The 72089-nt window shown below is 35.4% G+C and overlaps 1 protein-coding gene and 1 pseudogene across 4 annotated transcripts; one reads left to right on the plus strand and one right to left on the minus strand.

Annotated features, from left to right (window-relative positions):
* Window positions 1–11057: 11057 nt before the first annotated feature.
* LOC107845784 lies at window positions 11058–15589 on the minus strand. Of its 4 annotated transcripts, XR_007045630.1 has the most exons (3): window positions 14711–15079; window positions 12115–12528; window positions 11058–11755 (listed from the first exon to the last, which is right to left on the minus strand). XR_007045630.1 is itself a non-coding variant. In XM_047397887.1 (2 exons), the coding sequence occupies exons 1-2, from the start codon at window positions 14736–14738 to the stop codon at window positions 12253–12255; spliced, it is 378 nt and encodes a 125-aa protein (XP_047253843.1). In that variant the 5' UTR covers window positions 14739–15442; the 3' UTR covers window positions 11919–12252. The 4 variants fall into 4 exon arrangements, 1 of the variants encoding a protein (XP_047253843.1); XR_007045629.1 differs by lacking the exon at window positions 11058–11755 and having other exon boundaries at window positions 11919–12528; window positions 14711–15589; XR_007045631.1 differs by lacking the exon at window positions 11058–11755 and having other exon boundaries at window positions 11919–12528; window positions 14457–15589.
* LOC107845016 lies at window positions 15312–51095 on the plus strand (annotated as a pseudogene).
* The last annotated feature ends 20994 nt before the right edge of the window (window positions 51096–72089 follow it).

The following is a 72089-nucleotide window of genomic DNA, read 5'->3' on the forward strand; positions in this document are numbered from 1 at the left end:
GGGGACTCACCTACTAGTTTAGGGTGTGATTCTTAGCAGTCATCCTTGTGTTCTAGAACTACGCAGCCAGCATAGGTTGAGACATCTTAGCCTGTCAGATAAGGGTTGATGAGGTGGCTTAACCTGTTAGTTTAGGGTTCTCACCATTCTCCTTTTGAATACTTGCCAGCTAAGGGTCACCCACAACTGTCCTTACCAGTGGTACGGTATTGACACCCCTCCAATCGGGGCAGAGATTGGACCCTAACTTAGCTATTTGCATTATTGGGGCATGTCGGTTAAATAAATACCTCCCACAGTTTCAGAATCAGTCCCATTAAAAGAACTCAAACAGGTCTTCAGAATTTAGTATATCAGGACTGTCAGATACAGTCAGACTCAATTACAGTACGAAACTCAAATAGTTTCATTAGATTTAGGATTGTCAGATACAGTCGCCCATGTTATTAGAATTTTAGTATCAATCATGTTAGCCATCAGTAAACCAAGTATTAGCATATAGAACTAGCTATCATGCACCCACAATTTCAGTTACTATGTATGCATGTTTGTACTCTTACATTCATGTCAGTCAGACAGTTAGCATTGTTCATGCATGCAAACCCTATTTATATTTAGCCTACCTCACTCGTATACTCAGTACATTCCTTCATACTGACGTATTTGTGCTATAGTGCTTTCTTTTTATGTTACACTATAGGTCAGAGACACGAGCTCCAGATCAGCAGTAGCAGTAACATTTCTAGTCGCAGAGATTCAGTGAGTCCTCTTCATTCGAGGACAATATGATTTGATTTATTCATTATTATTTTAGCCAGTTATCAGTTTACGGAGTTAGTTGGAGACATGTTCCTTCAACTCCTTATTCAGACATCACTTAGAGGCTTTCAGATTCAGTATTCAGACTTATGTTCAGATTTGATTAAGTTTTCAGCTATTTTGGGTATCTTTCACCCATATGGATATTATCTTTTGATAGATTCTTTATTCAGTTGAACCTTATGGCCTACGTGTTTATGTTTTCTGCATTATTACGTTATATATGTAGTGTACAGATATAGATATCAGTCATGAGTTAGCTTGTGGTCTCTCGAGGTCATGAGCACCGTGTAGCATTCTGATTCACAAAAATCATGGTGTTACATTTCCCGTCACACATTTGGTATCAAATGAGTTGAAAAGGAGGGTGTTTAGTGGTATAAAGACAATAAAATGAATCACTACCAACCAATAGAGGTCATTAACAAGGAGATTTTGGCATAATATTATCCTTGTATTTTTGCCAGTATCACTCAGCTGAAGCTTGAATTTATCTTTATGGACTTGGGAAAATGAAACCTAAACTAAGTGAGAGAGTTTTATGCAAACTATATCCCCAACACTCAAGGGAATAAGGTGAAGATACAAGGACAGATCCTAAAGCTGACAGTTGAGGTATTGAGCTCTACTCTTGGTACCCCGGAAGGGGACCACTCCAGACAAAAGAAACTTTTCAGTAGACCTCCTTAGAGAGATATTAGGCACACATTGTGTGGGTCATGTTCCATGGCTCAGTGGGAGCATCACAAAGAGAGAGACTACCATAACACCTTTCCTTATGCTTTCTTGAACAAGGAAGCACATATTTGGCTAAGGATAGTCGGTGTATGTCTGATTCTGGGGTCACACTTCACAAAAATATCTCGTGATTAGGTATGTTTGGTTTTTTCTCTTATGACCGATACCCCTATCAATGTTGGTGCAGTGATCACACTTATATGCAAAAATCCAGGCTACAAAAAAAGGCAAGATTCAATTTTGAAGGCTTTTTGACTAAACACTTGAGAGCTAATGGGATCAAAACGCAAAATCTGAAGAGAGTTGATGGCACAAAAGTTAAGGAATCAAACTGGAGACAAGGACCAGCTCTCACTACCACTGAAAGAAATGCACACGATGACAGTTTTTTCCACCATATCTATGGCATGATAAAGAGTTACGCCGGTTAAATTATGACTACCTAATGAATGAGAACGCGAGAGCCATGTGTAGGGTAGGGCCTACTTTTCAAGAGCTCGTGGATGATAATGTATCGACTGATGAGGAATGGAGGCTAGTGGATTCTGATATAGAGGCTGATTCTAGTGAGGATGATTCTGATGCAGGTGGTATGACCCCTGATGTTAAAGAGGAGTACTATTAGGCCCAGGTTCTTTATTCTTCTGTTTGCACTGAGGATAGTGCTATGCTTAAGTGTGGGGTAGTTGGGTAAAAAGTGCTTCTTGGATATTTTCATTCTACTGCATTTGATAAACTTGCTTACCACCTTGGTTTGTAATAATTAGTACTTTCATTTTAGTAAACTTCTTTAATTTTGTAGGAGTAGCCATTTTGTTCTTTTTATTTGATCCTTGTTTAAGTTTATGTTTGTTTTTATGTTTTATTTTCTTTTATTTTTAGTTAGAAGTTGTGAAATAAAGTCATAGTTAGGTGTTTTTCTCGATGATGGATGGATGACGACCGTCTTAAGAGAAAATTAGTCAAGTGTATAAATTAACAAGTGGAACCCCTCTTTCATGAAATTAAATTTAAGTGCTCTTGTGGGTCACATGACAATATAACACAAGCATAATATATGTTTTGAAAAAGCATGTGCCATACGTAGATGAATGATTACTTTTGAAATCTCTACGCTCAATTATATGACTCGTGGGTAATTCAAGCTTGTAAGTAAATTCATGTCATAGTTTGAGTAAGAAATCAACATAGGTCCATCTTAATTTAAACATGTGCCATGTGCGAGTAAGTATTTGCTTATTCCATGTTTCATTGTGGTATCTAGAACTTTCCCAGTGCATATACAAAGCAAAATGAAGTATGTAAGGGTTAGGAAATGGTGTAGGCTTTCTTTGGTTAGCCTTGTTGAATAGTTTTTCATCTACCCATTGTTAATGACCTTAGCAAGCCCCATTAAGCCTTTAGCCTATTATTTGGCAGCTTCACTTTAGCCTATTTTCCTTTTGTTCGTTGACCATATTTTGATCCCCAAAATTCCCTAGCACTTTAGTTGAAAAATTTAATAGATGGGAGTTGGGAGTACAAATAAAAATTGGTAATAAAACCAACATATTAGTGTTTGGCTTAGAAAATAGAATATGCATTGTGGATAGTGGGAGTGTACAGTAAAAAACAAAAATAAAATGAAAAAAATAAAAATATATATATATAAGTAGTTCTCGTTAAAATGAAATAAGTTTCCTACATCCACTTTGTAGTCTAATTCAAGGATTAGAGGCTGAAATAAAAGAAATGTAAGTTGCAAAGGGGTAATAACTAATGTTGTTGAATTTAGCTTCATGGTAAGGTAATGAATTACAGTTCTTAGCGAAGTTAGTCACTATCTCTATCAAAAAATAGTACCTACCCGTCTCTCAGCCTATATTACAACCCAATAAAGTCCTGCTTAATCTTATTCCTTAACATCTTTTTATTAGTAGAGTACTACACTAAGGACAAGCTTATAGGTCACCTAATGTGCATGTGAATTATTTGAGAGAGTGAGCATAAATTTTCATCCATACCCCTAAAAGAAAAATTTTATTGCTATGATGTTTTTCATTTGGTAAGGAATATGGGGTACTCTCTTGTGGTAAGGGGCACATGTTTAATGATAGATTGAAACTTTTTGTGATTTCTTAATTGAAAAATGTGCATGAGTTGCTAGTTATTGAGGAGTATATTCTTGATGGTAGGAAGTTTCTAGTAGTTATTCATGAATCTATAGAGCATTTTCAAAAGTAAGACTTTCTATTCATATGTGTTGTGTGAGCCTAATTTGAGCATCTTATTCTTAATTAGTGGGATTGGAGACTCGTGTAGTATGCATAAATAGATAATTTGTTCGAGGACAAATGATGTGTGAGCAGATGCTAACACATTTGAGGCTTTTAACTAAGAATAATTGCAAATTCTTCAGCAAATTTTGTCGTTTTTGATTGTTTTCTGTTTGATATTGCAGTAAAAGTCAAGATGCAAGAAAACCGGCAATAATGAAATTAAAAGAGTTGATTTCTGAGCAAGTAGAGAGGAAAGTATAGCTGCCGACTTGTCTGATAAGTCGTCAGCCTTGTGATAAGCTATCAGAGTTGCCGTCAGCCTTAATCAGAGTTGTCGTCAGCCTTAGACAGAGAATGAGCTTTAGCTGGAATTCATGACGACATTGTGATAGGTCATCAGAAGTGTGATAAGCCATCAGTCTCATCGTTAGGCTCAGACAGAGAATGAGCTTTAGCTTGAATTCATGACAACATCTGTGATAGGCCGTTAGAAGTATGATAAGTCGTCAGGCTCGTCGTGAGGCTTAGGCAGGGAATGGGATTTAAAGTGAAGAAGCGACGACAATTCTGACAAGTCTTCACATATCTGATAAGCTATCACGTCTCATTTTCAATCTAAAGCAGAGATTGTCAAAAGTGAAGAGGAGCTGACGACATTCCTGATAAGTCGTCAGACTCCTGATAAGCCGTCACACACGTCGTCACCTATCTGAGAAAATACTGTGATCTATGATTTTGTTGTCATAATTAGGCTAAAGTATTTAAAGCATATGTTAGGGTTTTTTAATAAAAAATAAAGAAGGGGGAACTGACATTTGGAGAATATCTTCTCTCTAGTTTTCTGACTTGAACTTTACAATTATTTATGGAGAGATTATTACAATTGTTTTGGGATATACTTGTTGCTATTTATCTTGCTGTAAGTTCATATATCAAACTATGAATTCAACTTGTTGGCTTGATTATTGTAGTATGAGTAGCTAAATTTCCTTAACTCGAGTTGTGGGATCTATGGGTTTGGGTTCGTAACGTAACTAAGTGTTCAAGATTCTAACGGTGGTAGAAAATTCTTGTTAATTCCATTATTTTATACTCAGACTATTGGTTGCAAACAACAGGTCTTTCTTACTGGTGATTTGCTTGAGATAAGAAATCAACCTTAGTAAGAAGTGAATTGTCAAAAGGGACTTGGAAGCATCAAACTTCCATTTAATAATTAATGTTGTAACAAGATTAATTAACTTGAGATAACATCCTGTTATGAAATATAAATTCCCTAAGTTCGAGAGAATTAGGTGTTTAAATGTCTAAATAGGTTGAGAAACATTTAGACATAACTTCGACAAGGATAGTCTGTTGTTCCTACCTACCACAAGAATCTTGAACCAGTACTAGCGTCTGTCAAATCCCAACACCCATAGTGAACATAACTCTGATTTTCCTTATCATATTGATTTCAAACACTGAATTGAGAAGTAATTATTTGTTACCTATCCAAAAAAAACCCCACTCATAGGAAACTAATAACTATCAATTGATTAACCCGCAGATAACTCAAATTTACACCATATTTCCTATAGGATTCGACTCCAACCTAGTTGGGTTATATATTGACAACGATCGCTTATATTCTCGTAAAAGAGGTGTAGTTTGAGCATTATAAAAAATAGCATCATTCCTGGGGAATATGGTTGTAAATTGAAGTTCTGTACGCAAATTGACTGTTAGTCAAGTTTTCTAGTTTTACGTTTATTTGTTGTTTTTGTTTGCTACTGGAATTTTGTGGTGTATGCCAAGAATCAGAAGTTTCGAAGAACTATTATTACCATTTAATCTGGAACCGCAATTAATTTGTAGAATGGCAAACCAACAGGAGGCTGACTGGGTAGTAGCCTTAGCTAGAGCTCAGGTGAATATGCAAAATAATGGTAAAAAAATACAACATCCAAATCCTGAGGATGATGACTTGGGAGACGAGGAGTTGCTAAATCCTGGTAACCCAAGGCGTGCAGAGTAAATAGCTGCACCAGTACAGTGTAATGCTAACAGAAACCATCCGTTCCGAGGAAGGCAAGATCACCAGCCGGTCCAGTATGACCTCAATGATGATGATGATAGAATGGATGGAGAAATTGCAACAGGTGCAATTATTCCTCTACCGTTAGCACCTAGGGTAAAATTCAATATTACGAGTACTATGATTCAACTCCTTAATCTGAAGGGGTTGTTTGGTGGCTTTCCTAGTGATGATCCGAAATTGCATCTGGTGAACTTTGTCACCATTTGTAAATCTTTTGATAACCCAGGAGTGGGTCAGAATGCTATCCGTTTGAGATTATTTCCATTGTCTCTGTCTGGGAGGCAACATTGTGGCTTAATGAGCTGACACCCAATTCTATAACCATCTGGACGCAGTTGAAAGGAGATTTTCTAAAAAAGTTCTTTCCACCTTCTAGGAAGATACAGTTGAGGGATGAGATCAGCAACTTTAGTCAGCTCCCAACTGAGGCCTTGCATGAAACCTGGGAAAGATTCAAAAAGAAGTTGACGCAGTATCCGAACCACAACATGACCGACATATACTTGATGGAGACTTTGTACAGGACTCTTAACTCTGTAACAAAACCAATTGTAGATTATACTGGTGGTGGTTCATTTTTTGATCTTACATTCTTAGAGGCTTCAGAAATACTTGAAAGAATGACCAAACAGAGTCGGGCATGGCATAGCAGGGACTCTGTGGTAGCAAGCCCCATATTTTATATTGGTATGACTGTGGAACAACACAGAAGAGACGAGGAGCGTGATCAAGACATGGCTCACCTAAAAATGCAGATGGACTTGCTAACCAAATATTTACTATTAGGTAAAACAGAGAATGTGAAGGTTGTGGGATCACAGAGCAAAGTGGAGTTTGACTCAGAAGAAGAGGCGAACTATGTAAATAATCAGGGGGGTTTCTGAGGCAATTACAAAGGAAATAAAGGTCGTAATTATTATGACAAGGCTGGATATAAAAAACAAGAGCAAGGTAATTGGAGGAGCAATAATGATAGGAGCGGGTTATGTGTCCCTCCTGGAAATCGTGAGGCTGCTACAAGAAGTTCTGAAAAGATGTCCCTGGAGGACATGATGGCTAAATTGTTAAAAGGAGTGGAGGCTACCAACTCAGGGGTGACTACCATGAAGACCGATCTTTCCTCTATGAATCAGTTGGTAAAATCACACTCCACTTTGATGAAACAGCTGGAACAACAAATGAGCCAACTCTCCACAACACTAAAATAGAGGAAGAGTAGAACGTTACCTAGTGATATAGTTCAGAATTCATGGAATGATGGCTCATGTATGGCGATTACCACTAGGAGTGGTAAAATATTACCTTGCCCTTTTGTGGGCAAAAGTTTGATTGAAGATGTGATTGAAGCAGAAGATGAACCCAAAAAGAAATGTCCAGTGGAGTCTAGGAAGCTGGATGGTTCTGATGATGCTCTAGAACAAGGAAAGGAGAAGGAAAAGAAATTAGTGGTGAAAACTCTCCTAAGACCACCACCTCCCTTTCCTCAAAGATTGAAGAAGAAGGTTGAAGACATGAAATTTAGGAAATTCATCGCAATGTTAAAGCAGGTAACGATAAATGTGCCTTCGGTGGAGGACTTAGTGCACCCAAATAGGTGTCGCGAGTGCAGTTATTGTAGAAGTATTAAGGTTAAGGAGATCAAAGGCACTATTCGTAGGATGGTAAGAATATGACGATCGAGATAGATGAGATTTTGGCGGATTCTTTAAAGAGAACTGGCGGGACAGGTATGGAGTGGCTAACAAGGTTGTTTAACATTATTTTTAGGACTATGAAGATGTCCAAAGCTTGAAGATGGAGTATAGTGATTCCTTTATATAAGAACAAGGGGTACATTAAGAGATGCAACAACTATAGGGGTATCAAGTTATTAAGTCATACTATGAAGATTTGGGAAAGGATAGTTGAGTTGAGTTGAGAAAGATTATGACTATTTTTGAGAATCAGTTTAGTTTCATGCAGGTCACTCGACTATTGAGACCATTCACTTTATGAGGAGGTTAGTGGAGAAGTATAGGGAGAGAAAGAAGGACTTTTAGATGGTGTTCATCAATCTTGAGAAGGCATACGACAAAGTCCCCAGGAGGTTCTGTGAAGGTGCTTATAGGCTAAAGGTGTCGTGGCATATACTAGGCTGGTTTAGGAAATGCACGATGGAGTGAAGACTCATGTGAGGACGATAGAAGGAGATTCAGAGAAATTTCCTATTTGACAGGATTGGATCAGGGATAGACTCTTAATCTGCTTTTATTCACCTTGGAGATGGACGTATTAACGCGGCATATTCAAGGGGAGGTGCCTTGGTGTGTGTTATTTATTGATGATGTAGTGCTAATTGAATAGATCAGAGATAAGTTAATGATAAATTGGAGGTTTGGAGATACACCCCAGAGCGTAAAGAACTTAGGTTGGGCAGGACCAAAAAGAAGTACTTGAAATATGAGTTTAGTGATTTGACATATGAGGCTGACGTGGTTGTGAAGCTGGATTCTCAGGCCACTAAGAAAAGAGATAGTTTCAAATATTTGTGGGTTTATGGTTCTAGAGAATGGAGAGATTGATGAGGATGTCATAAACCGTATTGGTGCGGGGTAGTTGAAATGGAGGCTCGCTTCATAAATCTTGTGCGATAAGAAGGTGCCTCCTAAGTTTAAAGATAAGTGGCAGTCCGACTGACTATGTTATATGGAGCAAAGTGTTGGCTAGTAAAAACTCCCACATCCAAAAGTTGAAAATGGTAAAGATGAGGACGTTGACATGAATGTGTGAACTTACTGGGAGAGATAGGGTTAGAAATAAAATTATTTGATAGAAAGTGGGAGTGACTATGATGGAAGACAAGATGCAGGAAGTCAGATTGAAATGGTTTGGACATGTGATGGGGAGGTGTACAAATGCCTAGTACGGAGGTGTGAGAGGTTGACTATGGATGGTTTCAGGCGGGGTATAGATAGACTGAAGAAATATTGGAAGAAGGTGATTATTCATGACATGAAACAAGTACAGCTTATGGAGCACATTACCCTTGGTAGGAAGGTGTGAAGGATGCAAATTAGGGTAGAGAGTTAGTGGGTAGAGTGAGTCCTTACTAGTAGCAAGGAGTGCTTTGTATGTGTGTTGTAGTTTCTTGTTTGTATTGTCTTGGTGATGCTTATGATTTTAGATAGTTTATAATATTACTCGATGGTTGTTGTTTCTTTTATTATCTAGTGGTGTGTTGTCCCATTTATTATTTATTTTTATATTTTTTGTTTGTTTTACTATTATTTGTCCTGAGTCGGGGGTCTATAGGAAATAGCTCTCTACCTCATCGGAGGTAGTGGTATGAACTGCGTACACTTTACCCTCTCCAAGTACCACTTTGTGAAAATATACTAGGTACGTTATTAATGTTGTTTTGTTTGTTTCTCTCTATATATATCCATTAAAAATCTTGTCTTTATTCTTCTTTTCGAAGAAATATTTTTCACCCACTTTATTAAAAGGAATCAACATAAGCTAAATATGATAAACAAATCACAAGTAAACAAAATATTACTTTCTAATAGGGAATCGACATTTTATCAGAAAAATATCAATTTTTCGGCAAACTTTTATCAAGAATTTTATTTGGCAAACCCAATGAAGTCTTCATTTTCAGTCCTTTTCTTCTTTCTTTTTATGTCAAAATCACATAATTTAGCACCAAATTAGAGATAGCAATTATATCAATAATAAATTTACAAGTTTTACCAATTTGATAACCGATCTATTAATCTAATTTCTCTCACTCTAAACTCTAATATGAAAAAATTCACAAATAAATCTACAAGAAAAGGGAATGAGGTTTTAAGGAAAGTAACTGTTAAGATATTTATGATAAGTTTGTTAGTGGTGGGTGGCAAAGAAGAAATTGGTGGCGGTAAAGAAGAAAAAATCAATAATGATAATGATAGTGGGTTGCGAAGAAGAAGGAATTGAAGTGGTATGATTGTGGAATTGTTATTAGTGGTGAGGAGAAAAGAACATGAGACGATAGTGGTAGCAAACTGGCAGCTTGGTGTTTCCTGTGAGATGAAAGATGAAGTTGGCGAAGAAAATATAATTATTGAAGAATTTTAATGGTTAGTTATACCAATAAAAGAAAAGGAAAAAAACATAAGAAAAGAAAATTCATAAGATTTCTGACATAGCGTTGACGTGACTAGCGAGTGTAAAAGACCTTTCACTATATGACTGATTGTATGTGCATTATGGTGGAAATAAATTCGTTTTTAATTAGTATAGGTGTGAAATTGGTCATCATGATAATTTAAGTGTATCTTTGACTCTTCATATATAGCTTAAAGTGATTTGAATGTCTTTTCCCTTCTTCAATTCAAATTCTAAATAGCATATCAAATCTTTTTCTTTTTTCTTTTTGGTTTTTCATCACAATTCTGATATCCACATTAGAGCACGACTAATTCTAATTCGCACCAGATAGGAACCATTCGGAAGAAGCGCTCCCTACCAAAGATTTTTCCATATCCAAAATTCAAATTCAAAATCTCTAGTTAAGGGAGGAACAGCTTCATCCCCGACACCACATCCTTTGGTGGTCTAACAAGTCCTTTTCTATTGAAGGTCTTGATAAGTTAATATAAGCTAATTAAATAACTTTTCGACAAAGTTATCCTTCTATGGCAATTGTTTTCTTTTGTAATGGTTAATTTCAACCTTTGAACAATCAATTCTTCATTTTATTCTTTTCCATTTAAATAGCAGACCTAGTTTATTGCAAAATTAAAACCCATGATGTGAATGTGTTGCACATTTTAAATTGAACAACAGTTGCTACGAGAAGAAAAGGGGAAAACTTGATGAAATTGTTAAGTCAATAGTGAGGGATCATTGTGATAATGGCGATTGACGATGATGATGATTAAAAATGACTAATAATAATGATAGTTAATTGTGGTGATTGATGACAAAAGCAGTTGTGGTTAGTGGGGTGGAGTTGAAAATGACGAGCGATGTCGCAGTCCTGGTGATTAGCGGTGAAAGTGGATGTAGTAGTGAAATATATCTTTACAAAATCCCTGAATGAATAGCATCAAAATGATATTAAAATGATATTAGATTTTTGTTTAACATCTTAATCATTTAGATTTATTCAAACTAATTAGGTCATTATAAAATAAAAATAAAAATAGATTTGAATGCTTAAAATTTTTATCTAAAAACCAAACATGCTTAATAATTGAAATCCAAATAAATAAGATCAAGACCTCCATAAGGGGTATAAAATGAGTTCATAGCGGCCTCCCGTTGACCCGACCATGAGAGAATAGAAAGGAGGACATCGAGAATTGTTCACCTTATTGTGCCGGAGACTTTCCACCCACGCTAGATGGTAAGCCATGACAACTTTACAGCAATTTCTAGGAAAGACAGAGTAGATGCCAAGAATAAACACCAAGTAATTCACTTCCCATCGTCTCATTCTAAAGTGGAGAGACCCTTAACCATCGTCACCTGAGTCATGCCACCAGTATTCCAGCACTCAAGTGCGCAAACCTATCTCATTTAAAGCAACTTGTTCACCATCCACATCCAACAAAACCAAATCAGCATATCACAGACGTGCACCTGTTAAATTGAAATCTTGTCCAACAAAATCATTGCGACTTTCTCATGTTTATTGATAACACGAACAAGAATCATAACCATGAATTACTTGGACATCAGGCATTGGAATACATCTGGTTATTCTTGATCTTGAACGGAACTAGTATTCAACTCCTTTTGAGTAAAGTGACACATAATGATGGACAACTGTAGCAGAGTTAGTTTTTGGCATCCAATCAAGTACAACTTCATGATTTGATTTCAAGTAGAGCTGAAAAGGAAAATGATTTAAGAGTGTAAAACCATACTTATTTTCAACATTTAGTCATGGAAGACACAGATTAGGATCTTCTTCATCTGAGACAAACTCTACCCGGCAACAAATCAAAAGGTGCAATCAGAATTAGTTTTATATGAACCACATCATACCATCGTTCAATTTAAAAAATTGCTTTAATAGAGAATTGATTAAACACCAATTGAAGTGATAAATCTCTAGTCATAGTCAAGTAATACAAGAAAAATGTTGCTTAAGAAGCACCAAGAGAAAAGTTCCATCACTGGTTCCATGCATCAAATTAAAAACTCACACTTTCTATCACTGGTTCATGCATCAAATTAAAAACTCACACTTTCATCCTTAAACCACCTCCCATGGCCATCACGCTTCCAGCCAGCAGATGTGAACTTAAGCTCCTTCACGAGTCATTCCTGGTTTTATGCCAGAGGCATGATAGTTGGATTTGTTGAGACTCCTATCTGAACACATTAACTATTTCCTCCATCAGCTACACTACTCTCATCCACTTGAGAAGCAGTACTTTGTGCCAAATTTTGAAGAAGTATGTCAGACGCATCTTTCCTTGTGCGTTCAATCAATGGTTTGCTTGCTGATCTACATAACTGGATGGATGTCAAGGTTCTCGAGGTGGCAGTATCACATCCTGACAAGGCTATTCTCTTGTTTATCTCAGTTTGCCTCCTTAATTCTCTTTCTCTAAGCCTTGACTCTGCTGCTCGATGGCTTGAACCTTTCACATGTACCTACAGATGTTTTCTGATAATCAGGGAATTGTCACAGAAGAGAAGAACTAGCACCTCGAAGTTGAGTATCATAACATGAGAATTTTTTTTTTTAATGAAGTTATTAAATGAGAAATGACTTAATACATAATTCAATGCAAACATAACTATATATTGATCCACATGTTGAAAAATAGTAAACATGGATGGATGCAGTGTGTCTGTAGAGTTTGTCTATCAATTAAACCCAGAACTTCAGGTCTAGGAAGTAGATGTCCTTCATCAACTGCGAAGTCAAAAATCTGAACAGAACCTAGTCACTTCGCAAGAAGGAAGCACCTCAGAAGTGTGTGTGGCATGATCAAGATAATCAAGCTCTATCTTCCGTGGCTCACTTGGACTATTAAAAGTAGTTTGTCTAAAGAAGTAAAGCTCCTTGTGATAATTAGGGAATTATAAAGGAAGAAGATGGTAGGAGAACAAGCATCGGCGAAAGTGAAGTACTATAACATGAGAATTATCCTAATACATCTATCACTGAATACACAGACATGTTGCATTTCATGCATAGAAAAATTGTACTATGCATGTGCATCACGTTTATAGTTTGTATGCGCAATTAATCATTAAATTTCACCATTTAAAAGTCAATGGTCCAAAGATGTAGAGGTCCTTCACTATTATCCAATCAAACATGTTCTTCTGCCATTGACAATAGAAAGAAAAGGATTTTTGCAATACTAGAGTCAAGTGCTTTCAGATGAATGAATCAATCAACTACATCTTATTTTATTTTCTGTGTACGACTTACACCTCTGTTATGCCTTACGAAAAACTTACACCCTCTATCATGAATGACCATTTTTAATTTGTCCGAACTGGAATGATAGACATCCATTTTAACATCTGCATGTTTAAGGTTTTCACCTATATGTTCGGTCATACAAGCAAACATTCACTCTCATACAACAATGTTGGTCTCACAGCGATTTTGTAAGATTTCTATTGACAATCCTCACCAGCCATTTCAATCTTTTAATGAGCCTAGATCATGTTGAAAGCCTCCAATCATTCGTCCTATAGAGAATGCTATTCAGGAAGAGTCAACCCCTAAAATTTTAAAGCGAACTTCGCTATTCCATCAATAATAGACTTTAAAACTTGTCTTACTCTTGTGGTCAGCCCCTTCCCCGGATTCTGCACATAGCTGTAGCTTTAGTGCACCGGGCTGCCCTTTTTTATAAAACTTGTCTTACTCTTTAGGGGCTTACTTTTGCACTTAAAATTCGTACAAAAGCTAAATGACTTCTTAAGATTATGTTGTTCATTGGGAACTGAAGATGGGAGAACATACATTGAACAATACCATTTATGCCAAAGGTACAAAGTTAGAATAACCTGGTACACAGGTGATTACTTTCTTACTATTTCATCTCATATTTGATTTCTAAAATATTTCAAAGTTTGAATATCATGATCAGGAATTTATAATTTTAAAAAGATCATCTGAAGTAGTAAAGTTGGTCCTTCAAATTTCAAAGCACGGGAGGTTAGCTTCCGAATTGTTTTAAAAGTTACTAAATAAACCTAATTCATTCTAATTTCATCTAAGAAGTTATCATTGTAATTGCTGAATATGTACAAACCAGTATTGTACTCATAGAGATCTTCTTAGTTCAATTGGTTGGCTACCTGAACTTTCACCCATCCTACCTTATAATTTATTCCCCAACTTCCCGTTCTCCTCCCCCAATTTTTTTCTAAACAAGTATCGTACTCAGCGTGACAAGTGCATGGATGCACAGATAAATCACCTTAGTGGTCACTGAAATGGGTTGAGAAACATGAAGGTCTCAAGTTCAAATTCAAACAGAAATTTAAGAAAAAAAAAAAATACTAGCTGATTTCTTCCCGTCTTTCCCAGCTTTGTAGGACATAGTTACCTGTACCTATTGCTAGTGGGAGCTGCCATGTATCTCGTAGAACTAGTCGAGGTGCACAAAAGTTAACTCCAACACCAGGGTCAACAAAAAAAGAAATTAGATCCAAGATCAATCTTTTATATTATTTTCAGAAGATATGATAATCAATATAACCAAAATCAGGGTTATGTTAAGATATGTACGTACGGGGGGGGGGGGGTCGAGGACAGGACGGTGAGGGCAAACGAAACAGGCTAATTTGCCGCTGTAGAGTTTCTTACAAGTAGAAGAGTGGATGCTGTCAACCATCAATTCATCGATTCTTCTCTTCCTATATTGAGCTTCCCTCGCCCAGCTATCTCCTCAAAATACACTCATACTTTCTTTATCCTCCGGAATCTGCTAATACACCTCTTTTAAATAGAAAAAGTGAATGATACCGGAACCGAATCCAATTTAAACTGAAATGTGCGACCCAAAACATACCGCATGATAAAACCTTGCGCTTACCCCGGAGAAAAATCAGTGGTAGAAAATTAGGCAAAATGATCTATGGAACTTGTTAATGTGGACAACTCTATTAAGCACTTTGTCAATTAAACCCAAGTTTATGTGGTAACTTAATGATTGAATTGAAATAAACGCGTGATATGACGCATATCATAAGTTTTTTGATTAAAAATAACTAAATTAAATAAAAGAACAATTTTTATTTTTATTTTAAAAAAAGGTTTGATAACTTCCTTCGTCCACCCACCCTCTTTTCTTTATCCCACTTTTCTACCGCTTCAAGCTCCTCAACAAAATTTAGGGTTTTATTGTAGCTGTTGCGGCGTCTTTCTCTTCCATAAGATCTCAAGGTTTTTCAACAGCTAGTCAAAAATGACCAAGCGAATCAAGAAGGCTAGAATTATCAAAAGTATAATACACGTTATGGTGCCAGATTGAGGAAGCGGATCAAGAAGATGTAAGTCAGTCGGCACAACAAGTACTTCTATGAGTCCTGCGAGAAGTATGTCGTTAAGAGAAAAATTGTTGGTATTTGAGGTTGCAAGGACTGTGTGTCACGACCCAATTTCACAGGTCATGATGACGCCTATCATAACCCAGCAATAAGCAAGTCAATCCCTGTAGTCCGGAACGACTAGTGACGGACTACCCAAAATATATACAGAAGAGAATGTAAAATAGATGAAATAAAAGAATCAAATATATAATAAAGTCTCAAAATATTGTGGCATAAGTAGCTTCTAATAATATAATAAGAATATAAAAGTGGAATAGATGAAATAAATTACACTGATACAACTTATTTCCGAATAAAACATAAAGACAAATCTAGTACATAAGAAGGAGGTAAGTAATGCTCTATACATCAGGAGCTCACTCTAAGTCTACGAACCATGGATGCTTTGCACGACGCACACATCAACAATGAAAACTCATATTATGATCTGCAGGTTGCAAAAGTGTAGTATGAGTACTAAACAAATGGTACTTAGTAGACAACTGCCAACTGAGCTCCAAAGATAAAAAAAGATATACATAACATACAAATAGAATAGAAACTACGCCCAATGTTCAACAACCACGTAAATAGCCAATGAGATAATAAGGATAACCTATCCTATTTATGTCTAAGAGACTAACATAATAAGACTACGAAAGTATCAAGGATGAACTATCATATTCCGACCATACTCAGAAATCTCAAAATTATACCGTATATTCCTGGCCAATATATGAATAAAGGACGAACGAAGATTATATAGCAATATATAAGGCCAAGGAATGAATATACAATATGAACAAAAGAAGGAAGGGATATACAATAATATCATAGCTACATATAGAAAGATGTACATATATACACACACGTATATATATACATATATATATATAGAGAGAGAGATAGATAGATAGAGAGAGATATATAATGCCATATTGAGGCACAACCTAGATCATCATATCTTTATTTTAAGACCCCACTATAATCCTATCTAGATTTTGAACTAACATGCTCAAGGTTCTAATCTATATGTCTTATCATGAATTAATCATACATAATAATAAAATCATAAGATATAAGTGGCCAGAATCATACCTCAAATCTCGTTACCGAATCAATGACCAATCTGTCATAAGCTAAATATAATAATGATCATAACAATGATAATAACAATATCAATAACATCGCGAGTAATCGACTATTTCAAAAAACCAAATACCTAGCTGAGCCTACGCATACCCCCACCGCCTCAAGCCCGGAAGCTTCAATCAACATATAACAACACAAGGCATAGTCATCACCTATATTTATGCAGCCCTCCCATACAAGCTGATAGAGATAGGTGCATACTAGTGAAAGGCGATGTGCATGCAAGTATAAATGCAACATAATCCACAATATCACAATACCATCATCATCATAATCAACCTCTGGGCTAGCTGGACTCGAATCGATAAATGTATACATAGGCACATAATCATCCTCCGGCCTTGACATGTATCAATATCATCATCTCAACATCCTCTGGCCTTGTCGTATTGATGAGTGGTGATTTTATCACTTATTTGCACTCAATATTTATGCACATTACCTTATTTTGAATGAATAAATGAGATACAATTATGATTAAATGCACTAATATCCACTCCTTGCAAGCATAGAGTTGAGGGGATAAAAAAATATGGATTAGAGCTTAAAATAATTAAAAAGGGAGCAAGACACTGCAGCTGAATACCTGGAGCAGAAGGGCCTCAATTACCGCAATCGCGATCTGCTGACCATGATTGAGGTAATCAAGAAAGGTCAAGCAACAATGGTCGGATAAGTATATCGCGGTCGCAGAAGCCATGGTAGCAACCAAGCTGGCGCGATCGCGGCTTAGCAGAAGAGTTCAGCCCAAGAAAAAATCTGAAAATACACGTGGCTGATCCTAATTTTGACAAAAAGACTCAAATCATAGAATTATGGATGATATTCCATCTTCCCCAATTTTTTAGGTTTTAGCTCTTGAATTCATAGCCTTCATACTTGGAGAAGAAAATATTGTATAAATTTTGGGTGAAGAATACATTGGAGACCTTCTTAGTGGAAGAATAACTCACTTCCATAATTGATTTGTAGGAGTGCAAAGTTTGAAGTAACACTCACTTAATCTTCAAAAAGTTATTTCAATGGAGATTATGGGTATATTTATGTTTATTTATCTTATGTGTATCTAAATCTTCCTCTTGGGGTTATGTATGAATAGGGTTCTAAGTGTGTGTGCCTTGTTATTGTTAGCTTCTATTTGGTAGTTTATGTTGATGGTTTTTATCATTGCTATGCTAACTTGGTTGGGATTTGTGGGTGAAAGCCTTAAATACCCACATAGGTTTGATAAGTAAAATCTCCAAGCTCCAAAAAACTCAAGGTCATCTTCGAAAGAAGGGTTTTGGGTGAGCTTTAGGAATCCATATCATCCTTGAAAGAGGGATGTGAAGACTAAGGAAATAGTAGACAATTATGTGTGTAGTTTGCTAATCTATCACTATCTTAGAAATAATGGTGGTTGTGAAGTTGACTATACCATGGGCATTATTCTAGAAATAGGGATGCCTACATTGAGGTTGTGGTTTTCAATTGTTGAACACACCCATTAGGTATTCGAAAGAATCAATGGGTGAAAGTTTGGTATTTTGTTGAAAGACTAGCATCAAAACCTATAACCAAACCTATCCACACTTGACCTACTAATACCAAAGTTAACTATCAACACCCACATGTCACTCTCTTAGTAACACATAATCCCAAGATCAGTGCATAATTGTTACAACTTTAATTATTCATAGCCCCGAATTTATACTTGAAAAACTCAAAAAGAAACATTTGTGTAGACACTTGCCTCCCTCATTTTTATATTTTTGTATCATTGGTTTGAATTTAACTTGTATTTATTATTTTAAATTAACTTGATTTCCACTCACATTGTTCCTTGTGGATTTGACCCATACTCCAATATTGGATACATATATTAACAATGACCGCCTTACACTTAAATTGACGTGTAAGTTGAGCGTTATAAAAAATGGCATCGTTGTCGGGGAATAATTTGGCGTATTAAGTTAGTTTGGAATTTTAACTTACTTGCTTGAATTCAATCTTGTATATATTTGTTTGTGACTTTTCTTTTGTAGGTAGATTTTATTGTATTTTACTTTTCTCTATAGAATCTTCTAACAAATATGATGTTGGTAGTTGGGAATCCTATCGTGATGACCCATGTCAAATCTATGATGGACCACACTTTAGAAGATATTGTACCTATGCTCCTGGGAGAGAGATGGACCCATTATCTCAATCGTATAGGGAGTATAAGTGTTCTTTATATAGTGGTCAAGGAGGGCATTAGGATTATTTTCCAAATGTCCCCTCTCCCTATTATGCTAACTGAGTTGCTAGTTCTTCTTATGATCTTGATAGGTCTTATGATGAAAAGAAGAAAGAACAACATACCGAGTCCAATATCTTTAACCCAAGGCTACTAGCTATTTTGGATTGGTTGGATGTAACGGGGTAGAATGTAGAATGCATGCATCAAAAGGCATTCGAATGAACAAGTGTTAAGAAGGAGGAAAAGGGTAAAGAAGAAAAGCTTAAAACTACCACTACCTTTCCCATTTCCCAAGAAGAAGTTTATCAATAAGAGAAACCAAGCTATGATGATGAACTTGGTAGTGAAGAATCCTCGGTGACTTCCCAATCAATCGACTTAGATGAGGAGAAACCAAGCTATGATGATGAACTTGGTAGTGAAGAACTAACACAAAACTCTTATGATAACTCTAGTTCATTTCGGGGTGAAGATGCTTTGGAGGAGGCAATTCCATAACTAGGGGTTGGACCTCGTTCAAACCACTTTGCAACATTATGCCTAGAGGATGTGATGAGAATCCATCCACCTAGACAAATGATGGGGAGAAGGAGTATGAATCCTATATTTTGGACTTTGACATTCCAAAGGAGCATATAGAACCCGTCCATAAAAGGTCGAGAGACTCAACTTCCAATGTGCAACAAATGACCTATTGATATCCTCACCTTTTCCCAAGAAGCCACTCTAAAAATTTGATGTGTAGTTGGCTAAAAGGTTCAAGTCTTCAAAATGGCAAGATTGAAGATTACTTGCCGTTTCCTCGCCTCTTCCAAGTTTCATCTTGGGAGATCTGAATCTTTTGTCCTCCTTTCACTTATTATATATTTAACAAAAGCTAGGATGGAGATTCAAATCTTCTAAGTGGAAACATAAACAAAAGAATGAATGCATCATTCCATGACGTTAAACTAAGCACTCGATGGGAGGCAACCCATCAAGCCACAAAAAATGGTCGATATTCTTTTGATTTATGCACGTAGAGTAGATTTCATTTTTGTTGTTATGCATGCATAATCCATGAAATATTGGTGTTAAGAGGAATTTTTATTGAATTTAAAAAAGGAACATATAAAATTGGCAATTTGGACCGAACAAGAAGTGCATAAAACCCAATTGTTTGGTGACAATTATCGCAACTGCGATCCATGCCACCGTGATTGCAGAGGCCACATGACCGCGATCCCATAACTAGGACCACAATCACGGTTAAATCAATTTAAATGACCATACGAATGCCAGTTCTTCCTACGCCTTCTCTTAATTTTTCTCTAAATTTTCTCCAATTTTTGGCAATGCATTGTGTATTCAAGTATTAATTCATCCCTTGCATCATCGAATTTGGTAAGTTGTCTCAACTCCCTTGATTTGGATACAATTACATGCTTAAAACTTGAAGTTTAGGAAAGGCCTGAAGTAATGTTCTCATGGAAAAATGCATGTTTGTTGATGATTGTTTTATGGTTAGCTGTTGTAGTTGGTGTACCACCAATGGGGAAGTCTTGAGTATCTAGAATTAGGCCTTAATGGTTGAGATAAACGTGTACACCATGTGTTCGATTCAAAGCCCCTGCAAATTTCATGTTAAATTTTTTAAGTTTAGGGCTGTGATCACACTCTAGGCTTAAATTCTTTGCTTATAATGTTGATATGCCTAGTCAAAACAAAGAGTCAAGGTTAAAATTGTATTTCAAACACTATACATAAACTGTCAAATCTGGTCTCAAGTACCACTATCACGGTCCCAATGACCGCGATCTCCATACCTAAGAGCAGTTTTTGGATGAAATCAAAATTTCTACACACCCTATATAGCCCCCAAAACCTTCCATAACAATACCACATGAGCTTATTTGTTTGATCTAACATATTTTTGGTATGACAATACTAATGTTGGTCTGAGTTGCATTGCTTATAGGTTCTAAGCGTCAAAGATAGGAGATTTCGACGACACCAGATTCATGGTCACACAATGCCAGAACCTCTACTATGCAGATGAGCCAAGGACAAAGCTACTCCCTGAGAGGGGTATTTGTTTAGATAAAGTAGAGGAGAAGCTCCTAAGTTTTCATGCCAGACTCATTCAGACCGGGTGGAATTGCTTTGCCCTGGATCCTTGTGTTGCTAATGAGCATTGGGTACGTGAATTCTATGCTAAGTTGAGCGTAGTTTCTTTAATAGACCCAATGATGACTATTTAGGAAAGGCAAGTAAACTTTAGGATAGAGTGGATCAACACAGTGCATGGTCTTCTAGATGCTTACATAGAGCAGTTCCATGCAAAGAGATGTAAGCCAGAGACATGGATGGCGAGTATTTTTTGTCCTGGAAAAGAGGTCCCTTAGGCAACCACCAAGAGAGATATTCTGATGAGTGACTTCACAGTTGAGGTACCATCGCTCATTTGGAGAGAAGATATTTAGCCTTAGCCGCATCACATAGGGACCTCAGGGATTCACATGAGAAGATGGTGATGAGAAAGAAGAAAAGAGATAAATTCTTCAAGAAGCTGTATAAGAGGGTAAAGGGCATCTTCAAGGTGCTCAAGCCCAACCATTGACTACCTTCACCTAGGATGGACAGTGAAGATGAGGCCCCTGTTGATTGGTCTGCTGATGATGTTGAGGGTGATGATGCAGAGTCAGTGGGAGAGGATAGTTCTTGATGCATATTTAGGAGACCCCTTTTACTCTTGCTTACTTGTATATGTAGTGAGGACACTGCATTTTTTTAGTTGGGAGTGCCCCGGATGTGTATTGTTTTGGTGTTGTGTGCCAAATATTTCTGTTGATGTTGTTTTAGGATGACACTTTGTATATTGTTTTTATTTTGTTTGAGATGCTACATTGTTGGGCATTCTAATGGTGCCCACGTTTTATGAATTATTATGTTTTTTTTCTAGTTTTAGTTTTTCTCTTTTTACTTTAGCTTTATTATTGATATTGGTGATGCATGAATAGCTTTACCCTATGGTAGATTGAGTGATGATATTTCAAGGGTAAAGCGCTGTGTTTGGATTTTGATACATAGGTGTAAGGGAATTCTGAGTACCCATAAAATAAATATTATGAATGCAAGGGAAGTCTTAGTACCAGTGGCATCATAAATTATAAATTTGGGATCATTTTATACACAATTGGCAAAGTCTGAGTTGCCATATGGGTGTTTTGCCCATCTTTAGCCAAAAGACAAGACTTTGGTTGAAACCATAATTTAGCAAATTGTGTGTGTTTCTAATGCAAAACAATAACCCCTCGCTGTCCAAAATTTTGAAAAATCAAGGGCATGGACATGAGCAATGTTGTAACAAAGCTTTTTCTCTTTTTGTGGCTCCATAAGTTTTTGACTTGTGAATAGAAATAGATACTCCAAAAGTATCTCTAGTGGGAGGGACATTTGAGCTTTCTTGGAAAATTTTGCATGTTATGTGTGGAGAGCTAATTGCATTCATCTTTTGTATACTTATTGTTATTTCCACAATATATTCAGGTATGCAGAATCTGTATATTGTAAGAACAACTTCAACTCGACTTCAAGTATGAACAAGAACACAATGAAGTATTAAATACTCTCAACACAAGATCAAAATAACCTTTCCAAGAGGTATATTTATTTTTTAGAAAATAAAGATAAAATAGAAATGATTAAGGCCAAGTCGTCCGAATTCACAGACTTTCCTTAAGGAATAATTCCCCTCACTGTACCTGAGTTTGTGGAATCTTTCTCCCAGGATAAAATGGCCTTCAATCTGACTATAGCGATACCTCAAATAGGCGGATTCTTTGAACACAGTCACGTTTTGAATGATCACACTTAGAGTATTTTTAAGACAAGAAGAAAACGTTTGTAATCTGAAAATTTCTGTCCCCAAAACCTGTGGATGAAACTAGGTTTTTATAGCCATAAGATGCCCCTTTGAAAAGGTGGCAATGGTTTAACTTAGAGGTTTGTCTATTCTGAAAAAATATATGGCTGCAGTATTTACAGTCTAGAGTAATTTGCTGAAACAGTGCACTGGTTCACTGAAACAGCATGTATTTTCATTAAAAAGTTGCAACTTTATGAAACTGTGCAATCTTCTGTAACAGAAATAATATCTGAAACAGTGCAACCTTCAGTAACAGAAGCAACAATCTGAAATAGTTTAACCTTCTGTAACATCATTTCAAACAAATGCATTACTGTGTATATATATATATATATATATATATATATATATAAACGGAGGCCGAAACAGTGCAGAAAATTTTTTGCTGCATTTTCTCTTGGCAATCTTCGAAATTCAAATAAATTTTTTCTAAAAAATAGATCTCATTGATCGATCATTTTCCAAATCTAAATACAAATCCAAATCTGAAGTCGAGCCTAGCGAGCACGAGGCATCATTTATTTCTTGCCTCACTTGCCATGTGGAGTAAGTGTTCATCATTATAAACACTCCAAAGTTCTATTCTCCCACTAATGTGGGAGAATTAGTGAACTTTCCAATTTGGGAGTACACCTTCTAAATTGGTGTCTCCTTTTTCTCCATTTTCCATTCACACTTCATTTATATACTATGAACCCACCATGAGATAGTATTGACTTCATATCATAAATGTCAGTGTGCATTAAGTCTAAGGGATTGGAATTCCTTTCAACGGACTTATAAGGATGCTTTGCCTACTTCAATTCCACACATGTTTGACACTTTGATTTATTGCACTCAAAGTTTGGCAAGACTTCTAAGTTAATCAGTTTTCATAACGTTTTGTAATTAACATGGCCCAAATGTTCATGCAATAAATTATAAGACTCAAGCAAATAAGACGAATTCAAACTTTTATTTGTTTCAACAGTCATAACAGTCATCTTATAAAGGCCTTAGGTCAGATAGCCTTTTTCTACATACATTTCTCCTTTGCTAATTATAATTTTTCCAGAAACGGTTACACATTTGAATTCATTCTTATTTAGGAGTGAAACAAAAATTAAATTCCTACGTAACTCCGAAATCTATAACACATTGTTTAGTGTTAAGACCTTGCCAGAAGTCATCTTTAAGCAAATTTTTCCTGTTCCCTCCACCTGCAGTAGCAAAGTTGGCCATGTAGAGTATTTCTTCTACTTGATCCAGATAAAATATCAAAAACAACTCTCTATTGGCACAAACATGGCGTGTGGCACCAGAATCCATCCACCATTTTCATGGATTCCCAACCAAGTTGCATTCTGTGAACATAGCACACAAATCATCATATTCTTTGTTGTACTCAATCATATTTGCTTGGTCCTTTTTCTTGCCTTTCTTCGAGGCTCTCCAATCTGTGGACTTTTGGCCAATTTTGCCACAATTGAAGAATTTTTTCTTGAACTTTTTCTTGGGCTGATTGCTTACATATTCAGCTTTCTTTCTTTTCTTCGAGTTGTTTTGGTCATCTTCTACAATATGTTCTCCATTAATTGTAGAATTTCCCTTTGACCTTCTTTCGGTACCTTTATTATCCTCTTCAATATGAAGTCGGACAATAAGATCTTCAACGGTCATCTCCTTGAGTTTATGCTTTAAGTAGTTTTTGAAGTCTTTCCACAAAGGTGGTAGCTTCTTAACTATCGTTGCTACTTGGAAAGAATCATTCACAATTAAACCTACAAAACAGTTTATGTGAGTATTAAGAACATTTTTAATATGTTCAACCACGGTATTTTTCAAAAATATACCTTCTGCTATGAGATCATGTATTATGACTTGCAACTCTTGTACTTGAGAGACAACAGATTTGCTATCAATCATTTTGAAGTCCAGGAACTGTGCAACAAGGAATTTCTTAATTCCAGCACCTCTATTTTATATTTTTGTTCAAGTGCCCCCTCCCCCACAGTTCCTTTAATGTCTTGGTTCCACTATAGATATTATAGAGGTCATCTTGGAGACCACTTAGAATATAGTTCCTGCAAAGGAAATTCGAATGTTTCCAAGCTTCTACAGTAATGAAACGATCTTTTTTCGAGGTTTCCTTGGGCACCTCAGGAGCGTCTTTGCTGGTGAACCATTGTACACATAAAGTGGTGAGGTAAAAGAACATCTTTTGTTGCCACCGCTTGAAGTCAATGCTAGAAAATTTTCCGGGTTTCTCCGCCGGTTCCATCATTGGTAGAGCATTTATGTGACTTGATGTGGCAATATTATTTGCCTCCATAGACATTTTCACACCATCATTTGACATTCATTTGTCATTTTTCCTGTTACCACAAGATAGAAAACTTAGTATTTTTCAGAATACTATTTAAGTTAAATAACTTGAAACTGTTTATCTTGTTTCTAGTTAACGATGAAGTTTTTATTACTTCGAATTGTCAACCGAGTGAACCTTAACTTATGATGAAGATTTTATGTCTTCTAATCACTAGTTAAATTCAAGCGGAGTGGAAAGCCTAAGCTTTAATCTCCAAAAACAAGCAATACAGATTCTGTAAGGTTATTTTTTAAGATTGTTATTTCCACAATATATTCGGGTATGTAGAATCTATATATTGCAACAACAAGTTCAACTCGAGTTCAAGTATGAACAATAACACAATGAAGTATTAAATACCCTTAACATCACTTCAAACAAATACGTTACTGCGTGTATATATATAAACGGAGGCCAAAATTATACAGAAAAATTTTACTGCATTTTTCCTTGGCAATCTTCGAAATTCAAATAAATTTTGTCCAAAAAATAGATCTCATCGATTGATAATTTTCCAAATCCAAATCCAAATGCGAAGTCGAGCCGAGTGAGCGACGACGATGACGGCATGAGACATCATTTATTTCTTGCCTCACTTGCCATGTGGAGTAAGTGTTCATCATTATAAACACTCCAAAGTTCTATTCTCCCACCAATGTGGTAGAATTAGTGAACTTTCCAATTTGGGAGTACACCTTCTAAATTGGTGTCTCCTTCTTCTCTATTTTTCCATTCACACTTCATTTATATACTATGAACCCAACACTTGTGTTATCTAGAACTTGCCCCATTAGTCTTTCAAAACTAATTTTTATTGTAATTGGTTGGAGAAATGATCTTAGGCCCTTTTTATGATTTTAAAAACCATTTAATCCTAAAAATCCTACCCAAGCATATATGTAATCCCTAGTTACCCACTTTGAGCCTTCGGATCATTCTTTGGCAAACACATTACAAGTTGTGAACCATTCTTTTTATCCCTCTTTTAAACCATACCCTTCTTGAACTTGAACATGCAAATTGAGGTTAAAGTCCTAAGTTGGGGGTGGTAAAGATTGATGGAAGTAAGTTTGGGACCACAAAGTTGTAAGTGAAATTCCTAATGTGCTTTAGCATTGTAAGAAAATAAATAGTAAATAGAGAGGATCCAACAAAGAAATGAATTGCTCAAAAATGGAAAGAAAAAGAAATAAAGGAAATGGGTGAAGAAAGAAAGCAAAAAGTAGGCATGATAAAAGAGCAAAAACAAAGAAGGGTGTCCCATCATAAAAAAAGGTAGATTGAATAAGGTGACGCGAATGTTCAAGAAAGGGTGTAGCCATGTTGTTCCCAAATAATATCCTACCCTAACCCAAACCTACGTTAAAAGCTTAGAAAGCCCTTTGAGATCTACGAACATTTACTTTATTTGTAGTAGCAATGGAAAATAGGGGCAAGCCTATGGTATGACATTGTTGCATAGAGATTTCTTTTATGAGGGAGAGAGTTTTTGCACTTAAAATTCTTTGTTGCATATTTGGTAGTTTGGTATGTGGAATTATCTTTCTTATGAGGTTGGCATGTGAACAAGTTGAGGTGGGTGATTGTGTTACCTTCTGAACAATGAGGCAAATAGAGTATAGCTTAGCTGTGGTAAAAACGAAGCCATTTCTAGAGTATTAGTTCTTGTTTCTTGGTTTCTCTTTAAAGTCATGCATCCTTAGATATTGCAATTTCATAATGAGGGGTGTAGTGAAACTAGCCTAGCATATGTGCACTGAGCTACCTGTGCTAATGACTAAATTTGAGGTCATTGTGATCTTTAAGGAATAAAGTTTGGGCATAGACGATTGTGTCTTATAGTAAGATGTAGTGTTGCTTGAGGACAAGCAATAACCTTAAGTTGGGGGTGTTGATGAGTGGTGATTTCACCACTCATTCACACTCAATATTCATGGATATTACCTTGTTTTGAATGAATAAACTATATATAATTATGATTAAATGCACTAATGTCCACTCCTTGCATGTATAGAGTTGAGGGGATAGAAAGATGTGGATTGGAGCTTAAAATAATAAAAAAAGAGCAAGACAGTGCAACTGAAGACCGGGAGCAGAAGGGCCTTAGTTACTGCGATCGCGGAAGTCAAGCAGGGCCAATCAGCCGCGGTTGCATAAGTCTATCATGGTGGCAGAGACTACAGTCGCAGCCAAGCTGGTACGATCGCAGCTTAGCGAAAGAGTTCATACCAAGGGCAAATAAATCTGGAAATGCACCTAGCTGATCCCAATTTTGACAAAAAGACTCAAACCTTAAAATTATGGGGGATATTCCATCTTCTCCAATTTTTTAGGTTTTAGCTCTTGAGTTCATAGCCTCCATACTTGGAGAAGAAAATATTGTATAAATTTTGGGTGAAGAATACATTGAAGACCTTCTAAGTGAACAAATAGCTCACTTTCATTGTTGATTTATGGGAGTGCAAAGTTTGAAGTAACATTCACTTAATCTTCAACAAGTTATTTCAATGGAGATTATGGGTATATCTATGCTTATTTATCTTATATGTAGCTAAATCTTCCTTTTGGGGGTATGTGTGAATAGAGATATAAGTGTGTGTGGTTTTTTATTATTAACTTCTATTTGGTAGTTTATGTTGATGGGTTTTATCATTGCTATGCTAACTTGGTTGAGATTTGTGGGCGAAAGACCCAAATACCCACATAGGTTTGATGAGTGAAAGCTCCAAGCTCTAAAAAGTTCAAGGCTATCTTTAAAAGAAGGGTTTTAGGTGAACTTTAGGAATACACATCATCCCTGAAAGAGGGATATGGAGGCCAAGACAATGGTAGACAATTATGTGTGTAGTTTACTAATCTATCACTATCTTAGACATAAGGTGGTTGTGAAGTTGAGTATACTCCGGGAATTATCCTAGAAATAGGGATGTCTAGATTGAGGTTGTGGTTACCAATTGTTGAACACACCCATTAGGTATTCGAAAGAATCAATGGGTGAAAGTTTTGTGTTTTATTGAAAGACTAGCATCAAAAGCTATAACTTTTATCTTTTTGTACCATTGGTTTGAATTTAACTTGTATCTATTATTTAGAATTAATTTGATTGCCACTCATATTATTCCTCATGGATTCCACCCCGACTCCAAAGTTTGGTAAATATATTGATATCGATCATCTTGCACTTAAATTGACGTGTAAGTTAAGCGTTATCAGGTATCAATATCATCATCACAATATCTTTCGGCCTTGTTGGTGTCAATATCAACCTCACAATATCCTTCGGACTTGTCGGGTATATATAAGCATATCATTTGAACCATCAATGTATATATAATAGGTGCTCAAACTCATGTCGTGTATAAAAGAGTAAAAATCCACAAGTCCATTGCCCGAAGTGAACTTCGGGACTAATTTATATAAAAGCATAGAAAGGGTTGGAATATCTCACGATGGAGTAAATTATAGTGTTAAATCATGGACCAAAATCGGTATCGTTCAATTCTTTAAAACATCAGTATTAGCCTCTTTTAGGTACATAAATTAACCATTTAGTTAGGCAGTTATTATTGTAAAGAAATCTGTTTTAAAAATAAAAATTGAGTTTTAATCTCTTATTTAGGAAGAATAGTCATATGATCATAGTTTAACTATAATCACATCATTTATAGATGTAATGATCATGACTATACCAAATCTATGCATGCCATCACCAGTATCCTAATCATTGAAACCATAAGCATCATACTATATCTTCCTCCATCCCATACCGGAGAGATGTGCATATAAATATATACATATTTTCATAAACTATAAACGTACCCCTTATAAGTATAAAAACTTTTTGGATATCCAACCAATCTCATAACACTGCCTTTTGCCCAATAATATGTTCAAAATAATTATAATATCATAAGCATGGCCTTAGAACCACATACTTATTCGGATCTCATATCAATAATCATGTATATATAAATTATCTCATAACTATAGGACGCGTATTCACGAGGCATAACATCTATATAAGCTATGAATCATATCTATAATCATCTCACATATAGGAGGCATCTCACTTCTAGGAGGAATAATGCATTAATAAGCATATCTCATAACTATAAGGCATATCACATCTATGAGGCATCGTGTATCTATAGGTCATGTATCATGACTATGAGGAATATCATCTTTATAGATCCATTATCATATCTTAGAAGAATAACATCTCTAAAGGACCAATATAACATTTAAGAGTAAATAGCATCTCTAATGGCCCAATATTATTTCTAAGAGAAAATAGCATCTCTAATGGCCCAATATCATATCTAAGAGGAATTAGCATCTCTAAAGGCCCAATGTTGCATTTAAAAGGAATTAACATCTCCAAAGGACCAATATTATTTCGATAACAAATATCATAGCCATAAGACATTAGTCATTATCTGAGGGAAAATACCATCACTATTTTTCAAACCATCAAGTAGCCTTAAACTTAGGTTTAATAGTCTCAACTATGCCTAACATACGTAAATAAGTCCACAAAGGCTAACACAAGTCTTGGCCTAAAGTGGGCCAATCTATCTTATTTCTAATCCTCAATTTTCATATTTAGGCAACTTATAACCTAAACTAGGCTATGGTAACTAGTTTAACTCCTAGATGTCAAGTAAGCCACACACAATCCTAAGATAGGAACTTTTTCTATAAACATGAGCATTTATGTCAATTCTACCCAAATTATGGTTTCAAGATGAATATACTAGACCAACTAAGGTTAATCATACTAACCATGACTCCAGCACATAAGCCACATCCCAAAACAAGCATTATAGAATATTTATGGTACAATTTAGTCTAATCTAGAGAGAAGGCAATAGGATCCAAAAAGGGTATTAAGCATTTCAACTTACGGGTCAAAACCCTCATCTAACCCCCACTTAAATATTCAATACTAATTCACTCTAACCATAATCAATATTAATATTCACATTCACATGGAATATATAACACGCATCATCTTACGAAGAAGAGTGGATAAAAACCTACCTCAAAGTCAAATCGCGAAACCTTACATCATTCACCAACACCTATCTTTACTTCAAAATCCCAAAAATCCATCACACTATCAAAATCATAATCTAGGTATTATGTCATAACTCAAGGCTGCCCCAAGTCTTAACAAGGTGGTTAGAACCACAAGTGATCCAGTCTAACCCATGTACTGACATACTGCTTGAGCAACAGATTATATAATATATACAAGCTAAAGTTACTGAACGAAAGTATAATCATGAGAAAAATCTAAATGTATAAATTATTGATCAAGTTTACAACATGATAAAACTGAAAAAAAATTTTGAACTTTCATGAATAACTCTGACTGACTGTCTATGAAGCCTCTACTATACTGACTATAGGTAGATGAGACATACGTCCAACTACCACTAATTAATAATATGGATAATCAAATAAAACACATGAACTACAATTAACTAGAGTCCTCGAAATAAGAGAACTCATCACCTGATGGTTGAATGTTGAGAACTATCTAACCCTGGTATATGGATTACATCTGGTACCTATACTATGAAGGAATATAGCGACAAATGCATATATGTGCTCAATACTTTGGAATGTACTGAGTATATGAGGACATGTACTAAATTATGGAAATATTTAAAACATGCTTTAAAACTGAGAATTTAAGTTATTTGCTGAAACATATATTTAAAGCATGGGTATACGTGAAAACTGTAAGGCATAGTGAGATTTATAAATCATGAGCCAAAAATAATTTTGTAAACTAGAAATGGTAGAAATATGAATCACTGTATGTAACTTTATGTAAAGTTAAACATGCTATAAAACTATACTAATAATCATGTATGGATGCTGAGCATGAAAACATAAATATGTAAAACTGAGAATGCAAGACCCAATTTAGCATGTACTGACATGATCTTAATAACTGAATAACTGATATCTAGATAACTGAAATAGTCTGTAAACTGACTAAATAAATACTAAAATCTGGCTACTTGGTTAAGAAAACCTGAACTGAGATAGACAGAGGATTGAATGAAAGTGTTAGAGCTATTATTTAACTGACATAAACTATGCAAGGTATCATAGAGTCCAACATCTAACCCACGTTGACGAGGGTTGTTCTATCCTTGCAGTTGAAGTAGAACCTAAACTGGAGTGATCGTAAAATTGATCCCATATTGGACAAGGATAGACACTCTCTGGTAAGGCCTCTAAACCTATGGTGGCATATAGTTTTTGGGAAGTAGGATGTGTTGAACCACACTTTCCTCTTAATTCTAAATCCTACTCCCAACTAAAAGACACTAAAACACTAATTGATACATGAAATGATAACTAAGAAGCTCAGGTCATGATATTTTGAAAACAACAGTGCTTGCAAAGTTTGAAGAAATCATAAACATATAAACTAATAGTGTTCATCATTATCATAACAAACTGAGTATAACTATAAAATCATGAGTTAACTGACTTATTACCTGAAAGGTCTAAAATATAAATAAACATATAGGTATTGGGTATTCAAAATCTGCCAGCATTGAATGATTATAAAATTTGATAACAACACTTGAAATAGTGACATAAGGTCCCAATTCAAAGAGCCAAAACATAATACGTGTCACCAAACTAATAAATTCCATGAATTTGAATATATAAATGTTTTAAACTTAGGAGGATAACCATTTCTCATGGTTTAATTCATAATTTGATAATTTGACATGGGAGCAATTGAATATGACATGAGTAGTTGAAATTCCAAGCATGATGTAATCTAATTTTCATGGGGAAAACATGTTGATATGGATAGAATTCAAATTACTAAGAAAACATGGATTAAATTCATAAGTTGCATAGATAATTTTCTAAAATAGGATAAAATTTATACTTTAAACCAAAAAAGGTTTTTGGGATCAATGGGTGGAAGGAATCCATCGATGAATACCCTACATACCTAGACTTCTTGATTTATCAAAGGAACATTTGAGTTGTGAACTCTTGAAAATGAATTGTTGACAGAAACCCTTTTTTTGGTGTCCTTGATAGCTTGTGAGAAAGAGGAAACCATTTGTTCTTGGAGAAATTTTGGTGTTGTATTAAGAATGGGGGGATTTAGGGTTGTTTTGGATTTTTATTCAGCTCTAACATGGTTTAAATGACGCAGTTTTGAGGTTAAAAGAGTGGTATAAGACTAAAAAACCCCTTAGAAATCCTTTGGAAATCATTTGGAAGCCGACCCGATGCCTTAGGTCACGACTCGTAAGGTATGGCTATGAGTCATGATTTGAGTCATCATTAGAAGACCTATTTCAACCTCTACTTCCCAACTTATACCTCCTTTCCAATGACTCGTAAGAAGATATTACGAGTCACAATCTGGGTAGCTTTGATAATGCTTCAGTATTTTAGCCATAACATTCACCTCGTTATTGTATTAAGGCAAAATTGGTATTGTTGGAAAGATAATTCAATTATCTATCATTTTATGGGTAATGAGGTCATAAATTCTTCATAGAACAAAGGTTATACTTATATGAAGATGACTGTAGTTATATACATCCCAAGAATTTAATCGCTAAGAAATATTTTGATTTTTCTATAAGCTTGAAGATATTTGGGGTCTTAATATATGTCTAAGACACTTGTAAAACTAACAAAACATGAGTATTGATTCTTTGATCCTCTACTGGTTAGGCTATGAGTCTTCATAATGACTCATAATATCTGGATACAAGTCATATGCTGGACTCATAACCACTATGTTGAATTTTTAGATTACATACTGTTGTGACCATGGAATCCTTTCATATGAGTCATAGCCATTGATTATAGGTACGAGCCATATGTTGATTTATTAGTGGTATAGTCCTATTGTATACTGACTAAATTTAGTTGGTGGGATAGTTTTGGTCACTAGAATGGGTATGACTTAGAGGTATGAGTCATAGGTATTGGTATGAGTCATATTAGGGACTCATATAGTGGGCAGTATTTGATCCTCTTAGTATTACATTCTACCAGGGATATGGGTCATAGGTACGGATCATATGCTATGGTTATGATTTAGTTGGATGAGTCGAACACTGGACAATGTCTGACCCAAGGTTGAGGCTTGGATACGAGTGGTGGAAACTAATCGTATAGGAGGGTATGACTCATATGGGTTGTCATATCCCTGTGAAGGGATTTTTTGCAACTTAAGTGGGGGTATTATTGATATTTCTCTCTACTTACTTTAATTAGGACCCACAACTTCTAATACACTTAGGAGGTTATTTACCCTATCATTCTATTCATTAACACTTAGAAATTATTCCAAAACATTCCATCATTCTCTCATGAGCTTTTGGGGCAAAAGAGCTAGGGTTTAAACTAAAGGATTTCTTTGGGGCTTGTCTTGGTGAATTCCTTCTATTATCTTCTTGTTTAAGGCATGTATCTCTTTCCTTATTGTAATTTTAACTAAAGGCATGGTTTATATGATTGATTTCATAGTTTTACTATTTCATGATTATGGGTTCAACTATTATTTAGGGATTTTGATATAAATTCTTGGTTATGGTTTCCTATGATTTTAATTATGCTTTTATATGCATTAATGGTGGTTTTAGAAAATTGGATTACATGGTAATGGTTTAATGGTCTTTGGAATTTATTTTGGTTATATTATACCCCCAATGTGTTTGATAAAATACTTATAAAGATATGTTCATTGCATTGACTTCTTTTAATGGAACTTTTGCATGTTTTAAACTTGGTAAAGGAATTATGTATGGTTTAAATAGTTTGGAAATGCTAAATAGTTATGCTTATGGGGAATATGGAAGTCTCCAAAGTGGTTTGATATGTTATATGAAAGGGAACTTAAAAGTCCACTTAACCTAAATGGTTTCGCTATGGATTTTCTTGTAAGTAAGGGGTGGTATGATGATATCACTAACATTGTCCATGGTTAATAAAATGGTAAATGGATTGATTGGTCATTTGGAAATTGTTTTAATTGAGCATTAATGGCAGGATGTGTAGCAATGCCGTGAAAGGTAGCGGTTCTGGGGGGACCAAAATTGGAAACTCACATTTGCTGACATAAGGATTGGTCTTAGTGGATCGTGTGCATGATGTCATACTATTAGGGGATGTACTAATCATCCCATGGGATACTTTTCTAGCCGTGCAGCTACACGTACTGGGCCCTTTGAGCAAGGGGAGCTGAACCCATATAACTGTGGGTCGTTTAGGATGGCCAAGCTACACAGCCTAGGTAAAGCTTTTAAAGGCATGCTAGATCCAGTCCCTTTTCCAGACATGGTTATATATATATGTATGGTTTTGTGCATTGGGTGATTTTACTTGGTTTTATAACTGGTATTATTTTATCCTTATCTTAAGATTCATGCTAATGGTCACTCACTAACCCATCTACAGGTGGTTGTATACCCACGCTATGTAGGAATCGGCCGTTCGACTCTCTCTATATAGTGATTGACTCAGAGATAACATTTGGACTGAAGTGGTGATCTTCCATCTTTTCAAAAAACATCATTTTATGTTATTGATATTGTTTACTGAGGCCACAAGGGTTGGTCAATTTATAAAGATGGGTCCTCCAACTTTTACTAGAGTAAAGGTGAAGGAGGATCCATAAGGCTTCTTGGATGAGATGGAAAAGATCTTTCAGGTGATACAAGCTACTAATGTGGAGGAGGTTAACTTTATAGCTTATTAGCTCAAAGATATTACTTATTACTGGTATAAGGAGTGTGACAAAGATAGAGGTGATGTAGAAGAGGAAGGTTTGTGAGAGGCATTTTCTAATGCCTTTTTGCATTGATTTTGTCCTCAAGAGTTGAAAAAAGCTAGGATGGAGGAGTTTGTGAACCTTAGGCAAGGGGTGATGCTGGTAAAGGAATATGATTTGAAGTTCCGTCAGCTATCAAGGTATGCTCTTGACTTGGTGACTGATATGAGGTTGAGAAAGAAAAAGTTTGCTTCTGGGTTGAATTGAGATTTGAGTCTAGAGCGAAAGACTACCTTGCTAATTAAAGATATGGATATCTAGAGATTGACTCTTTATACGCAGCAGGCTGAAGATGAGAAGATAAGGCAGGTAGAGTTTGGGGATAGGCAAGAAAAGAGGAATAAGTTTTCTGATCAGGGAGGTGCTCCATCTCAGGGTGGTTGAGATAGTGGGAAGTGGTAGAAAAATAAGTAGGGGAGTGCTAGATTTTTTTTTGCTAGTGCTCCTTATTAGTCGGGAGACAGACGTTATCAAAGTAGTGATAATTCTTAGGCACAGGTTTCCTAATCTCAGGAGAGCGGAGGTCAGTCAGTTTTTTCATGTCTTTCTTATTGATTTTGTGGTCATCCTTATCGGGGTTATTGCGATGAAGAAAAGGAAAAATGCTTCAAGTGTGGCCAGGTAGGCTATCGGCTCACGGATTGTCCGATAGATAAGGTTGCTACGGGGGCTAATAAGATTTATGTGGCTTCATCATCTACCCCTACACCTAGTGGTGTGGTATCTGCTTCTATTACTACTCCTGGTTTTAGTATTGGACAGAACAGGTTGTATGCTTTGGCATTTTAAAAGGAATTTGAGGCATCACCTGATATCGTTACAAGTACGTTACAGTTTTTCTCACGTGACATATATTATTTGCATGATTTGGGGTCCACTCTTTCTTATGTGACTCTTTATGTGACTCTTTATGTGGCTGTGTCTTTTTATTTTGATCACAAAGTTATGTTGGATTCTTTTTTTATTTCTACCTCGATAGGTGACTTGGTTATACTAATAAGTCTATAGAGGGTGTGTGGTATCTGTTGGTGGAAAGCAGACCTTGGTAGATCTATTTGAGTTATATATGGTAGATTTTGATATAATTCTAGGTATGGATTGGTTGTATTCTTGTTACGTATCTTTGGATTTTTTGGATCCGTAAGGTTAACTTTAGGTTCCCTAGTGAATCAGTTGTAAAATGGAAAGGTAGTTCCTTAGCTCATAGCAGGAGGTTTATTTCTTATCTTAGAGCTCGGAGGTTAATATCCAAAGGTTGTCTTTATCACTTGGTCTAGGTTAAAGACTCTAACTTAGAAGGTCCTTCCTTGTCTTCGGCCCCTGTGGTTAATGAGTTTTTAAAGGTCTTTTCAAACGATCTTCCTGGTGTTCCTTTGTATAGGGAAATAGAGTTTGGTATTAATTTGCTTCTGAATACTCATCCAATTTCTATTCCTCCGTACAGAATGGCTTCGAATGAGTTAAGGGAACTAAAGGAACAATATAAGGATCTTCTGAACAAAGGGTTTATTCATCCTAGTATTTCTCTATGGGGTTCACATTTGTTCTTTATGCGCAAGAAAAATGGTTCCCTTTGGATGTGCATTGACTACAGACAATTAAACAAGGTAACGGTCAAGAGCAAGTATCCTCTTTCTCAGATAGATGACTTGTTTAACCAGTTGCAAGGTACCAAGTTCTTCTCTAAGATAAATATTTAGTCTGGGTACCATCAACTTAAGATTAGGGAGGTGGATATCCCTAAGATGGATTTTCATACTCGGTATGGGCATTTTTAGTTACTGGTGATGTCATTTGGGTTGACTAATGCTCCGACAGTATTTATAGACTTGATGAACAGGGTGCTCAGGCAGAATTTGGATCTCTTCGTCATTGTATTTATTGATAACATTCTGGTTTATTCAAAGAGTGAGGTGGATCATGCTAATAACCTTCATATGGTATTGCAGACCCTAAAGGAACAATAATTGTATGCCAAGTACTCAAAGTGTGAGTTTTGGTTGAACGCTGTGACTTTCTTAGGTCATATTATCTATAGCGAGGGGATCATGGTGGATCGGCCAAAGTTTTTTGTGGTGAAGAAGTGGCCAAGGCCCATAACTCCATCCAATATTCAAAGCTTCTCAGGTTTAGCCGGGTATAATTGGTGATTTGTGGAAAGCTTTTCTTTGATAGTTGCTCCCTTGACTAAGTTGACTTAGAAGAAGGTTAAGTTTTTTTGGTCGGATTCTTGTGAAGGGAGTTTTGAGAAGTTGAAGGATAATTTGACTTTGGCTCCAATTTTGACTTTGTCGAAGGGCAATGATGGATTTATGGTTTATTATAATACATGTCGGGTAGGTCTTGGTTGTGTGTTGATGTAGTATGGGAAGGTGATTGCCTATGCTTCTAGGCAATTGAAGGTGAATAAGAGGAATTATCTTATTCATGATTTGGAGTTGTTGGCGGCTGTGTTTGCTCTGAAAATATGGTGGCATTATTTGTATGGTGTCCACGTGGATATCTTTTCTGATCATAAGAGTCTTTAGTACGTGTTAAGTCAGAAAGATCTTAATCTCAGGCAGAGGATATGGCTTGAGCTTTTCAAAGATTATGATATGAGTCTTTACTACCACCTAGGTAAGGCTAATGTGGTTGCTGATGCTATTAGCAGGTTATCCATGGGGATTTTGGCTATTGTGGAGGAAGGAAAGTAGGAATTGGTGAAGGATGTTGACCGTTTGGCTAATCTTGGAGTTCTCCTTTTAGACTCCAAGGATGGTAATGTAATGGTGCAAGAATTGGTTTGATTGACTCTTGGTGCATAGATTAAGGAAAAATAAGTGCTAGATTCTATCTTGATAAAAATCAGGAATGATGTTGGTGGGAAAAAGGTAGTGGTGTTTGAGATCAATGGTGATGGTACTTTATGGTACCAAGGGAGGTTGTGTGTTCCTGATGTCGACGAGTTGCGACAAAGGGTTTTTGCTAAGCCAAGCACACGAGTCACGCTATATTGTCTATCCCATCTAGACTAAAATGCATCATAATCTCAAGGAGCTCTATTGGTGGAATGGCATGAAGAGAGATGTAGAAGATTTTGTGGCCAAGTGTATGGTGTTTCAATAGGTTAAGGTTGAGCACATGAGGCTAGAAGTGTTGTATAAAAAATTGATTTTCCCAAATAGAAGTGCTAGGTGATCAATAAGGACTTTGTTATTGGTCTTCCTCATTCTCGGAGTCAATATGATTTGATTTGGGTCATTGTGGATTGGATGACTAAGTCTGCGCATATTTTGCCAGTGCAGACTACCTTTTCGATGGAGGATTATGCAAAGTTGTATCTTTAAAAGATTGTGAAGTTGCATGGGATGCCTTTTTTGATTATTTCTGATCGTGGTATGCAGTTTATGTCTCACTTCTAGTGGTCTTTCTAGAAAGGGTTGTGGACTAAGGTTAGTCTAAGTACTGCTTCCATTTACAAATGGATGGGCAAGAAAAGAGCAATATTTAGACATTAGAGGATATGCTTCGAGCCTGTGTGATTGATTATGGTGGCAGTTTGGTTGAGTATCTACCTTTTGTAGAGTTTGCTTACAATAATAGCTAACATTCTAGTATTGGTATGGCTTCTTTTGAGGAATTGTATGGCAGGAATGTAGATCTCTTATTGGTTGGTTTGAGCTTGGTGAGGAGGACAATTTGGCTCGTATTTGGTTTATTAAGTGATGGAGTAGGTCAAGGTGATTTTGGATAGGCTTAAAACTACCCAAAGTTTCCAAAAGTCCTATGCAGATATTAGGTGTGGAGACTTGGACTTTGACATTGGAGGTAAGGTTTTCCTTAAGGTATCTCCCATGAAGGGAGTGGTGCGGTTTGGCAAAAAGGGGAACTCAGTCCTTAGTTTATTGGCCCTTATGAGATTTTGAGGAGGGTTGGTACTGTTGCTTATGAGTTGGAGTTTCCATCTATCTTAAGTTTGGTTCATCCGATGTTTCATGTTTCTATATTGATTTTTCTTCGGCTATTCCTTTGGAAAAGCTGTGTTTTTAAGGTTCTCTATCTTATGAAAAGGTCTCAAGTAAGATATTAGATTGGCAAGTTCATCGGTTGTAGACCAAGGATGTGGCTACGGTTAATGTTCTTTGGTGGAACCATAAGGTGGAAGATGCTACTTGATAAGTGGAAGAGGAAATGAAGTCCAAGTATCCTCATCAATGTTCTTCTCTTGGGATTCGTGCAAAAGGTATGTGTCTTCAACACATCTTTATTTTCTAAGTTTGTTAAAGGAAAGATTAATATCTTGGCCTCTTTGTTTCCAAACTTTATTAAAAGGATGTTTGATAATGCAATGACTCTCTGTGTGGTTACCCCTACCTTGTCCATCATTAGGGGATAAATGTTCCTAGTAGGGGAGACTGAAACATCCTAGGTTTTGACCCTTAGAAAATTTCGTGGAATTTTGTTCTCTAGACCAACTATGACTTATGGGTATAAGCTGTATGGGTTACGAGTGGTATGGTACTGTCTTATACTAACCAGTGTTAGTTAGTGGGATGATTTTGGTCACTTTAATGAAAACGACGTAGGGGTATGAGTCATAGGACATGGTATGAGTCGTATCAGGGACTCGTATAGTGGGCAATGATTGATCCTCCTAGCATTTCATTCTTCCAGGGATACGGGTCAAGGGTATGGATCGTATGCTTTGGTTATGACTTAGTTGGATGAGTCTTACACTGGAAAGTGTCTAACCCAAGGTTAAGGCTTGGATACAAGTTATGGAAACCAATCATATATGAGGGTACGATTCGTATGGGTCAGTTATCCCTATGATGGGATTTTGTCCAACTTAAGTGGGGGTATTCTGGATATTTCCCTACTTACCCTAATTAGGACCCATGACTTCTAATGAACTTAAGAGGTTATTTACCCTAGCATTCTATTCATTAACACTTAGAAACTATTCCAAAACACTCCATTATTCTCTCAAGAGCTTTTGGGGCAAAAGAGCTAGAGTTTCAACTAAAGGATTTCTTTGGGGCTTGTCTTGGTGATTTCCTTCCTTTATCTTCTTGGTTTAAGGCATGCCTCTATTCTATCATTGTAATTTCAACTAAAGGCATGATTTATATTATTGATTTCATGGTTTTACTATTTCATGATTATGGGTTTCAACTATTAATTGGGGGTTTTGATATTAAATGCTTGGTTATGGTTTCCTATGCTTTTAATTATGCTTTTATATGCATTAATGGTGGTATTGGACAATTGGATTACATGGTAATGGTTTAATGGTCATTGGAACTGATTTTGGTTATATTATGCATCCAATGTGTTGATAAAATGCTTATAAAATATATGTTTATTGCATTGACTTCTTTTAATGGAACTGTTGCATGTTTTAAACTTGGTAAAGGAATTGTGCTTGGTTTAAATAGTTTGGAATGGATAAAGGCTAAATAGTTATGCTTATGGGGAACATGAGAGTCTCCCAAGTGGTTTGATATGATATATGGAAGGGCACTTGAAAGTCCCCTTAACCTACATGGTTTGGCTATGGATATTACTTGCAAGTAAAGGGTGGTATGGCGATACCACTAACATTGACCTTGGTTAATAAAATGGTTAATGGATTAGTTGGTCAATTCAAAATGGTTTTAATTGGGCATTAATGGCGGGGTGTGCAACAAAGCCATGGAATGTGGCGGTCCTAGGGGGATCAAAACTGGAAATCGTATTTGCCGATATGAGGATTGGTCTTAGTGGACTGTGTGCATATTGTCACACTATTGGTGGATGTACTAGTCATCCCATGAGATACTTCCCTGGTCATGTATCTACACGCATTGGGGCCCTTTTATCAGGGGAGCGAAACCCATATAGCTCGTGGGTGGTTTAGGACGGCCAAGCTACACAGCCCAAGCAAAGGTTTTAAAGGCATGCTAAGCCCGGTCCCCTTTCTTGGGATGGATATATATATATGTATGGTTTTGTGGATTGGATGGTTTTACTTGGTTCTATAATTGGCATTATTTATCCTTATCGTAAGATTCATGCTACCGATCACTCGCAAACCCGTCTACTGGCATCGGTATACCCACACTATGAAGGAATCGACTGTTCAACTCCTCCTAAATAGTTTTTGACTCAAGGACATCATTTGGACTAATGTGGTGAGCATCCATTTTTTCGAAAGGCATCATTTCATGTTATGGATATTGTTAAATGTTTTAACTTTATTCTGGGTATTAGTTTTGGCTATGGTTGGGGGCATGTCCCAACTAGATTTATTAACTTTTTTGGATAGAGGCCTTGTGGTACTTCTGGAGGTTGGTATGGGCGGGATAGGTATGGGTGTCAGCCTTGGCATTGGAATAAGCTGGTGGGATGACACCATTGGACAATATTGTTAGTTGTTCCATGTTACTACATTTCAGGATTAATTATATTCAATTTTGTCTAACTTATTGGGTTATGGCCTAGTTTATGGCCTATGGTTTTGTCGGTATGGTTGGGGAGGTTGGTGTGGTATGGTTGGACTCGGTTGGGTTATTCATAGTTGTGAACCCATCCCAGAGTCTTAATGAGAACATTTATGATATCTTGTTATACGTTCGAAATTCAGACCATCAAAGGCTGTGTAAACTGTGTGGGGTTGGGTAACAGGGGGCAGTTCCCGGTCCCAAATGGGCTTGGGATGCCCTTTACGACAAGGCTTGGGGTCGTGTCAATATGAAATGGGGATTTCCTGAATCCACCTATATAGGACAATCATCACTTGACCCATCCAAGAATTATGTCATCGAGAAGAAATATACCAATCTCAAAACCAAGGTCAAAGCTACTACCGGAAAAATAAACCAAACAACTCAAGATAAATAATTTCTGATTTGCTAACTCAAGAAGCTATCCATAGGAAAGGCCACCTGCCTTTAAATATCCAACTCCACTTAATATAACCATATCACAGCGAGAAAGGAGCATCCAGTCTCCACACTAATAACAAGGGAAAACCACCACGAGGGAATGAACCTAACAAATCTAAGCTATGAATCCACGACATCTCAACCTTAATATCAAAATCACTCTCGAGCGATACAATAGCCACAAGCAAAGAATAGATCCAAAACTGATCAAGCTAAAAAATGGACTATATAAAAGGGAATAGTCAACACAAAAGTCTTCTCACCCTGGGAGAAAAGTCTAAGAATCGGAAACTCAATAATGGGCAATATAGTTAAATTGCCAACTTAAAAACCATACAACACCATGGGAGGTCAACTTATCTTCGATACTGCAATATATTCCCAAATCAATCTAACACAACTAACTAAAAGGGAAAATAATCAACCTCACTATGCTATAGGAAAGAAATCATCAAATCAGGCTATATCTACTCAAGCAACCAAATAAAATCACAAAGAATGAAATTCTAACTAGATAACACTAGTTTAAACAGCTACCCAGCGAGGATCAATTACATCAAGTAATAATATCAAACAATATTAATAATCTCAAGTAGTGATAGCAATTGTAACAATAATATCAATATCAATATAATGAATAGACGGTACCAAAATGAATCATCAATTTCATGTACCACTCAAGGGCTATAACAAGGCTGAAGTGCCAAGATAAATAGGACTCTAACCCAAATGCTACACCCATAGGGAGAAAATATCAATATAGATCTAATATATCTAGTACTAAAATAAATAAACCATAGAGTAGTCACCTAATCATGAATTTAGCATCAAGGTACACAATAACTAATATGAACTCATCAAGGCATATAATCATCAATGGGTATGAAAACCCCAATACACATATTAAAAGGCCAAAGTGAGAAATAAAAGCACATTTGTCACGGGGGAATTCATAATCACATGCCTGATGGGCATATGTAGAATAAATCTGAATGGGCCTAGACTCGGACCAATGGACTAAGTCATTAAATTTTGTGCCAAGTTCACTATCACTAACTGAAAGTGCCACAATATCATAAGGCTGATCTAAATGGGCTGAATGACTAGAAATCTCATGTAGAGGACACTCTCTAGAACAATAACCAATCTCTCTGCAGTAGTACATACTCCCAAAGCTTAAATCCCGGAGATCAACACAAACTAATGCCCAAATGGCTGACTGACACGAAGAACAATCTCTACTATAATAGTCATCCTTCCTGTAATCATATCCTGTCTCAGGAACTTTAGGCTAGCGGGGAATACATGTTAACTCAGTCCTATTACTAACTCACATTCGGGGCACTCTCTGGGCTCAAGTTTTAACTCACTACAACTAAAATAAAATCTCAGATGAAATACCAATTGCATTATTCGGATCTCATAGCCTCTTGCCACTACCACCTTAAGTCTCCATGCATGCACTCTCTATGTCCCTTACATAATCAACAACCTGAGAAAAAAACACCTAACTATTATTAAGTGCTCTAACTCCAAACAGAGTGACAATGATAGTCCTCTACACATCCATGCACCAATGTCCTACTCAGAAGGATATAACATAGGAATATGTCTGTCCTGCTCGAGATACCCAATCTCGTACTCAAAAACTGGCAAAGAACCCTGATGAACACTAATAGACCAAACTCTAGACTAAAAACTTCTCGATGAATCAAATGTCACCTATGACTGTGAGAGATCTGCAATAGACTTGGGATCCTCAGTGCTGAACCTTTAAGGGATGAAGTAATCACGATCTCAACAGAAGCTTAAGCTTCCCCTAAATCCTTTTGGCTGACATTGAAGATCTTTTATATCCATATCTGACTCTTTAGTCTGATGCTACACTTAAACTCTAGAAATGCATGTCAAAGTCTCATCCACATCTATCGATAATATTGCATCGTCCTTCCGAAATAGAATAAAGTCAATGAAGATATTCAAGGTTCATAGCAATGCAGACACAAGATAAAGAGTCAATAAGTGAACTTCCTAAAATATCCCTATAGCCTTTCAAAGATAGGTTATGGATGTCTCCACACCAATTTATAAGACTACTACACACTTAAATCTTTTATAATACACCAGTGAAACCTAGGAAGCTGATACTAATTTGTCACGACTCAATTTCTTAGGTTATGATGGTGCGCACCATAACCCACCAGTAGGCAAGTTAATCCTCATAATCTGAAACAGATAGTAATGGACTACCTAAATAAATATAGAAGAAAATGAGGAATAGGTGAAATAAGAGAATCAAATATATAATAAAGTCCCAAAACCTAGTGGTATTAGTACAAGAGCTTCTAATAATATAATAAGAGTGTAAAAGTGGAATACATGAAATAAATTACACTAAAACAACTTATCTTTGAATACAACATAGAGACAAATCTAGTACATAAGAAGGGGGTAAGTAAAACTCCGTACTTCAAGAGCTCACTCTAAGTTTTCAAACCATGGCTGGTCCGCACAATGCACACATCAATATTGATAGCTCGTACTATGATCTGCAGGCTGCAGATGTATAGTATGAGTACCAAACAAATAGTTCTCAGTAGGAAACTGGAAAATAAGCTCCAAAGATAAAACAAATATACATAATATATAAATGGAATAAAAACTACGCCTAATATTCAGCAACCACATAAATAGCCAATGAGATAATGAGGATAACCTATCCTATTCTTGTCCAAGAGACTAACATAATAAGATTATGAAAGTATCACGGATTAATTATCCTATTCCAGCCATACACAGAAATCTCAACACTATACCATATATCCTTGGCCTATGTACGAATAAAAGACGAACAAAGATTATATAGAAATATTGAAACACCCTGGGTTTTTGGCCCTTAGAAAATTTTTTGAATTTCTAGTCTCTGGATAGGATACGACTTGGAGAAATAACTCGTACTCTGGGATACGAGTAGTATGGGTTAGTCGTATGTTGATTAATATTGGTTGGTGGGTTAGATTTGGTTTCTAGAATGGGTACAATTTTGGTAGTACAAGTCATATTGGTGGAAACGATTTATTTGGTTTGGGTATTTCCTTTACTTAATATTAGAGTTGGTACACTAAGTTGGATCTAAGTACGAGTGGCTCATCATGAGTCGTAAGCTAGGGTGTGAGTCGTACCACGAACTTGTATGATGGGAAATGATCAATCCTCTTTAGATTCTATTCTTCCAGGGGTATGGATCGTGGGGTACCATTCGTATACATAGATATGACATGGTTTAGGGTGATTCATACCTTGGACAATATTGGGTCAAAAGGATATGGCCTTGGGTACAAACGGTGGGTACCAATCATATTGGAGGGTATGATTGGTATGGATAATCGTATCCCTCTGATGGGATTTTGGAGCAGTTTAAGTGAGGGAAAACTGGATATTTCCCCACTTAACCTAATAAGGCCCCACAACTTTTAACTCACTTAGGAAGTTATATGCCCTATTATTCTATTCTTTAACACTTAGAAAAACACTCTCTAATCCTCTCTAAAGTTCTTGTGCAAGGGAAGCTAGGGTTGCATCATACGAATTAATTTGGCGCTTGTGTTGGTGATTTCTCTCCATTATCTTCTTAGTTTAAGGAATGTTCTCTTCCCTCATTGTTAGTTCCAAATAAAGGCATGGTTTAATCTAATGTTTTCATGGTTTGATTATTGTATTTCTTTGGGTTTTCAAATTTTATTTTGGGGGGTTTTGATTATAAATTCTTGGTTATGGTTTTCCCATGTTTTAATTATGCTTTTATATGCTTTAATGGTGGTTTTGGATAATTGGTTACATGGGAATAGGTATTTGGTAATTGGCTTTAGTTTTGGAAATGCTATGGCCCAAATATGTTTGATAAAATACCTATGAGAATGTTTTCACTGCATTGTTGTATTTTTTAAATACAACTTATGCATGGTTTGGACTTGGTAATAGGACCCTAAATGGTTAAATTGTTTGGAATGGTCAAAATGGATTGGTTTTGTGTTTAACAATCATTCTTGTGGGGTACAATGGAATCCCTCAAGTAATCATAATAATGGAACACTTGTGGGGTACATGAGGCTCCCTAAAGTTAATTAGATAATGTGATATATGGGTATATGAGAATCCCTTGATATCTAAAAGGTTTGTCTAAGTACAATACTTTCAAGTTATAGTCAGTATGAAGATACCATTATGTATAGCCTTGGTTAATAATAATGGTTTGGTTGGTGGAAATGGTTTTAATTGGGCAATAAAGGTTGGGTGTGATAGCTAATCGTGAAGGTAGGAGTCCAACGGATGAAAACTGAAAAATCATGTTTGCTGACATGAGGGGTAGGTCATGGAGACCTTATATGATACAATGAGGTATACGGGAATCCTCTAAATATACTATACATATGTATCATGGAGGGTGAAGGGTACTTAGGAATCCCTTACTCTTGTGTTATCTCTGGTTCGTGCGGCTACACACATTAGGGCCCATTCAGGGGTTACACTAGACCCATATACACCATGGGTGGTTATGGACGGTTAAGATACACATACCCAGATTAATCATTTTAAATGCATACTAAACCCGATTTCCCTTTCCCGGCATGGTTAAATATATATGTATGTATGGTTTACTTGGTTTTATTTTATCCTAATCCTGAGTTCATGCTAGCGTTCACCCGCTAACCCATCTTCGGACAACCGTATCCCTATGCATTGTAGGAACCAGCCATTCTACTCCTCTTGCTTAGCGATTGGACTTTGGGATTAGCTATTGGATTGAAATGGTGAGCTTACATCTTTCCGAAAGGCTCTATTTCATGGATGTTATTTCATACTTTGGTTTATTTATGGATATTGGTTTTGGCTATGGTTGGGGGCATGTCCTAAAAAGATTATGATATTTTTTTGGTTAGAGGCTTTTGTTGAACTACTATGGGTTGGTATGGGCGGTATCGGTATTGGTGTCAGCCTTAGTATTGGCATTGGTATTGGGGTTGATACCGTAGAAATAAATTTCTCACTATTCCATCTTCTTTTATTTTGGGATTATATAATTATTATGGAACTTATATGGTTATGGTTTTATTTGTATTGGTTATTGGTTAGGTATCGGACGGTTGAACTCGTTTAGGTGGTCACAGATATAGACCTATCCAAGAGTCTTGGAATATACAATAACGCTATCTTGTTATATATTTGGAAATCGTCCGACACAGGATGTGCGTAGCTCGGTTGGGATACGTAACGAGGGTGGTCTCCTATCTTGGTTGGACTTGGGATTCCTATTATGGCAAGGCCCTAGTTTTGGTCGTGTCAAATATACAAGGCCAAGGAATGAACATACAATATGAACAAAGAAAGGAAGGGGTATACGGTAATACCATAGCTACGTATGGCTAGATGTACACACACACACACACACATATATATATGTATATATATATATATATTATATATATATATATATATTTATATATATATTTATATATATGTAAGGTCATCTAGAGGCACAACCTAAATCATCATATCTTCATTTTATGACCCATTATAACCCTATCTAGATTTAGTACTAACATGCTCAGGGTTCTAATTCATATGTTTCATTATGAATTAATTATGCATAATAATGAAATCGTAAAATGGAAGAGTCTAGGATCATACCTCAAATCTCAATACCAAATCCATGACCAATCTGTCATAAGCTAAATATAACAATGATTATAATAATGATAATAACAATATCAATAACAACATAAGTAACCAGCTATTCTGAATAACCAAATACCTAGCCGAGCCTATGCGTACCCCTCATCGCCCAAGGCTCGAAAGGTTCAATAACCATAGGTGATAGTCATCACCCATATCTATACAAATCTTCCATACAAGATGATAGACATACATGCATATTGGTGATAGGCGATGCACATGGAAGTATGAATACAACAGAATCCACATTATCATAATACTATCTTTATAACCATCACTGTCATATTTATCATCATCATAATCAACCTCCGCCTTGCCTAGTATTATATATATATATATATATATATATATTGATGCCATACATAGGACTATCTAGGATCAAACCAGTAGATGTACACATAGGCACATCGATATAATCATCCTTCGACCTTGTCGGGTATCATTATCATTATCTCAACTTCCTCTGACCTTGCCGGGTATTAATATCATCATCACAATATCCTCCGACCTAGATGGGTATTAATTTCATTATCACAATATCCTCCTGCCTTGCAGGATATATATAAGCATATCATCATCAATGTATATATATAATAGGTGCACGAACTCAAGTTGTGGCTAAAAGAGTGTAAATCCACAAGTAGTGAACTTCGGGAATAAATCATTATAAATGTGTAGAAAGGGCTACAATATCTCAAGACCAAAGTAAATAATAGTGTCAAATCATGGATCGGAATCGATCTCAGTCGATTCTTTAAAACATCATTTTTAGCCTCTTTTAGGTTCATAAATTAACCATTTAGTTATGCAATTATTATTATAAAAAAATATATTTTTAAGATGAAAAGTGGGTTTTAATCTCTTATTTAAGAAGAATTATCATAAGATCATAGTTTAACTGTAATCACATCATTTATAGATATAATGATCGTGCATGTACCAAATCTATGCTTTCCATCACCAGTATAAAAAATCATGAGCATTATACTGCATCTTCCTCCATCTCATATTGGAGAGATGTGCATATAAAATATACATATTTTTATAAACTACAACTGTATCCTTTACAAAGATAAACACGTCTCGGATATACAACAAATATCATAACAGGTCCTTTGGCCTAATAATGTGTTTGGAATAATCATAACACCATAATCATGACCTTAGTCCTACATATGTATCCGGATCTCATATCAATAATCATGCATGTATAAATCAACTCATAACTATAGGCCATAGCGTATTCATGAGGCATAACATCTTTATAAATTATGAATCATATCTATAATCATCTCACATATAGAAGGCATCTCACTTATCGAAGGCATAATGCATCAATAAGCATCTCTTATAACTACGAGGCACATCACATCTATGAGGCATCTCGTATCTATAGGTCATATATCATGACTATGAGAAATATCATCTCGATAGGCAAATTATCATATGTAAGAGGAATAGCATCTCTAAAGGCTCAATATCAAATCTAAGAGGAAACAACATCTCTAATGGCCCATTATCATGTCTAAGAGGAAATAGTATATCTAATGACCCAATATCATATCTAAGAGGAATTCGCATTTCTAAAGGCCCAATGTCACATCTAAGAAGAATTAGCATCTCTAAAGTCTCAATATCATTTCTATAAAGAATATCATTGTCATAAGCCATTAGTCATTATTTGGGGTAAAATACCATCACTATTCGTTAAACCACCAAGCAACCTTACACTTAGGTTTACTAGTCTCAACTATGCCTAGCATCCGTATATAAGTCCACAAAGGCTAACATAAGTCTTGAACTAAGGCGAGCCAGACAATCCCACTTCTAATTCTTAATTTTCATACTTAGGAAAGTTATACCCCAAACTAGTCTAAGATATTTAGTTCAACTTCTTGATGTCAAGTAAACCACAACCAATCCTAAGATAGGAACTTCATCTAGAAATATAGGTGTTTATGTCAATTCTACCCAAATTACGATTTCAAGATCACTAGACTAGCACAACTAAGTTTAATCATACTAACCATGATTACAACACATAAACCACATCCCAAACCTAGTGTTATATTATATACATACTACAATTTAGTCAAATATAGGGAGAAGGAAATAGGATCCAAAAAGAGTATTAAGCATTTCAACTTACGGGTTAAAACCCTCATCTAACCTCCAACTTTAATACTCAATACTAAGTCATTCTACCCATAATCAATCTTAACATTCACATTCACATGGAATATATGACACGCATCATCTTATGAAGAAGAGTGGATAGAAGCCTACCTCAAAGCTAAATTGCAAATCCTTAAATCATTCACCAATGTCTATCATCAATTCAAATCCCAAAATGCCATCACACTATCCAAATCATAATCTTCTCATTAATATGAGAATAACGATACATATATCGCACCATTGTGCTTCTAGTCTAAAAATGACACCAAAAACCTCAAGCGGGTTCCACTTATATAAATTGCATTTCCGAGGTCAACCCAATTTTCATACATAAACAAGGAATAATAACCCTAACAAATAAGTGAAAACTAAGAAAACTATGCGCTTAAATCAAGCCCTAAGCTATATTGGGCTTTTGGGTCAAAACTAAGGAAATTCACCAAGAATTTGATGGAATCTTACCTTAAATCAGATGATACTCATGATAATAGATGTTTAGAAAGATCCCAAGTCACCCACAAGACTCAATTTTGAGGTACCACACTCATTTAGGGTCTTTGGCTCTAAAAAATGAGTGAGAAATGACAAAAAATGCAACATTGGGGGTTCATTTATAGCCCCTTCAAGTACAGAGTATTGCTATCATATTCCTAGGGACTGCAATCGCACTATTGAGATCATAATAGGTCCTTGTGTGATCACACATGCACCATCACCAATAGAGTTAAAACATATTTTTGACCCTCGAAACTCCTTTGGACTCCAATATTTGTAAATGAACTATCTAACCCCACTAAATTCGACGTTCCAAATGCATTAGTGAAGTTGGATTTTCCATTCAAGGCCGTTTAGACCAATTGTGTCCCCCACACCCATATCTTTTGATTTTTCCTCTTTTTTTGATAGATAGAAAAGAGTTAGGGTGCATTGGACCCAAACCAAATATCTAACTAACCTAAAGTAGATTTCTGAATTTTCTGGCACAGTCAGAATTTGCATCTGAGATCACCTTACTAATTATTTTGCCTGGTGGTAATTTAGAACCAGCAAAGACTTCTAAATTGGGAATTGGTTCTAAAAACTAAAGAAATTGTCAGATAACCGAATTATCAGTCTCAACAAGTCATAAATAACTTGGGATAGCTATGAAGAAGCCCTAATGATGAAGATAAATGGAGATATGAAAAATAACCAGAAGGGTCATTACACTATGGCAAAGTGAAAGCTGGTAGAGCTTACACATTGAACACTGCTGGCACTGTTTCCATAAAAAGCACTATTCGAAGGTTTAGGAAGCAGATAGAGAGCTAGTCATTTAGATACTAATTTAAAGTTGAATTTTATTTAATAATTTTGATTTATCCTAAGCATTGGAACAAAAAAACCCCAAATACTTCTAAATTGCTTAACAATGGAACTTGATAATTAAAAAATATTTTGATCTGGTCCTATCACCAAAATTTCAAATTATTGTAAAATTTTTTAGTTCAATCGATTAAACTTTGATTCCATTCTTCCTCCACTTTCACCACCTTCAAAGTTTAAATCAAGCTATTTTTGTTTTGTTTTTTCTCTTACATAGAAAACTCATATTAATTAAGCCAAATTGTCAAGTAGAAACAAAATATGATTTCTTCACCATAATAAAGATAAAAAATTATTGCTCCTTAAAATAAAATTAAAATTACATCACAAAATTAAAATATGTGGATCTAAAGAAGATGAAGAAGAAAGAGAGAAAGAAAAGGAGAGACGGTTTTGATGAAGAGGAGAAAAAAAGTGGACGGGAGAATGAAGGGGAGGAGGTAGTGAATGGAGAAGGGAAGGAAGTGTGGTTGGTATGAAGAAGCTGAGGGATGGGTGGGTGGACGGGGTTGGTATTTGATTTACCTTTTTAAAAAAATATTTATTTTTTTATGTGTCATTAAAAAATTGACATGGAATCCACGTGTAAATGATTGTATTACACAAACAATGAGTAGTCATAAAAAAGGTTTAAAATATTGTGTTTTGATGTGTTGAGCGGTTTAGTTGACAAAAGATTAAGTAAAAGTGTCCACATTACAAACTCGGACAAGTACAAATATCCAATCTACAAAATTGTTACTCCCAAAATATTAATTAAAGGATAATTTGATTAATTTATCCTTACATATTACTCATCTCTAAATACTATTCTCTTTTATAATATATTAGTGTACCTTTCCATGCGGTGCACTGTAACGCCCCAAATCTGGTACCTGAAATGCCACACGATGCTTATGACCCCGAAGGACCACAAGCTAACCCATGACTGATATCTGTAATCGAGAACTGCATAATATACTATATAAATATGGAATAAAAGGCTGAAAGTCCATAAGGTTCAAATATCTGATAAAACATAACATCTGGAAATATGGTATATCAATACTAAAACAAAATTGAAATAACTGTCTAAACATGCTATAGTTTGGAAGCCTCTAAACTGTCTAAAAACTGTAGAGTTGATGGGACATGTCCCTAACTAACTCTGGACTACTGAAATAATAAAGTAATAAAATAATTATGCTATACTTGAATGATAAGGACTCACTGCTAGTCTGGCTGCTGAATGTCTGATCTACTAAGGATGCTCTGGAGCTCGTACTTTTGAACCTATGGTATAAAACACCATAGCATAAATATGTCAGTATGATTGAATGTACTGGTATGTAAGTGCGGTAGGTTGAATGCATATCCATGAACAATACTAACTGACTGAATAACATGAACGTGAGAATACATGCATGAACACGTAAACTGTAACTAAGATCATGAGATCACTGAATCTGAACACTGATAATATTAGTTTCATATAACTGATATACTATTATCTGAATGATTGTGTCTAACAGTCCTATTTCTGATGGAACTAGCTGAGTTTCATACTGAACTGGGTGACTGTGTCTGATAGTCCTAAATTCTGTAGAACTATCTGAATTCTATTACTGAGACTGAGACTATAACTGTGGGAAGTAGTCATCTAACTGACATGCCCCAAATAACATAATATAATTGAGTTGGGGTCCAATCTATAACCCCAATTGGAAGGGTGTCAATACCGTGCCACTGGTAAGAACAAACTATGAGTAATCACTCATCTGACAGGGAATCAAAGAAGAATGGTGGGACCCTTATATAACAGGTTAAGCCACCTTATCTACCCTCAACTAGCAGGTATGATGTTTCAACCTATGCTGGCTACATAGTTCTGTAGTGCAAGGATTGCTTCTAAGAATCACACCCTCTAATAACAAGTGAGTTCCCATCCTTGGGCTCACTCAATGCTGAATACTACTCCTATCTAAATAGATACTGGACATGATTAACTGATCTAAACTGGAATGCATTCATTGAGTTCCATTGACTGGTGAAACACTACTGAGATTACTGAATTTATGAGATTTCTGGGATTATTGAGTTTTCCTAAGTCACATGACTGACTGAGTTCTATAAATCATGGCTTGACTGAGAGTATCTGGAAAACATGACACTGGCTTTACGCACACAGCTAAATTGTCAGGTACAAGTACCCCCAGGACTCGATAGCATGAAACTGATAAGACATGAAACTTCTTGACACATGACCATAGTCAACAATTCATAGTAAAATCATTGGGGATTTTTATGAAGTATTCCCATGCTATAATCTTACACATTAATAGGAATGCATGTAAACATATCATAATTTCATAAGCCTAATCTCATGAGCATTACGTCAATTCATTACAAAGTATAACAATAAATGGGATTCATATCAAATTTAAGAGAGAAATATGGATTCATCAATTTTGGTCACAAATAAGTTGTAAGGCATAATTCCTATTTTCTTAGGCATTTTATCAATCACCTTGCATGCATATCTTTAGGCTTAGGCATGAATATTGAAATAATACTTCATGGAAATATTTTACACTTCCAATGAAATTATTTCAACCACGTACTAACATATTTTCATGATAGTCATTAAAGACTTCAACTTGGAAATCAAACAACAACATAAATATGGATATAATCCAATTCACACCATGGAATGCAAAGTTTATATTTCAAATAGGGTTTCTTGAGCTTCATGGGTGAAAGGAACCTGTGAATCAACACTTGACATACCTGGGTTGATGATTTCTTGAAGATTGGTGGAGGAAAGCTTGAATTCTTGACTTGGAATTAAACACCTAGAGTTTCTTGTTCTTGGGAATTGATCTTTGAGAGAAACCCTAATTTGATATTATAGATGAATAATGAAGTTATAATCTCTGGTATGGTTTAGTTAGAGGTTAAAACGGGTAGAAAAAGACCTAAATAATCTTTTAAAAATGGCTTAAAATTGCTGATCAAAAGTGGCGATGGTTTGTGCGATGGTCCATCACTGGCTCGACAGTTCGTCAGTCCTGATCGTTGCACTTGGAAAGAACCTAAACTTTCTGCCTCGCCTGTGATGTTTTGGGCGATGCTCCATCACTATCTCGATGGTCCATTGGTCCTGACCATCGCACTTAGCCAGAACCTGAACTTCCTACCTCGTCTGCGACGGTTTAGACGATGGTTTGTCGCTAGCTCGACGGTCCGTCGGTCCTGAACATCGCACTTGGCCAGAAGATGGGATCACTACCTTAGTCGTGATGACTTGGGTGGCGGTCCATAGATAGCCTGACGGTCCATCGGTCCTGACCGTTGCTTCTGGACAATTCCAATAGTTTTCTGTAAAACGTCCATAACTTTTTACTCCGCTACCAAATTTGGATGAAATTGGTATTGTTGGAAAGCTAATTCAGTTTTTCACGAGATAAAAAGTCAAAATTTAGAAAATTCTATCTGATTTAAATATTAATTAATTAGGAATTCATCACTAACACTTTTGAAGACTAGATTTGATTTAAAGAAAGTTTGGGGTATTATATGAGCGTACGATATAAAAAATTAATTATATTTTTTAAATCTTATTTATTTGATATAACTTTTTTACTAATCACATTGATGTTTGCAAAATCAATACATAATGAAGCATGAAATATGACTACCAATATGTTAAATTCAAAATCATCAGTGATATATATATTAATATATTATTAAAAGTTTAAATAGACACTTTGTATCATATCATAGTTGCAATTACTTTAAAAATTTAGATATGAAAAAGAAATATCCTCATTATATGCTATTGATATATTTTTTTTTTAAAAAACTAGTTCAGAATACGTGTTCCATGTGTGTATCTTACTTTAGTGCGTTCAATTTTATAAAAGCATTTCAATATTATAAAAGAAAATATGCTCTAGCCATAATAGTAGATTTGCCTTCAACCACATCCAATATCAATAAATAATAAAAATCAAAGATGGTCAACATTATTTAAAACATTAGTGTCAAAATGAATGTACGAAAAATAGTGAATGACCAACAAAATTTTCCTACTAAAAAGATAAATTTCAAAGACCAAGCCTAAATATTAGGAAAGTTATTAAATAATTATTTATAAATATTAAAAAAGTAATGAAATTACTTCTTATCCAATGTTCCCTAATTAGGAGAACCTCATGGCTCTGGCCAATACTTCATAAAATTTTTCTAACATTTTTTTAATAGAAGTTATTTTAACCATCCTATGTGTCTAAGCTAAAATAACAAATAGTAAAAATGAGATATTTTTCAAACTTGAACTACTTTTTTGATGAAAAAATATGATTGTAGATATTCATTGGATATATATAGTCATATGTACCTCTAAGGTTTGAGTTGCAGCCATAATATACCTCTTTATTTGATTTTCCAAAATAATTAATGTCGGAAGAACCACATCATAAAAAAAATATACTATCCTAATTTTTTAACCTAACCAAGACCTAACAAAATAATAAAAAATGAAAAGAGTAAGTACAAGAAGATGGGTTAGAGTGAGAAAGTCCTCCTTCTCTCTTCTTCTTTGTTTCTTCAAATCCACTTTTTACTTTATTCAAATATTCCAAATTCTCCTTTAAATCCTTCTACTACTGAACTTCTAAATAATTCCTATATGGGAGATGAGAAACAAACTTATAAAGACATAACCTCAAACTCGATTATCACTTTAACACTTCCTTCTGATATTACCCTTATAGAAGCGACTAATGAGTTGTCAAATGGAAATGCAATTGATTTCTAATGAGGATAAGAAATACCTTTATGCCCTCTAACAATTCTTAGTTATTGTAAAACCCTTTAAAAAAGTTCTCGTGACCCTATCTCAAAGGTGAAATTAGAATCTCTTTGGAAACCCTCTGATTCAGTTTGTTTAATTAACCTGGGTTTGAGTTTATTCACTGTGAAATTCATGACCCCAGAAAGCCAAGCAAAGGTGTTACAAGGTAGGCCCTGGTTTATAGCGGGGAGTTTCGTCTCTATTAGAAGGTGGGAACCCAATTTCATTCCAGTCTTACTCAAATTAAATCCACGGCTACCTGGATCCGTCTTTCACAACTCCTAATGAAGTTCCATGATACCCACATCTTGGAAAGAGTGGGGAGGAAAATTGGGAGACTTCTCAAAGTAGGTGCGTGTATATCAGCAACTGTTTATGGTCGGTATGACCAGATCTATATATAGGTCAGCCTAGATAAGCCGGTAAGGACCTCTATTATTATTGGAGGCCCCAAGAAAGCCATTTTGTATGAAGGAGATAGAATTCTTTACACGTCTTGCGGTATTCTGGGTCACATCTCCCTTTCTTTCCTAGCTATGTAAAAACTATCCTCACAATTAGAATCAATGACCATTACCACTACTACAATTGATCCAATAAAAGTAGTTGATGAATGGAAAATCGTGACCTTCATAAGGCGAAAGAGCCCAATCAAAGCTTTGAATCCCAGGTAACAGGTCTAGTGGAATCCAAAGGTTAAATAATTACATTGGTGCCAGGTCAGTCCTCTAAATCCCTCTCTTCTAGAGCATCACCGATCGGATCTCCTAGTGATGGTGCTGGTGGAGGCACCCTAGTGGCCTCTTCATCTGGGCCTCCTTCGCAGGCTTAACAAATTGGGCCTAATTCGGCTAGTAAGTTTTACCCTGACCAATCCCTCCTCCTGGACATAATCCGGAGAGGCCCATTTCTCAGGAGCCCTTGAATATTTCCTCTTCCCAGGCCCCTGTTTTTAATTTTGGGCCATCCCACTCTCTATCTCTTCTTTCTCCTTCTTTAGGCCTTTTAAATATTAAACCCATTAGCCTAAAGCTGTTGGGTTCTCCCTTAGGCCTAAATTGCTCTTTTAAAACCCAAGACCTCTTAAATAATAATAATGCTAAGAAGACTCAATATTTGAACATTAAAAAGAATGAGATACTCATTAGGAATTAGTCTTTCCACCTTAGCTCAGTTTCCCCTGAGCTTAAATCTAATGATTATTGCATGCTGGTAGGGGACTCTTCCTATTCTCTGAGTGATTTGATGGAAATCACTTCCCATGCGAACAGTGCATTTATTGCTACTAAATTTTATAAGGGTACAACTCTCCATATCCATCCTTTACATACTCACTCTTCTGATCCTATGGATTCCATTCATACCATCTTCTCTCAGCATAATGAACTCCTTAATTCCCCTGAACATGATCACCCTAGTCTCGGAGCCTCTTCCTATGGATAATCTATTATACTCATGGTTAGAGTTTTGCCTCCCCAACTGTTAATTCCCTCTTCATGTCATATGGGAGGGAATTCTTATGATACTATACATTCAAGACCCTCGATACCTGGCTTTGTTAGCCATGGAAAGCTTAAGGCAGGGTCTCTAGAGCTACGAGAAGAATATTTGGATAGACTCTTTAATCCATGTGACCAGCTCCTTATTTTAAGAAGATATAACCTCTTGGAGTATGTTAGAGCTACTTAATCAAATCAGCTCAAGTCTACCCTTCTTTCCTTCTCTAAACCCTATCCTACTAGCTTAGGGTTCTCTTTTTATGAATCCTTATGGGGAAAACTAGATTCCTCTAAGCTTTTCTTTAGCCTCGATTCCTCAACCCTTATTACTCTTTCAAGAAATGTTAGAAAGAGATAAAACTGTAGAGGCACTCAGGGAGAGTAACAAGGAAATGAAGAGCATTATTGCTCAGATGAGAATTCCCAAAATAGATGTGCTCACCCTGGTAAATCCTACAAACCTAAAATTTTTTGACCTCATTTGTAAGATGGTCATTGTTCCTTACCTCAAGATTTGAAAAATTTAGGGGTCATGCTAAATATCCTAAACCTTATTCTAGGGGAGCAATTACTGCCAAATTAACCCCTCTATTCAAAAAGAGGAAGGCCTAGGAAATAACAAGTTCTTCCAATCCATTAGAGAAGGGCAAAACAGTGATGAAAACCACCCCAATACGCCAAGCAAATGATGAAAAATTTAATTGTAGGAAATGTTAGAGGCATGAATAATGTTGATTTTAGGAAGAATTATAAGTCCTTAATAGGGATTCACCAACCCACTATGTTAGCTCTGTTGGAAACCAGAATGTTTGACCATAAAAGCCTCATTGAGGAACTAGGTTTCCACTATTATCTCTAGTCTAGTACTATTGGGAGCTCTAGTAGCATATGTTTATATGAAAAGATGATACCTTCTCCATCTCTGAGATCTCCATCACTCCCCAGGCCATTTATGTTACTATCAAGGTTAGTACTTTCCCTTCCATTTGGGTCTTTAGTGTGATCTATGCTAGCATAGATTTAAATTTGAGAAAGCTTCTTTAGGACCAACTTAAGACCCTCTCTAAATCTCTGACCTCTTCTGGAGGCCTTAGTTGGCTGGTGAGAGGGGACTTTAATGAGTTTCTTAGAGATTCTAAAAAATTTAGGGGTAATCGGCTCAATCTCTAAAGATCCTCTCTTGTTTGGGATTGCATTAATCATTGTAGGCTTATAGACATTCTTTGTAGTTTTTCTTGGAGAATGCACTCTAACCCCTTCTCCCTCTGGGAAAAAATTGTTTCTAGTAAGTATGTCCGTGACTCTGACTCACTAATACCCTTTTCTTATAAGACCTGGAGAAACATTCACAGAAGTTGGGACTTCTTTAAAGATGCTATCCAATGGCTGGTCCATAATGGTAGTAAGGTTGATGTGTGGAGAGATAGATGGGTCTCCCACCTTTGAACCAAATCATTTAGGGGCCCCTCCCCCCACCCTTGCCCTTCCTTCAGACTCTCCTATCTTTGGAAGAAAGGTGTGTAGAACCTGGACCTTATCCCCTTTGATATCTCCACTAATATTATGAATACACTCTCCATACTTTCTTCCCTATCCTAAAACTTAGAGTGGATTCCCCTATTTGGATCCTGACTAGCGCATGCTCTTTTTCTTGTAAAAGTGCCTATGTCTTCCTCCATAAAAAAGTTTAAAGCTTAATTCCCACCTCTTCCTCTTAGAGTTTGATATGGGAAGTCTGTATCCCCAGTAAGCTTAAATTCTTTCTGTGGTTAATGCTGCACAATAGCCTTCCCACCAAAGCTACTCTAGCCCATAGAGGAATTGATATTGATCCTTCCTGCATGAGGTGTACCTATCCTTTGGAAAATATTCCTCATATCTACTTCTCCTGCAACTATGCTACCTCTCTTTGGGTACACCTTCTCCATCACTACAGGGGTACCCTCAATCTCACCCTTCAGCTCTTGTCCATTGATCATTGGGCAAACACCTGGAAGTATATTTAAAACTCTTTCTTTGATAGTTTTCTATAATCCCATACTACCTTTGGCATATCTGGAAAAGTAGAAATGGCAGCCTGTACAGTAGTCTAAAATACCATCCCAACTTTAAAGCTACCTAATCTAAAGCTATTGAATATTACTATCTAAATACTCCTAGAGCTTTCTGCCATTGTGCCTCTATTTCTATATGTTAGATCCCTACCCATCTTTACTTTTACAAGCTCAGCACTGATGGATCTTGTTATGGTAATCCTGGCAAGGGAGGTATTGGTGAGGTTCTTAGAGACTCAAATTAGAGTTGGGTTTTAGGCTTCTTTCAGAATTTTAGTCAAGCTATAAATAATCTTATGGAATTGTAAGCTTTACATAGGGGTCTTACTTGTTCTCTAACTCACAATATCTCTCTAGTGGAAATTTGCATTGACTCCCTGATAATTATTCAAATATTGAAGGAAGGAAACCTGTTATATAACCCTATTCTTGATGAATGCAGGTCCATGATAAAAAGAATGGGAGACACACCCATTCACCATAGCTACAGAGAACAGAATCGGGCAGCCGATGCTTTGGTGAAAGAAGGTCTTAGGCAAAATCAATTTGCAGCTCGTAAATTTTTGAATACCCTCCCTTTTATAGCCCGAGATGTTTGGGCAGATAGTGTAGGATTTTGCTACACTAGAAATGTACCTGTGTAGTTGGACTTGGCTGGGAAATGCCCAACAGTTTTTGTATTCGAGCCGAACTAGGCTCACGAACTTGTTTTTTTTAATGATTATATCTTAATGCACTTACCTTTTACCAAAAAAAAAATAATAATGATGTTTTTAATGCAAGAGTTAATAATGGTAAATTATTTACAAACATAAAAAAGATGTTTTGTTATTCTTGATAGTAAAACCTAACCAAGACGTAAACAAATAAAAATAATGATGTTTTCATGGAGGATTTAATAACGGTAAGTTACTAGCACAAAAAATATGTTTTGTGATTCTTGATAATAAAACCAATGTTATAAAAAATCAAATCTAAAATCTAAAAATTAAACCAAAATAGTACGTTAGAGAATCAATAACAAATGCTACTTACAAACAGAAAAATATGTAATAGAAAAAGAAATTTAAAATCAAGAAACCACACTGAAAGCTATGCTCACAAAATTTTAATAACCAAGAAAAGTATGATTGAATGTAAAAAGATAATTGGATTACTAACCGACATAAGCAATTTGTCACAACTTTCAATAAATTGATTGACAAAAATTCAATTATCATAGCTAGCGTTTTTTTCAATTTCTATGAAAAGGCAAAGTTCTTGAATTTTGCCATAAATGCACTGCAAAATAAAATCAAAATCACGTTGTTATTAAATAAAGGAGCTAAATAAATGTAAAATGCATTAACATGAAATAAAATAAACATGTGAAATATAATAAAGAGATAGACACTTGGGGTTTTAAGTTAAAAGTGACAAAAGAGTTTGAAAATAAGGTGTAGGTAACTCAAGTTTTAATAATTGAGTGTAGGTGATAGTTATTTGATTATAGATTAATAAAGTTGAGATAACCCAAAAGTTTTTAATTTATACATTGATCCAATGTAACCCCTAATAAAGCTAGAAAAAGAGGGAAAAAGTATGTGTTTCTCTCTCTTTGAATTTTATTTTCTCTCTCTTCGCTTTATTGTTGTTCATTGTTGCTTGTTGCTTCTTTGCTTGATTTATTCATCGTCTTCGTCTTCATTATCATCTCTTCTTTGTTCATCATCATCATCCGCTTCTTGTTTACCGAATTTTTAGGTCAAATTTTATTCGTATAACACTTAAGCATTACTTCATAGGTAATTTTAATAAGTTAAATTATGATTTTTAGTTGAATCTCTCATCTGGGTACACTACTACTTTTTTTCAATAGTAGATAGGACCTGAACATGAATCCAATTGATGAGTCATCTATTGCAATAGGCAAGTCAACCATTACAATAGAGTAGTCATTTGTTGAATAAATGACATATCTATTAGATTCAAGTTATAGGTTATTTAGTGTTGCAACATGAATCCAATAGATGGGTCATTTGTTGCAATAGACGAATCCTATGATACAATAGATGAATCATTCATTGCAAGAGCTGACTCATCTGTGTCAACAAGACCCGAAATCGATTCTAATAAGTGAGGAATATGCTACAATAGATGTAACAAATGATTCTTGTTTTGGTTTAATTTGAGATTTTATTAATCAAATTCAAATAAAGTCCAAACATAAATGGACCAACCCATTTAAAATCATACAAAATAAAAAAAATGAAAAACATCTGTTGTTTCTTACTAACCCAACCCAACTCAGGTCCAAATAAAAACAATATATATACCTTGAGTAGGGTTTCCAAAAATATCTAGTATCCATTTTAGCTTTCTTCTTACACCTCTCACTACAACCATGCTTCTCTTCACTAATTTTAGCTTCCGTCTTCGTATGCTTTGGGTGATTAATATTGTGCCTCCATCGTCTTTGTTGCCATATTTTATCATCTTGCAGAAGTGAGTGTTGTTTCCTTCCAATTTCTTTGATATGATTTTTTTCATGTTCTTGATTTGTTATTTCTGACCTTTAATTCAATTGCATTCTCTAGTGGATGGAATGATGTTCTTCTTTTTGTAATGCTATGAGGGATCTAATCAACTGGGATCTGCTATCATATCCAAGTGAGTTTATTTCCATATCTCCTCTTTTTTTGCAACTAATTTTGTTGAATCTGATATGTATTTTTGCTTTTTCTTTGTAGATATTGCTGGGATAAAGATAACGGGATGCTTGGACCCACACGTATTCAGATATTAGCATCTTTCCTAATTTTATAAAGCTTAAATTGTCCAATAAACCCTCCTATGTTGCTGAGAGTTCTTTTTATTGGCTGATTAGACTAGGCTAGCTAGCTGGTTCACTTTTTTTGATGTCCTAATAACTTGTAAATATGTTGTATGTGATACTTTCAACTTTAGCCTTTCCAGCCCCTTCGCCCCTTTGATGGTGACAGTCTTAAATATGGACATTGCAACTCGTCATTGCTTAATATGCACTTTCCTCTTGTTTTTAGCTACTGAAAGCTTGTATAAGTGAATTCTCTTATGTCTATGGCTAAGTTAGCAAAATAGTCGGCTAGCTGATTTCCCTCTCTAAATATATGTTGATACTGCACTTGCTTTTCTTTCATAAGCTGATTTACCTATTTAACTATTGTTGATATGTTCCATGGACATGGACACTTTTCTATTAAAATCTTCTGCATGGTTAAAGAGTTAGTGTGAATAACCACCTTATTACTTTATGTTTATTTACAATGGTTGGCTATATGTAGTATTGCTATTGCTTCTGCCTATACACTATAAACATCTTCAATAGGTTCTAATTGAGCATATAGTAGATCTCCTTGCACATCTCTTAGACAAAAAGCAAATGAACTTCCTCCTGAACTGCCTCTAGCTGCTTCATCTGTATTGTATTTTAGCCAATTCTCTTTAGGTGCCTCCCATAGTACTTTAGTCATCTTGATCTGCACTTTAAGATTTTCAAACTCTAATAGTATATCTAGACACTCACTTGGGAATTCCAATGTTGGCTTTCTCATATTCAATAACATCCTCAAACTTCTTGTAATATTGTATATAACTCTCAGCCCTATTGTGTGTTTGCCTTTATGCTTCAAATTGTTTCTTCTTTTCCATAATTCCCATAATATAATACTAGGTAAAGTATAATAATATAATTTCTCCCTCTAATTCACCTCTGTAGTCCACCATATGAGAATTGTCTCTCTTAAGCTCAAGTCTTTGATATTTATTCCTACAAAAGAAGAAAAATAGGACCATGTCCTGTTAGCAATATAAGATCTTTTGAATGCATGTGTCAAAGTATCCACTGGTGGTCCTTCATAACACCAAGATTTTGAAGGTCCCTGTACTCCCCATCTTCTCATGTTATCATCCAAAGGAATTCTTTATTTTCACAATCTCTATATAAAAAAGCATATTTTAAAGGGTAAAACCTTTATCGATATACTTTTGTATTTTTTGTTTACATGCTCCTTATGTTTGATATATTGCCAAGGTGACTTTATTAAAAATTGTCCTATTGCTTCTATACTCTACATAGGACTGTCCCCATCTTCTTCACCAGGTGGATGAATCTTATGCAGAATGTGGTCAGCTATATCTTTTGGAAAAATGTCTTTAATTACTTTCTCTTTCCATCTTCCATTATCTGCTAAGTCTCTAACCACCTAATATTCCCCCTTCTCATATGAACTGTCCATCATGATTGAATGTAAGTCACCTTGTAATGTCCAATTATCTAACCAAATATTTGAATTCTCTTTCCTAATTTTCCATACAATCAAATGCTCTACTAGATCCCTTGCTAATAACATTTTCATCCACACCTGAGGTCAACTTGCACCCTTTCTTCATATGACCAAATTAGGACGTTCCTTTTTACAATATTTATTAAACATGTAGCTACTCCAAATTTATTTTGTAGTTCTGAAATTCAACCATAATTTACAAAAAAGAGCCATAGAGATATTTGTTACCTTTCTAAAACCCAATTCTCCTTGCCATAGAGATATTTGTTACCTTTCTAAAACCCAATTCTCCTTCTTCTTTAGGTAAACATATTGTCTGCCAATTAATCCAATGCCTCCCTCTTTACCCTATATTCCTACTCTAAATTAATTGAGCTAATAGTCTTTGAATTATATTTATCACATTTAGAGAAGGATTTATTACTGATAAATAGTGAATAGGAATGCTTTGAAGGACATGCTTAATCAAAACTGCTCTTCCTCTAAATAATAGAAGCTTTCCTTTCCATCTCTATAACTTAAAACTTATCTTATTCATGATATGATGATAATAATATTTTTTATTTCTCATATAAAAAATTGGACAACCTAGATAAGTGACAGGGAACTCCTTTCTTAATATTCCAGTAACCACTTCTGCCATAACCATAACTCCATTAGAGACACGTTTATGAAGATAAATTGCACTTTTTTGTTATTGATCTTCTATCCTAATACTTCTTTATCTCTTTCCAGAGATCTTGTAACCATTTGTAAGGTTCTCACCCCACCTTTACACATTATGATCATTTCATCTATAAAGGCTAAATGATTTCTTTAGGACTTCACCTTGGCATGCCAAACAACTTGAATTCTTTCTTCTGTATCAAAGTCTTCAAACTTCTAGACATTACCTCTAATCCAATTATGAACAAAGTAAGTGATAGTGGATCACCTTGTTTCAGGCCCCTTGTGAATTTGAAGAATCTTTTAGGTTAACCATTCAACAAGATTGAATAGCAGTTAGTCCCTAAGAGGTTGTACACCATATCTATTATAATTTCAGAAAATCCTAACTTTCTTATTACTTTGGTAAGAAATAACCACTCCACCCTATCATAAGCCTTCATCATATCTAGATTAATAATAATTTCTGGAGGTTTGCCTCTCTTTATACTTCTAAAATTATTTCCTAGACCACCAAAATATTCTCAACAATGCTTCTTTCTTACACAAATCCAGCTTGTTCTAGTTAAATCATATGTGGTAGTAAACCTTTAATTCTCTCATGAATAATTCTTGAGAAGATTTTATTCACAAAATTACTAAGTGAAATAGGTCTTAAGTCTGAAAAGGTATTCACCACTAAATTTTTTGGTAGAAATACCAAATTAGTATGAGTAATGAACCTTGGGAGTTCAAATCTACAAAAGAAATCTATCACCATTCTGTGAATGTCCTTCCCAATAATCTCCCATGCATCTTGGTAAAAGGTACCTGCCATTCCATCTAGTCTTTCTGAACTATCAATCTTCAGTCCCATGACAACATCTTTAACTTCTTCTTCAGTTGGCATTCTTATGATTTCCTCATTTTGCTCTACACATACCAAAGTAGTTAATTCTTCTAGTAAAGAAAAATCATCAGCATCCTTTTGCTTTGTAAATTATTACTGAAAGAACTCAACAACTGAAGCTGCAATGTCTTCCTGATCTTCCATCAAATCCCCCTCATTATTTTGGATTCTTCTTATTTTAAGCATTCTACTTCTTCCTTTAACAATTGTATGGAATAATTTAGTATTCCTCTCACCATCCTCTCACCATTCAAATCCTACTTTTCACCTCCAAAAATATTCTTCCCTTATAAGTTGTATGTTTAATTCAGCTTGAGACCTAAACAGATTTTCTCTATTTATTCCAGATGGATCATATTCAAATATCTTCTCCCTTACTTTATTAATATCTTCCAGATTTGCAATTTCCTGAAAGATATTCCCAAATTTCTCTTTCCTCCACCTTGTAAGAGCAAATTTGGTCTTTTTCAACTTTTGTTGAAACATAATGAAAGGATTTCCCACTATCTCTGTTTGCCAATTCTATGTAATCACCTTTATGCATGATTCTTCCTTCAACCAAAAATTGAGAAATTTGAAAGATCTAACTATCTACTGCTTCTCTTTTCTAACTTGAAGAAATAAAGGGGAATAATTAGAACCACTCCTCACCAAATGCTTTAATTCCATTATTGGAAAAATCACCTGCATTTTGTCATTACACAAGATTCTATATAAACTTTTAAAATGCATTCTTCATCAATTCTTCCATTCCACCATGTATAGTTACTTTCCTTGAAATCATATTCCTTCATGTTGCACAAGCTTATGAACTGATTAAAATCTTATATTTCATTGATAGTAACAGGTATTCCTCCTAGTTTTTCTTCATCACTCCTTATAAAATTAAAATCCCCTCTTATAGACCAAGGCTTTTGAGTAGAACTTGTCATGTCTGCTAGCGAATCCCACAACACAATTCTTTTATTTTGAGAACATTTAGCATATACTAAAGTAACCACCACTGATATTCCTACATATTAGTTTTCTAAATTCATAGACAACTGTTGATCTTCATGTTTAATCATACTATATTCCACATTAGCATCCATGAAAGACCATAACTCCCCTGATGTATTCACAACTGCATGATCAATCTTCTTCTACATTCTTTAATGTTGTGACTTTCTTGGAAGAGCTCCATAATCCCTATGAAATAAAATTAATGTCTCTTTTATAAGGTTATTAACCTGGTAAATGTTTTCTGAGTATTGAGTGACCTTATGTTCCAAATCAAACCATTCATCTTGACTTTATTTTAGACGTATGGCTTCTTGTCTTCATTGTGGCTGAACTTGCATTCTTGCCTTTCTTCTCTGTTTTTGATTTTTTTGCTTTTATTGATTCTATCTACTTTGGTGACAAATTAGCTTTAATAGCTATATTATTTATATTATCTTTCAAATCTGCCATATCCAAATCTTCTTTGTTTTTATTAAAACATTCAACCATATTTTCTACTTGGATTGCTAAGGGTAAAACCCCTTCAATCACCATTAATTCCTTAGCTGCTTTCTCCTTCTCCAATACCATCAACTACCATGCTATCTCTTGAGGACCTTTATTTTGTTTTACACTTTCTACTGTAACAATTAAGTCATCTGTTGTAATAAATTATCCATTTGTTTCACCAGATGACTCACCTATGAGTATCAGCTTTAGGTTGTATAGTACTATAAGATCTATACCAACAGGTGAGTCACCTGTTCCAATAGATTATTCACCTATTGCAATAGATTACTTATCTGTTAGGGTCCATGTTATTATACTATACAACTATTATTAACTTATTATAATATAATTATTAACTTTTAAAAAAATGACATTAGGTGCCACTAATGGAGGGATCAATAACAATAGGGGTAGATTGTCACGGTAAATGGATCAAGAAGAACAATCGATATGTTTCGCATTGGAAGAAGAGTGAAATTTTAGAGATGATAGTTATGATAGTCCAAAGTAATATTTCGTATGATGATTTTGTGAACTTAATCATCAGCTATTGTGGACTGAATTTTCAACCGAAAGAACTTGTTATCAGCTACATGCATAACTCCTTAGAAAATCTGAGGGTACTACCTTTCAAGATAAATAATCATGTTCAGTTGCATGCTTATCTAAGTGATTTATCTCGGCCAGTGTTAAGGGTGTATGTGGTTGAAAAATCAAGCGAGAATAAGAATTAGAATGTAGAATAAGAACAAGAATAAGAAGATATGTTTGATGATAAATTGGATAGTGTGGACATAAATATTCCACATGATAATGAGAGTAGTGGATATCCAGTGAGGAAGGATGATGAAACACATACGCCTGATGTTGTGAGCAATGTATTGGATAGTTCTTCTCAATCAATGTAGTTGGGCAATCATCAAGATGATGAGACTGGTTTTTTCAAAGGAATGACATTCAAGAATAAGGATGAACTAGCTACTTATTTGTATATTTGATGAGGGGTGATTTTTCCACTCATTCTCCCTAAAAATTTGTACATATTACCTTGTTTTAAATAAATGAATGAAACATATTTGTAATAAAATACACTAATATCAACTCTTTGTAGGCATAGAGTTGAGGAGATTGGTAGATGTGGATTGGGGATGAAAATGATAAAAAAGAAGCAAAGAAGAGTGCAGCTGAAGACCTGGACTATATCAGCCTCAGTTACCGTGACTGCAGTCCTCAATCTGCGGCTGTGGTCAGTCAAGACGGTCAACAAAATATGGTCGTGGCATATAATTGCGGTCACTTGGATAGGTCATAAATAGTCATGCATGATCACAGTTGACAAGATTATGCCTAGGGGCAGATCTATAAAAGTACTTAGAAGAATCCCAAACCATATATAAGCAAAAGCCCTTTCTTCTATGGGTATTGCTTACCTCATAAGATATCTTTAAATTCAAGACTTTAAATCCTAATTGGGCAAGTGTGTAATTAACTTTGGAGTCTAAATTTCTTAGGATTTTTGTGAAGGATGAATACTTTGGATAATCCTTATGGTATATCTCTCTTTAGTTTCTTCATGAGTAGCTAAGTAATTTAATCTTAGGATTATGTTTAACTAGAGTATAATTGTGTATGGGTATTGTTGTGTGTACATGGATTTTAGTTGTTGAGTATGGATTCCGCCATTGCTTAAGCTTATGTGTTGGAATTTGATGGGTGATAACCCAAATATCTAAATAGGTTTGATGGGTGAAAACCCCAAACTCTAGTAACCCTTTATCATCCTCAAAAAAGAGATGAAGGTGAATATTAGGTAACTCATAACATCCGCGAAAGAGGGTTATAGGGGGACAAGGAAATGATGGATAATTGAGTCTATGGTTTACTACCTTTTGCAATCTTAGAAATAAGTATATTAGGAGTGTAAATCATATCAAGTGCATCATCCAAGAAATAGGGATTCTTAATTAAGGTATTGGGTAATTATGAAAATTTGTCAACTTGTTAGGTGCTCGAAAAAGCCAACGGGTGAAATCAGTGTTGTTTTATAGAAAGAGTGACCCTAATGATCGTCGACCTAGCCTAGCCTTTAGTTAACAAATAAATTTCTTGATGAACCAACATCAACCCACAAGCATTACCTCAAGATAGACATAATCCTGAAATTTCCTTAAATCTTTATTTCTAAGTAAAATTTTCATTCACCAAGTGCTTGTTAAAGTTTGTTGTGAATAGTTTCCAAACAAATACCCCCATTTTTTACATGTCATTTTTATTAGCATTCTCATAGTAATTTGAGCATCCATATGGTTTGAAGTCTATAATTCACTTTTTAAGATTAGACCCCAATTCAAATTGGGTTACTTGACAACGACTGCCTCACCCCTTAATTATGGGAGTGAGTTAAGCGTCATAATATTGCTTGCTTAAAAAAAGATTTTTGACTAAAGAAGGTGATTAATTTGAGAAATGTCTATTGTTTTAGATGTTCTAATCTGGACTGCAAGTGGTGGTTTAGGGCTATGAAATACTTATGTTTTGACTGATTTGTCATTAATGTTAATTAAAAGTATCACATATGTAGTTTGGAGCATATTATGAGTCATAATACTCTAGCCACGACAAAAGTCCTCAGTAATTATTTCAAACATAGATTCCCCAGTGGTAAAGGCCCTTCTATTGGTGGTATAGCCAACCAAATCCATACAAAATTGGGTGTTATAGTCCGTTATTGAAAGATTTATATGTCCATGGGATTGTCAAGGGGTTGGTAAGGGAAACACATGATCAAGGATATGTAGTCCTTGATGCCTACTATTACATGTTTGAGTCCATAAATCTCAGAAGTAAGACAACGTTGCATGTTGATGAAAATGGAAGGTACAAGTACCTTTTTGTATCCTATGGAGCTTGGATTCTTGGTTTCAAACAATTGAGAAAATTCATCGACGGGATATTCTTAAGGAGCAAGTATAATGGAGTTTTGATGTCGACTGTGGCATGGGATGATGAGAGTCATATCTTTCCTGTCACTTTTTTTGTAGTGGACAAGGAATATGATGCCTCGTATGCATGTTTTTTTGAACAAATATAAAGCTGTGTAGATAACACCAAAGAGTTATGTATAATTTTAGATAGTCATCTAAGTATCCAAAAGATAGGTTTAATTATCTTCACTTTAGCTTACTTTGGTTGTTGTATAAGACATCTTGGAGAAAAAATTTGAAACAACTTTCACAACGAAGGGGTCTTGAATCTTTTTTATAGAGTAGCTAAACTATATACTAAAATAGAGTTTTTTGACTATTTCAATCAAATAAGGGATATGCATCCCAAGGCTGAACAACATCTCAAACCTGTTAGCTTTGAGAGATGGAGCTGGGCATTTTGTTCGGCAAATAGGTACATTCTTATGAATTTAATGTCTTGTTTGAGTTACAACTTTGTAATACTGTATGATATCATACTAAGTGATTTTATTGTATAGGTATAATATTATGATGTCAAACATAGCTTAATCATCGAATTCAATGTTTGGCGCTGAAAGAGAATTTCCCATTGTAACGATATTTAATAAAATAAACAAGAGGTATGACCAATTCTTTCATGAAAGGCGTACAGTTCATGAGCACAAGCAATAAACTTGTTCTAGAAGCGAAAAACAAATATCAACAAATATCCATTTGGGGAATAGGTTATTTGCTCATCAAATAGAATATTACAAATTCATTATTGGCAGTCATTGTGATGTTTCCATGGTCGATCTTCAAAGTAGATCTTGTATATGTAGAGTTTTTGACTTGTACAAAATACCTTGTCTAGATGCTATGGAAGTTCTTCGAACCCAATATGGTGCACAATATAGAACTCAAATTTATAAGTTCTCATCTCCATATTATTTGGTGGAAAGATATATAAGGACATATAGTGAGAATATTAATATGGTTCCTTCTGAAGAATCTTACGTTGTTCCTGTAGAGATTTTGGAGAGATTAATACCTTATCCATATATTGACACAAGCACTATCAAACAAGGAAGAAGGCAATTTTAGAGGAGGCGTGCAGTCAGAAAATCATTTCCATCATGATAAAACAAGTGCTCCATATGCAAGAATGATGTCCACAGAAGAACTACATGTTCTGATTGTAATGCACCATGATCATTTTAATAGTCTTGTGTTGTTTTCTGTTATGGACCTTTATTTTGTTTAACACTTTCTTTCTATTGATCATTCTTTGCTTGTTGCTTATCTTTCTCCCCTTCTACATTACTTTTTGTACCATCTTCTTTCTTTTATATGCTCTCCTCATTGACATGTTCTATTCCATTGTTCTCTCCTCTCTTTGCTGATTGCTTGCTTTCTTTAGTTTTGCCAAATACTTTTGTTTACTGAATCTCCTGTACTCTTTTTGTTCCATTCCTTGTCCTCGTTGTTGATACTTTCAGCTTTTTTATCCTTTAGTGCATAAAAAAGGATTGGATATAGCAACTTCATATTCATTCTCCTTGTCTACCTCTCCAATTATATACCTGTATTTGTCTTTTTTATATATTTTTTCTAGTCACCCACTATTGTTTTTTCATATTCTCCCTCATTGACTTGTTTTGTAAATGTTGTTGCTCTCTTTGCTTCTTTTGTTTTTATTTATTATTGGTGTTTTATACATCTCCACTTACCTTAATTTTATTTTCATATAATTTGCAATAGATGATTCATCTATTATAATAGGTGAGTAATCTATTACAATAAATGAGTGATATGTTACGACTAAAGACTCACCTATTAGGATTCACAAAACTATAGAACCTGAAGCCGATTCCAATAGATGGGCCATCTACTGTAACAAGTAAGTCATCTGTTGTAATAAATTATCTATTTATTTCACCAGATGACTCATCTATTAGAATCAGGTTTAGGTTGTATAGTACTATAAGATCTATACCAACAGGTGAGTCACCTATTCCAATAGATTATTCACCTATTGCAATAGATTACTCATCTGTTAGGGTCCATGTTATTATACTATACAACCATTATTAACTTATTATAATATAATTATTAACTTTTAAAAAAATGACTTTAGGTGCCACTAATGGAGGGATCAATAACAATAGGGGTAGATTGTCATGGTAAATGGATCAAGAAGAACAATCGATATGTTTCGCATTGGAAGAAGAGTGAAATTCTAGAGATGGTAGTTATGATAGTCCAAAGTAATGTTTCGTATAATGATTTTGTGAACTTAATCATTAGCTATTGTGGACTGAATTTT

Source organism: Capsicum annuum, chromosome 10, assembly GCF_002878395.1.
Source record: "Capsicum annuum cultivar UCD-10X-F1 chromosome 10, UCD10Xv1.1, whole genome shotgun sequence".
Lineage (NCBI taxonomy): Eukaryota > Viridiplantae > Streptophyta > Magnoliopsida > Solanales > Solanaceae > Capsicum > Capsicum annuum.

What these genes read in the sequence shown, in the direction of transcription:
- LOC107845784 (XM_047397887.1), bottom strand. Translation starts at nt 14,738, where the DNA reads ATGGTTGACAGCATCCACTCTTCTACTTGTAAGAAACTCTACAGCGGC. An exon ending in TCCTCGACCCCCCCCCCCCC is followed by an intron (nt 12,529 to 14,636) that starts GTACGTACATAT and finishes AAACATCTGTAG; the next exon opens with GTACATGTGAAAGGTTCAAG.